We start from the raw sequence: 72,089 nt of genomic DNA, 5'->3' as shown, positions 1-72,089 counted from the left end.
GCATGTGGGGGGCGCGGTATTTGGGTGTGCAAGTGTGTGTGTGTGTGTGTGTGTAATTCTTTACTTGTATGGTCTGTTTTGTGTGTGCTCAAATGTTTTGGTTTCTCCCACAATGGTAATGCTTATCTATGTTCACACTGAAGAGTAGGTGCTAAGAAGTGGGCCCACAGGGTGTGTGACGGGAGCTTGGGGCTGGTGGGCCCGCTGGAGTGCTTGGCCAAGAGCCAGCACTTTCACTCCACATGTCAGCACCTGGAGGCCTCTCTTCCAAAGAAGGTCCTAGGAGGGGTGGCACAGGGCCGGAAGAGTCTCCCTGCCAGAAATCTAGAAGCAAATAGGGCAAATATGCTGGGCAGACCTGCCATCTGGTTACTCCGTCCAGGAGGAGCTTGCCACCCTCAGCTGTCAGTTCCTTGGGGATCTACTTCGGTGACAGGGAGCCCCTTCCCCATTAGCCCCGTCCAATGCCCAATGGAGGTGAGCACCTGGCGTCTCTGTTTGGGGCTGAACCTGAGCAGCACAGCCAGGCCTGCTCACTGTGCCATGAGTGACCAGTGTCACCTGAGGTATCTGGAAAATGCTGAGTTCTCTTTTGAAAACCTGTCACAGCAGTTGCAGCAGACACTGTTGATGCCACATTTCCCTGGAGCTCATGTTCACAGACCCACGACCCCTCCTGCAAACACCGTGGCCATAGGAGCTTGGGTGGGTGAGGACATGTTGGAGAGCAGCCACCAGCCCCAGAATGAGCAGGAGTGGTGGTAGTTGACCACCCTTCTGACTCACCAAGTGGCAACTGGGAAGTCTCCAGCAGGACCGAGCCCCAGTGGCCCACAGCAGGACACTCTTGTGGATGTCGGCCGTTCCTTGGAGCTAAGTCAGTGCTTTGGCTTTCTCTCCAGACACCTCCTGGGATTGTCTCCCAGATACACTTGTGTCACTTTAATCCTCGTTTTAGAGCCTGGATCTGAGGGACTCAGATGCAGCCAGTCAGCACCAGGCCAGACTCTTGCGTGCACTCTCTTGATCAGAGCTGGCCATAAGCACTCACTGTGGGCATCCATTCTGATTTGCCATCTTAAGTGGGATGAGCATCCTATCACCTCTGCCCCTGTGGGGTCCTCGCACAGCATGGAGAAGCAGGTACTTCCACCTCGTTTCACACAAGGGGAAACTGAGGCTCAAAATGTTGCCTCAGGTTATACAGTCAAGAAACTGGGAGGCTGTTACCAGAATCCTCTCTCCCTGACTCCCAAGTCCTGTGTCCTCAATGTGGGACCGTTTGCTCTGCACAGGAACCAAATGAAAAGTCATTCAGAAACCAGGCCCCAGGAATCTCAGTAATGTTCCCAACACTATAAACACCTATTCGATAACAAATAAATTAGTTTCCCTCCCTTTGTGGTTTAGAGAAAGCATTTTTGATGCACGGAAGGGAAAAAACAAATGTCATCGCTTGAACGGGAAAACAATCCCAAATTTAGGAGGAGAATTTGTGAGCACAGGACACAAAGCATGTTGCAGAGTGGGGGTTAGAAGGCACGGGAGATTCAAGGGTCCTTTGGGAAATTTTTGGTTTCCCAAGATTCTATCTTTCAGGGCAATTTTTGGTTTGTGCTGGAGTAGCTGCGTGATAGACCGGAGGATAGAGCGTGCATAGGGCCCTGGCATCACAAGTGGGTCTGGGTGACACCCCGGCTCTGAGGGTCTGTATGTTTTCTCCTCTGTAAGGAGATTTTGTGGGGGTTCCTGGGAGGTGCATCTTTGAGACATAACACCGCAGATGCTAAGATTCTTTACTCCTGGGTGACTTTAAGCTAGGACACGCGGAGAGAAAGAAGTGGACCCACCGGGGTCATCCTGCTGTGTGTGTGTGTGGGAATGAGGGCTCTGCATTTGGATCTTCCTGGTGCAGAATCTCTTCCCCAAACAGTTGTTGTAAAGCTCTTTCCAAACATCAAAACAAGCTGTTCATCTTTGCGGCATGAGTGTGCATGGAGTTTGTTTCGATGAAGTTACCCAAGGAGTGGCTGTGTGACTGTTTCTGAAACAACATAGAAGAGGGAATACAGATGGTCAGTAAGCTCTTCAGATGTGAAATGGATTGTTTTCTTTCTCTTTGCACCAGACTCTGATCCTGAAAAATAAACTTTCAGATCTAAACATTCCCGAAATAGGAAAACTGGACATAATAGCTGCTGAAAAGTTGGTTAAAGCCCAATCTTACCCGCTCTTGTTTGAATACAGATGTAGTGGAGGACGGGAGACCGCCTGGTTTTGAACTCCTGGCCACAGGGGCCGCAAAGGCAGCAAAGCCCATGAGACAAAGCGGGTAGGGAGCAACACAGCTGCCCACAGGCATCCCAGAGCACACTAGCCACATTATTAGTGGTAGGTTATTTTGGACGGTTCTTTTTTTAAAATCCATTTAATAAATATGCACCGAAGAGCCTACTTAGTGTCACTTACGCTTCTGAGGAAGACATTTGATGCAAATAAAGTGCTCCAGGGTTGGTTTACCTTTGGCATGAAAGCCATCATCGCTGATGAAGCATAAAGGGTGGCATTCTATAAGCTGATCAAGGCAGCGCTGAAACAACAAAGCCAAGAATTACCGTACACGTTCGCTGCCAGGTATTTGGAGCGCATGCAATTTCCCGCATCATCTTGGGATGCCAGGTCTGGCTGCAGTAGCAGCTCCATCGAGGGGGGGTTGCCAGCACCCCACAACCTAATTTAAAATAATCAAATCCAGATGCTGGTGCCAAAAAAGAGGTTTGCACCATTCACCACCATGACCTAGATCATATTTCAAAAGTGTCAAATCAAAGCTGTCCCACCAAAGCCTGATTTCTTTCTTTTTTTTCAAAGCCTGATTTCTTAATGAATTCCTTATGTATTCATCTCTTGAATACAGAAAGTGGGGTATCCGCTGGGGAGTCAAAGATTTACAAAAACAAAACCTACGGGTGTTATGCTTTGTGAAACACACCCTGTGCAGTGAATATCTCGCTATGGAATTATTTACTGCTTCATTAACATGCTTTCGTTTAAAAAGCCACATCTGAGAGGCATCATAATGTTGACGGAGAAGAGGGAGCATGCGCTGAAGGGAAGCTCGTTGAAATCTCAATATTTTAGAGGTTTTAAAAAATGCTGACATTCTATCATGTTAACCCAGTGCTGTTGAGAGTAAACTTTTTAAAATATTCTCATTTTTCTATGTTAAATGTTGGTCTCCTTTCCTGAAGAAAGACTCTGGCTAAGAGTTGTCTTTTGAGTCCTGATTTAATATACTAAGTATGTCTGGATCCTGAATAAAGCAAGCTTTTTGCTTTTTTGAAAAGCAAAAAGACGTATGATCCTCAAGGTTAGATAAATACCTATATACAGACAGAGAGATGGATGGACTGAAGGGTAGATGAACACAGATATAAGCAGGTAGTATCAGCTTTTGGAGAATAACACTCTCCTACCTTCAGATTAGCGTTAAATGAATGGGTTTCTGCTCAGAAAGGTGCAGCCTAAAAAAAAAAGAAAGGTGCAGCCTACAAACTCCAGGAAGCATTCTTGAGTACTCTTGTCCAAGTACTCCAGAGAATGGGGCTCTGTCTCACAAATGGCTTCAGGATCCTGAAGTTATTATTATTATTTTTTAATAGAGATCATTCTAAAGCATAGTACTTTTTTTTTTTAAGATTTTATTTATTTACTCATGAGAGACACAGAGAGAGAGAGAGAGAGGCAGAGACACAGGCAGAGGGAGAAGCAGGCTCCATGCAGGGAGCCTGACGTGGAACTCGATCCCGGGTCTCCAGGATCATGCCCTGGACTGAAGGAGGCGCCAAACCGCTGAGCCAACTGGGCTGCCCAGGATCCTGAAGTTAGATTATGAAAACTCCACTCACTCGTTCATTCAACCAGTAATCACTCGAATGGCTGCTCTATGCCAGGGCAGTGGCTCTTGTGGCCATGGATTTCAAGTGGTTCATTCCAGTTTCCATTTTGCAAAACCTTAAATGGTACTTCTAGCTTGTTCTGAAGCTAGGGACGTCTGGGTGGCTCAGAGGTTGAGCATCTGCCCTTGGCTCAGGGCGTGATCCCACGGTCCGAGGATTGAGTACCACATCAGGCTCCCTGCATGGAGCCTGCTTCTCCTTCTGCCTATGTCTCTGCCTGCCTCTCTCTCTCTGTGTCTCTCACAAATAAATAATAAAATCTTTTTAAAAAAGGAAAAGAAAAGAACAAGAATGCATAAATTCACTTATCCACCTCCTCTCTCCCAAATACAACTAAATAGCCTGGAAATAATCAGACAGAGAATGGCAAAAGGACTCTGAAAATGGAAGAGAAGAAGAGGGGGACTGGTTGGAGACCTCAGGTCTTCAGGTGTGGTCATGTGCTGAGGGCTTTGAGCTCCTACATGCCCCACATGGGTGCCAAAGAGACCTGAAACCTGGAACTGCCAATGGCAGAGACAAGTAAATAGGAAAGGCCTGGTGGAAGAACTGGGCAAGGAGGAGCCCAACAGAGCCCAGATGGAGGCTGCTAACCAACTTCGGGGACACAGCGGGGAGCCCAATTTGCCTTCAAAGCCCCACTGGGCTGACACAACCCTGACTCTGCACTCAGGAACTGCTCGGGAACGGGAAGGCTGCTGACCCTCCAGGGAGCAGCATCAGCACAGCCCAGCAACTCTGTGCTCAGCACCTGTGGCAGGAGAAGACCCAGGCCCAGGGGCTTAAGCCCTTCCATGGCAGAAGGCGGTCTAGCAACATAGATGGCCCAACCTTTCAGACAGCAACAGCGGGGGTGGAGTGAGAACCCCAGAAGTGCCAGAAGAATGAGGCTGGCCAGCAGCACTGTAAAGCTCTAATACTAACCTGTCACTGAACCACAGCCTACAGAAGCGGGTCAGAACCTAGACAGTAAATGTAAAGGGGACACTTTCACTGCTAAAATATAAGATTTAAGTAGCATTGAGTCCTCTAACACAATAACCAAAATGTCTGGGATACAATAAAAATTCATTCATCATACCAACAATCAGGAAAACTACCCTGTGAGAAAGAAAAATCACTGGATACCAATATTGAAGTGAAAGGATGTTGAAATTATTTGCCAAGGATTTTAAAACAGTGTAATTAAGAATGTTTCAATAAATAATGATAAATTCTCTTGAGAAAAATGGAAAAATAAAAAATCTCTGCAAAGAAAAACTCATTGAATGAACTCAATAGTAGAATGGAGAGGACTTTGGATAGAATCCATGAACTTGAAGACAGATCAATGGAGTTTATTCTGTCTGAGTAAAACAGAGAAAATAGCCTTAAAAAAAAATGAATGGAGTCTCAGGGATCTGTGGAACAGATGTCTAACTAAGTATCCAAAATATCCAACATTTATCATCTGAGTTCCAGAAAAAGAGAAAGAAGGTGTGGCTAGCTGACAACTTCCCAAATTTGGCAAAAGACATAATACTACAGATTTAAGAAGCTGGGGGACATCCAAATTGGATAAACTCAAAGAAATCCAAACAAAGACATGTCATCATTATTAAATTTTTAAAAAACTAAAGACAAAAAAGAATCTTAAAAACCAGGGAGAAGTGATGCATTACTTGTACTGGGGCACTGAATTAATAACACCAGATTTCTTTCCTGAAACCATCAAGGCCAGAAGTCGGTGGTACATTTTTCTAGACATAAAAGAAAAGATCTGTCAACCATGTATCCTGTATCTGGCAAAACTATCCTTAAAAAATTAGGGGGAAATAGACTTCTCAGATGAAGGAAATTTAAAGAATTTGGTGCTAGCATACCTACATTTAAAGGTTAGTAAAGGAAAACCCCCAAACATTAAAAAAGAAAAAAAGAAAGTTACTGATTGAATTGTGCCCACTCATTCCTATGTTGAAGCTCAACCTCCAATGAGACGGTTTTTGGAGATAAGACCTTTAAGAGGTACCTAAGTTAATAAGCAAGGCTCTAAGGATGGGGTCCTACTCTGATAGGACCAGTGGTCTTAACAAGAAGAGGAAGAGACCCAGGGCATGTGCACATAGAAGCCATTTGAGGACATAGGGGGGCGGGTAGCCTATGAACCAAGGAGAGAGGCCTCAGAAGAAACAACGCCTCCCAATATCTCTCACTTTGGACTTGCAGCCTCCAGAACTGTGAGGGATGCACTTCTGCTCCTTAAGCCCCTAGGCCGTAGGATGTCTAATAGCAGCCTGAGCAGAGTAAAGCAGAGAATGACAACAGACAGATGGTAGGATCTACAGAGGAGAAGACAAGGACAGTGGAATGAGAAGACAGAGGCAGGCAAACCTAACAGACTGTTTTTCCCCTCTTGAGTTTAAGTATACTTTATATTTGAAGCCAAAATTATAACACCATTTGATGTGGTGCTCAGTGCATGCAGGGGAAAACACTTAAGACAATTATGTTTAAGAAGTGGGGAGAGTCAAAGATCTAAATGGAGGTAAGGCTTCTACACTCAGGGTAAAACACTGATAGAGCACAGGTTGTGGTGTATCACAGCGGTATCGGGTCACAGGGCAACTGGCAGTAAAGTTACACAAAGTGGTATATAAAAAAATGTTATAAATAAAGAAGAATCTAATGCTGAATAATGGTCAAGTAACTCACAAGAAGGCAAGCAAAACAAAAACAAAGACAAAAAAACCCCGCAGAGGAATGCAAAAAGAGGACAAATAGAAAACAAAACACTAAAATGGCAGACGTAAGCTCTAATATAAAAGACTATTTTAAATAGTAGTAGGATAAATATACCAGTTAAAAGACAGAGACCAGTTGTTCTTCAGTAAAGTTGGAAAAAATTAAGAATGCAGAAAGGTTGAGATAGCGTGGGTAACACACAACTCAATCACCTGCAGTCTATGAGAATCATGACTTCACAATAACACCATAGATACGTAGGAAAGAACAGGATGGCAAAGCTCTATCATGCAAATGCGAATTAGAAAAGAAGCAGGAGTGACTATAATAACACCAAAGAAAGTAAGCTTCAGAGCAAAAAAAAAGTTATTTAGGAACAAAAGAGGGCATCACAGAATGATAAAGGCTCAGTCAACCCACTAAGATCCAGCAACCCTAAGTTTGGGTACAGCACACAGCAAAGTTTCAAGTTTTTCCACGGAGCAAAAACTGGTGAAGAAAAGAGAAACAGACACACACGGTTGTAGCTGGGGATTTCAGAACCCAGCTTGCAGTGTTTGCTAGAACTATTAGAGATAAAACCAGCAAGGCTGCAACAAACAACGCCACAGCCCACTGGGTTTGCCTGACATTATGGAATACTCCACCCGGTAACAGGAGGATACATACTGTAGGAAAGTCTCAGGGAACACTCACTGTGAAGAAAGGCCATATCCTTGGTCATACAACAAACCTTAGCCAATCTGAAAGAATTTAAATTGTACAGAGTGTGTTTTCTAACCAGAACAGAATCGAATTAGAAGACAGTAAGTGAAAGACGACAGAACCATCTCCAAATTCTTGGAAATTCAATAACACACTTCTAAATAATTTGTGGGGCAAAACAGAAGTCTCGAAGGAAACTGAAAAATAAATGAAGGAAGGTGAATGAACATTGAAACGAAATTGAAAATACAACATCAAAGCTTGTGGGGTTCAGCCAATATGGTGTTTACATTAGAAAATAAATGTTTACATTACCTTAGAAAAGAGAAAATATATCAATCAGTAATCTAAATCCCCAGCTCAAGAGGCTGGAAAAAGAAGAGAAAGGAAAAGTACAGCAACTAAAATCAAGCAGAAAGAATGAATTTTTTTAAAAGGGCAGAAATGAATGAAAATAAAAGCATGAAAATGAGAGAATTAGTGAAAACAACAAACATATTTGTCAAAAAAGTCAATAAAATTGACAAACCCTAAGCTCAACTGACAAGGATAAAAAGAGAGAAGAGACAAATCACCAGTGTCAAAATGAAGGAAGGGCACCACAAAGGATCCTGCAGACATTATAAATCATACATTTGTCACACGTGTCAGAAATTTGACAACTCAGAAGAAATGGACTAATTCCTTGAAAACCACAAACTACCAAAACCCAACAAGATAAAACAGATACATGACTAATCCCATAACGTCGAAAGAATCGAATCTGTAATTTAAAAGTTCCCGAAGAAAGAAATTTCCAGGTTCCAGATGTTTTCATATAGAGAATTTCTCCAGCATTTAAAGAATTAACATCAATTTTACAAAATGTCTGCCAGTGAAGAAAAGAGGGAGGGAACACCTCCCAGCTCGTTTTATGAGGTCATCGTTCCCTTGGTACCACGGTACAAACAGGGCGTGCATAAAAATAAAGCTATGCATCAACCTCTCTCTCATGAATTTAGATGTATAAATCCTCAACAAATATTAGCAAAGTGAGTCCAGTGATGTATTAAAACAATTGTACATCATGACCACGTCATCCCCACCAAGGATGCAAGGCTAGTTCGACATCCGGAAATCAACCAGGGCAATCCATCATACCAAGAGGCCAAATCACTTGCGCGTCTATTTCTGTCTTGATGTCTGCTTCCCAGAGGATCCAAACTCCATTCATTTGCTGAGGGCTCTAATACCAAAAATCCCACAGCAACTTAAGTTGAGAAATGTAACACAGACACTTTAGATGGGTTTTCTTTATGATTAATTACAAGGTAGGAATGCCCAGTGCCACTGCCACCATTTAATCTTGTTCTGGAGATACAGGGCCATGTTGTAACAGAAGAAAAGGAAGTGAGCAGTACGATGAACATCTACCTAGAGAAAAACCAAAAGAACCACCAAACTGCGTTGACCCTTGAACAATAGGAGGATTAGGGACAAAGACACCCATGCAGCAGAAAATCCCCGTGTAACTTCTGACCCCCCCCCCAAACTTTACTTGATAGCCTACTGTTGACCAGAAGCCTTACCGATAACACAGCTGATTAACACATATTTTGTATATTATGTGTGTGATAGACTGCATTTTGAGAGTAAAGTAAGCTAGAGAAAATAAAATGTTATTAAGAAAATTATAGGAAAAATACATTTACAGTATTCTGCTGTATTTACCGGGAAAAAAAATCTACGTAGAAGAGGACCCGCGCACTTCAAATCCATGTTGTTTAAAGGTCAACTGTGTCAGAACACATACAGAGTTCAATGTTCCAGACCAACTTACAAAGGATTCAATGGTCTTGTGCCCGCTTCAGCAGCACACATGCTAAAATTAGAAAAATGCGGCGATTAGCCTGGGCCCCCATGCAGGATGACACTCTAGTGAAGTGTTCCATGCTCTTATTAAGGAGGGCCCTTGTGATGAGCTCCCTGTGTTGTACGTTAAGTGTTGAGGCACTGAATTCTACACCTGAGGGCAGCCCAGGTGGCTCAGGGGTTTGGCACCGCCTTTGGCCTAGGGCGTGATCCTGGAGACCCGGGATTGAGTCCCTTGTCAGGATCCCTGCGTGGAGCCTGCTTCTCCCTCGGCCTGTGTCTCTGCCTCTCTATATCTGTGTGTCTCTCATGAATAAATAAACAAAATCTTTAAAAAAATAATAAATTCTACACCAGAAACTCCTACTACACTGTATGTTAACTAACTGGAATTGATAAAAACTTGGGGGGAAAATGCAAAAAATTGATGGTCTTTCTCTATGCCAGCAATAACTATACTAAATATAATAAAAGATACAAAGTACAATGACTAAAAGTATAAGATATCTAGAAATTATCTGAGAATCCAAAATCCTTCTATGGGGAAACAAATACTCTAATGAAGGAGATTGAAGATCCGAATAAATACAAAGACATCCCACACTTCAAGATAGGAACATTTAATATTATAAGATGTTGATTCTTCCTAATTTAATCTGTGAATGAAATGCAGTACCTGTCAAAATTCCAGCTGGTTTTTTCTTTTAAGGGAACTCAACAAAATTATGTAAAAATACATGTGAAGATGTAAGAATCTATGCATAGTGAAGTAAATTTTACATACTAAGACATGCTGAAAAGCCTCATTTTATTTTAATTTTAGTTTTATTATTTTATTTTTTAAAGGATTTTATTTATTTATTTGAGACAGTGAGAGAGTATGAGCAGGGGGAGGGGCAGAAGGAGAAAGCAGACTCTCTGTCGAGTGGGGGGCCTGACTTGAGACTTGATCCCAGGACCCTGAGATCATGACTTGAGCTGAAGTCAGACACTTGACTGCCTGAGCCACCCAGGCACCCCAAGGGCCATATTTTAATAAAGACATACTGAAATCTGCACAAGAACAGATGAACAGACCAAGGGAAAATGATGATTTGGAGATGACCCATATGTTTGTATAACACACTCAGTATAAGAAAAAGTATAAAAATAAATTAATGAGGAAACAACAGACTGTTTAGAGAATGACCTGCGAAAAGAAAATTGGGTCCCTATCTAATCCCGGATACAGGGGCAGACTCTAGATAAAGTCCTGAATGTGAAAGATAGAGACTGGATCGAAGTCAAGAGAGAGCAAAGAATGCCAGAAAGTTCTCAAAGAAAAACACTAACCGTAAGAAAAAAAAAGTCAATAGCTCTCATTACATCAAAATTCAGGCTTCTGGGCAGCCCAGGTGGCTCAGGCATTTAGCGCTGCCTTCAGCCCAGGGTGTGATCCTGGAGATCCAGGATCGAATCCCATGTCGGGCTCCCTGCATGGAGCCTGCTTCTCCCTCTGCCTGTGTCTCTGCCTCTCTCTCTCTCTCTCTGTGTCTCTCTCTCATGAATAAATAAATAAAATCTTTAAAAAAAATTCAGGCTTCTGTTCAATGAGAGAGCTAAGATACAAATGGTAGATATTTAACAACACAGCTGCGTGAAACTATATGGGGTTGGTGCCTCACACAAACCAGGAGCTCCTAGAAAAATAAACCAGAGAAAGGAGTGTAAACCACATAGAAAAATGGGGAAAGGATACATACAAAACATTTTAAAAATAGGAGATCCTAATGAGGACCTCAGGGTGATAAATGAGGAAATGGGGCCATAACATATATTTAGACAGATGTTTTATTCTCCAGAAGGAACAAAGGGGAAATGCTTTCGGTGGTTGCCTCCTCAGAGTGTGGCTGAGTGTGGGAACTGTTGGGGTGGGAAATCCTTCTATACGATTTGTTTTTAAACCATGTACATGTTTTGCTTTGCTGATTTTTTTAAATTTAATTTTTTAAAAGTAGGCTCCACACTCAGCATGGAGCCAAAAGCAGGGCTCTAACTCATGACCCTGACGTAAAGACCTGAGCTGAGATCAATAGTTGGACACTTAACTGACTGGGTCCTCCAGGCACCCCGGACATTTTTAAATTTTAAGAGAAAAGGAACTAATGGCCAATACCCTTATCCACATCTTTCAGGAAGTTAAATATTTCACCCAAGAATCACCTAGGCCAAAAGAGTTTCATAAGAATGAAAATTTAAGGATATACTTCCCCAAATGATGGCAACCTATTATCATTCTTGGGATTATATATAATCACGAAACAGAGGTAGCACAATGAAGATGTGATCTTGCATAAGAAGCTGTATGATTTGGCGGTTTCTTCACTTAGCAGAATGTTTTTGTCTTTGAGATTCATCTATATTGTTTTTTATTTTTTTAAGATTTTATTTATCTATTCATGAGAGACACCCAGAGAGAGGCAGAGACACAGGTAGAGGGAGAAGCAGGCTCTCTGTGGGGAGCCCGACATGGGACTCGATCCCAGGACCCCAGGACCATGACCTGGGCCAAAGGCAGTGCTAAACCGCTGAGCCACCCAGGCTGCCCGAGATTCATCAATGTTGTAACACGTGTTAGCTTATTTAATTGCTGACCTGTACTCCACTGTATGGATATACCATCTTTTGGATGTTCATCAGTTGGCAGACGTTTGGATGGATTCCAGTTTGGGTCTATATGACTAATGCTGCTATCAACATTCACGTACGAGTGTTTGCATGAGCAGGTGTTTTCATTTCATAGAGAAAAGTTACGCTTCTTAGAAAACTTTAGTTTCTCTAAAGTAGTCGCACCATTTTACATTTTCACCAGAAATGCATGAGGTTTTCATTTTTTTCCTCTATCTTGCCAATGGCTGGTATGACCTTTTTTATTATACTCATTCTAGTGGGTGCCAGGGGCTATGTTGGAAGTTTCGATTTGTGTTTTTCTAATGATTAATGATGTTGAATATATTTTCATGAGATTTTATAGACACTAAATGGCTCTTGGTGGCATCTTTTTCACCATTTTTTAAATCTAGTTTTTTAAAATTATTTTTATATACATGGATACGCATCCTTTATTATATATGATTTGCAATATTTTCTTACAGTCTGTGGCTTGTCTTCATTTCCTTCATTCTGTCCTTTGAAGAGCAAATTTAAAACATTTTAAAGCATTTTCTTGTTGAGAGAGAGAGAGAGAGAGAGAGAGAGAGAGAACGCACAGGGAGTGTGTAGAGAGAGAGAGGGAGAGAGAAAATTTTAAGCAGGCTCCACACCCAGCACGAGGTTCAATCTCACATCCCCAAGATCACCACCTGAGCCAAAATCAGGAGTCGGATGCTTAGCCAACTGAGCCAACTGAGCCAAAATAATTCCTGAAAATTCAGAAAAATTTTAATGAAGCTTATCAATGTCTTTCTTTGGCTTATGCTTTTCATGTTGTACATAAGGTATCTTTGCCTAACCAAGGATTTACAAAGATTTTCTCCTAGGACTTCTTCTAGAAGCTTTATAATGTAGCCTGTTATTTAGGCTTCTGGGCCATTATGAGTTGATTTTTATATATCGTGTGAGGTAAGGGTTTATTTTAAATAAAGGTGTCATAAAGGCAACACTCCATCCATGTCTCTGGGGGGAATCTGTTCCTGGAACAGATTCTGGTGGTTGCTGGGCTTCCTCCACCTGTCTTCATACAGCCTTTTTCTCTGGAGTGATCTCCTCTGCGTCTAAGGGTCATCTCCTTTTGCCTCTATCTTAGGACATGTGTGATGGCCTTTAGGGAGTGCCCACCATTATAATTCCTGGCAATCACGGGCAGCCCCCTGGCTCAGCGGTTTGGCGCCGCCTTTGGCCTAGGGCGTGATCCTGGAGACCCGGGATTGAGTCCCATGTCGGGCTTCCTGCATGGAGCCTGCTTCTCCCTCTGCCTCTGCCTCTCTCTCTCTCTGTCTCTGTCTCTAATAAATAAATAAAATCTTTTGAAAAAATAATTCCTGGAAATCTCATTTTAAAATCCTCAACTTCATCACAGCTGTACAGATCCCCTTTTCCAGATAAGGTGATATTTACAAGTTCCATGGATCAGAACTCAATTCTTTGGGTGGCCCATTATCTGATCTACTATGAAACCCAATTTCTCTCAGCAACATTTTGCAACATTTGTTTTGAAAAGACTATCCTTTTCCCTTTGAATTAGCACTCTGGCATTGTTGAAAATCAACTGACCATAAAGGTAAGGGTTTATCCTGAACTGTCAAATCTGTTCCATTGATATATCCTTGCATTGGCACCATCTTGTCTTGCTAACTGTAGTATTAGTGTAAATTTTAGCATCTAAGTAGTGTAAATCATTCAACTTGATTCTTCTTTTAAAAAACTGTTTTGCTACTATAGGTCTCTGTTTTCATATCAATTTTAGGATCAGCTTATTGATTTCTGCATAACGGTCTGTGGAAATTTTGTTAAGAACTGCACTGAATCTATAAATCAATGTGGGAAGTCTTCCCATCTATGAACATGGAATATCTCTCCACTTATTTGAATCTTCCTCTGTTTCTCATGACAGTATTTTATAATTTTTATACTTTTCAGTGTATGAGTCTTACACTTTTTGTTACATTTATTTATTTTAATGCTACCATTCATGGAATTGTTTCTTAATTTCATTTCAGATTACTTGTTGCTAATATACAGAAATACAATTCATTTTTTTAAAAAAGATTTTATTTGAGAGAGAGCACAAATGGGGAGAGGGAGAAGCAGACTCCTTGCTGAGCAGGGAGCCTGATGCAGGGCTCCAGCTCAGGACTCCCAGGATCATGCCCTAAGGTAAAGGCAGACGCTTAATCCACTGAGTCACCTAGGCACCTCCAATTCATTTTTGTGTATTGATTTGATACCTTCTGATCTTGCTAAATGCATTTTTACTATAGTTCTTTAAGAGATGCCTTAAGATTTTTTCTTTTTTTTTTTTTAAAGATTTTATTTATTTATTCATAGAGACGCAGAGAGAGAGAGGCAGAGGGAGAAGCAGGCACCACGCAGAGAGCCTGACATAGGACCAGATCTAGGGTCTCCAGGATCACACCCCGGGCTGCAGGCGGCGCTAAGCCACTGCGCCACCAGGGCTGCCCAAGATTTTCTATATATAGTGTCATCTGCAAATAAATTTATTTCATTTTTTCCAATCTAATTCCTTTTCCCCACACTTATTACACAGGCAATAATTTTCTCCCTTAAAATTGTGACTAGGAGTTAGGACTTTCTAAACCCATGTTCAGGAGGGAAATTATATGTAGCTTTCTTTTCTTGTGATTTGTCTGGCTTTGGTATCACAGATACCAAATAGAATGAATGGACAGATGTTCCCATCTCCATTTTTTTCTGAAAGAAATTTGTGAATAATTGGTATTACTTGTTTTTTAAATGTTTGATAGAATTTACTAGTAAAGCCATCTGGATCTGGACATTTTTGTGGGAAGATTTGGAATTACTAAATCAATGTATTTGTTATACTTCCATTCAGATTTTTGTAATTTGTTAACTGTGTCTTCCTTGGAGTTCATTCATCATTTGTCTAATTTGTTGGCACAAACCTGTAACATTCTCTTATAATCTTTTTAATTTCTGTGGGGATGGTAGCAATGTTACCCCACTATGTCCTGGGTTTGGTAACTTGTGTCTTTTCTGTTACTTCCTTGGCCAGTTCAGCAAGGTTTTGCCAATAGTTTCATTAATTTCCTCTATTTTTGTTTCCTATTTCATTGATTTCCTCTCTATTCCTTCTTTCAGGCTTAGTTTGCTCTCCTTTTTCCAGTTTCTGACCTAGTGGAAGACTAGGTTATCAACTGGAAACCTTTTTTCTGATATGGCATTTAAAGTTACAAATTTCCTTCTAACTCCTGCTTTAGCTGTGTCACATCATTTTGTCACTCTATTTAACCAGTTCAGAGCATTTAAGAAGCCTCCTTTGTGATTCTTCTTTGATCCATGAGTTATTTAGGGTTTTTCCAGTTTTCTTTTGTGACTCTCTTAGTTGTGTTGTGGACAGAGAACATATACTTTTTATTATTTCAATCTTTTACAATTTATTGTGACTTGTTTTACAGCCCAGTATATAGTTTACCCTGAAAACTTTCATGGGCAGTTGAGAAGACTATGTTCTGGAGTTTCCGAGTAGAATGTTCTACAAATGTAGGCAGGTTTGATCAAGTTGGTTAACAGTGCTCTTTAGGCCTTCTTTATATACTAATTTTCTTACTGGTTGTTCTATCAGTTATTTAGAGTGGCTTTTTCAAAGTTCCAACTATTACTCTTAAATTATCTATTTTTTCAATTATGACAGTTTTGCCTTATGTATTTTAAGGAGTCTCTTTTTAGGAGCATATATGTTTATAATTATTATTTTCCCTATGCACTGACAATTTTATTGTTTTGAAATATCTCTATGTCTGTAGTAATCTTTTTCGTCTTAAAAATCCATTCTTTTTTTTTTTTTTATTAAAGATTTTTATTTATTTATTCATGAGAGAGAGAGAGAGAGAGAGAGAGGCAGAGACACAGGCAGAGGGAGAAGCAGGCTCCATGCAGAGAGCCTGACGTGGGAGTCGATCCCAGGTCTCCAAGATCAGGCCCTGAGCTGAAGGTGGCGCTAAACCGCTAAGCCACTGGGCTGCCCTCCATTATTTTTCTAATACTGATACTGGCCTACTCCAGCTTTCTTATGGTTCTTGATTGCACGGCATATTTTTCACCTCCTTACTTTCTACTTATTTGTGTCTTTGAATGTGAAGTGTATCTAAGCATATTTAATTTTAAAAAACTTTAGTCTGCCAATCTCAGCCTTTTAAATGAAATGTTTTGTCCACTTATGTTTTAATGCAATTATCTATATGGTTGGGTTTTTGCGATTTGTTTCATATTTATTTTTGTACCTCTGTTCTTTTATTGTTTTGTGTTACATATTTTCCAGCTTACTACTTTAATTCTTCTAAACTCCCAAGTTATTTCTTGATCAGATGGAGCAGATTCCTCAGGAAGGGCTCCATGAACACAGTACTGAACTCTAAGTTGTTTTTCTACCAACTTCTTCCTTGAAAGACTGCTTTTCTGGATACTTGATTCACATTTCTTTTTCCCTCAAATCTTTTGACAATGTTGCTCCACTTGTTTTGCTTTATATGTTGCTTTTCAAAGATGATCTTTTACGTGTTTCACCATGATTAAGCCTCCTAGCTCATTATCTTTACAAGGCACGAGGTAGGAAAATGAAGTTTAGATCTTCTCTACAGCATAATCCATACCGTAGGTGTGGGTTATGGATGATTTTATGTCCTCATAAGGACTGTGTTTTGGGTTGACAGAGATAACTGAGATATAGGTGGCCATAAGTGTCCTCACACATTTTGTCTTCTGGGACACTAAGGTTTTAATGTCCAAGAGGAAAGAGGGCATCAGGCCTGCACATCCAGTGATTATTGTCCTATTTTACAGATTTTTATTTTATTTTTAAAAAGATTTTATTTACTTATTCATGAGAGACAGAGTGAGAGAAAGGCACAGACACAGGTAGAGGGAGGAGCAGGCTCCACACAGAGAGCCTGATGTGGGACTCGATCCCAGGTCTCCAGGATCACGCTCTGGGCTGAAGGCGGCGCTAAACCACTGAGCCACTTGGGCTGCCCTTATTTTACAGATTTAAAGATGCACCTTTTCCACACACATTTTTATTTCTGATACTGAAATGTATCCTCCAACTGGCATGTTACATTTCCGTAGTACATAAAACAAATGCACACGGTCTCATTAGTGAAATTCTAGATTTGAAACAATGCTCTCTCCTATCCCAACTTGTTCAGAGCCCCACATTTCCTGAGTTGGAAGCTAGCTATAGACGACAGAAGGGGAGCAGTCATTTGGTTCTTCCCACCTCTGTGGGAAACCAGTCCCCAAATGGTTTCCATGCTGCTTGCCCCAGCCAGGTCATGAACAGAGCCTTACAGAACCTTCTCACTGCTTCTCAGAGAAATGTGTGCCCTGCTTCAGATTTGAGAGTTTTCTCTCAGTGTTCTGCCTCAGTTTTATATAACTTTATTGTTCCAAGCATATTGTTTTTGTAGTGTATGTCACTGGGTGTTGCTGTGTAGTTTTAATAGAAAGACTTTAGTTTTATTTCGGCCAAAATGCTGATGTGTCCCAAGGGCTCAAGTTGTTTCCACCATCTTTTCCAGAAGCTTCTGTCATTTTTAAAACATAGCAGTGAATATATATCTAGATGTTGAAATGTTGATTCAGAAAATATTATAAAAATAGCTGAAAAGTTGCTATCACCACCTGCTAATAATGAAAACAACGGCTCAACCATCTGTGTAGTAATAGTGGCCGAGGCTCACGCCAGTAGGAACCCAGGGAATTCCAGATACTATACACTGAAGAAAGGTACTAAGAAATTTAATTATTTCCTAAACACAGACACCACGATTACTCTTCTATGTATGCAGATAAGTTAAAATCAAGAGACTATTCTGTTGAATAGATTACACATGCAAATAGACTGATTGTCAGGAATGTAGGTTTATTTCATTAAAAAATAAAGCAAAAAGATTCATCCCCCCAAGAGTACTGTACCCTTTAAAGCAGCAGCAATCACAAGGCACATATGTACGAAATACCTCAAGCAAAATAGAAACAAAATGTTAAAAAATATGTTATTTAAAAAGATGTTGGAAGACCATTTGTTAATATGAACATAGACTGTAAAAATGGCATTCTTAAACATATTTTTTAGAAGTTTTATTCCTTCACCTTTACTAAGAGAAGAAACAATGATGTAATATTTACGCACTACCTTGTGGCACAGAGCACAAACGTTTACACCACCTAACCTGGTTTGCTAAAGAAAAAACAGCTAAAGTACAGCTTAAAAACTTTATTTTTAGTGTGTTCACATTTTTAGATATTTGAAATTCATAAGCTAAAAAGTTATTTTCCTTAGCTTAGAAAAAGACTGTAGTTATATGTCCTTAGGCAAACCCAGTCCACAAAAGGAATACATTCAAGATATTTTAAAATATCAAGGACATGATTTCTATTCTAGCTAGGATCATCACAGTAACCCTCTTCCTAAAACAGATTAGAAGTCAACACATAAATGTGAAGGTCAATTATATTAAAATAAAGTAGAATTTGATTTAAATTATTGCTCACTTAGGAAATACAATGACTATTCATTCTCTGGTCAGGGCTGTTAAGATTATGTATTAAGAAATGGTGTAACATCAATATTTAGTGTATATAAAAATTCTAGGATTCAAATATATTATAATGAAAAGTTCATCATAATCACACAAAAAGTGTTTCCTTATATATTAGCCACCACTGAGCTGCACGGAACGAAGGCTGAAAAAGATGCGGTTGAATTAACTCCTCGAGAACAGGTTTTGTGTCCTAGATGGCGAAGTGTTCCTCCTAGCTCTAGTGCTGCAGAGACATTATTCTAGGAAACGTTAAGGAGTGCTTACACGCTCTTTACTATTAGAGGGAGGAAGATAAACTGAAGCTCCGTTTTTAAACAAACAAAAAAAAGAATATAAAATACTAGTATAAGAAAACATTTAAATAGTACTAAATCGCACAATTTAAATACTAGTTATATGCTGTCATTAGTTTTCTTCTTTAAAAAATCAGTTCCTGGGCTTTTAGATGTGTTTTCTTTTTAAAAATAACCAGCATCCTCCTCGTGGTTGGGCGCCAAGTCCACACCCATGCCGCCCGGTGGCCACCCCTCCAGGTACCCACAGGCCTCTCCTAGGTCACAAGGAAGTGACACAGAGGCCTGTGCGTGTGCCGTGTAGCAGCTGCCCACCGGGCGTTAAGACCCAGCCTAAAGCAGCACAGCCTGGGCCACCTCCTTGATCGTGCGCGCGGCTCTCTCCAGTTCTTCATCTGTTTGTTCCACTGTGACCACAACCCTGATGCTGGGAAATAAGGACACAGAAAACCGTCAGAGGGGCGAGTCTATGGCAGCTGTATCTGAAGTCAAGTTCTATTCTACTGGAATATGGCCCCACCCATCAGAGGGCCTACTGTCTAAAGCCACTTCCTCACTGCGCAGCAGAGCTGGTGGCTGTGGCCAGGACCCTCCGTCCCAGAGCCTGGACACTGGCCAGTGACAGACGTCTGCGGCTCCCAGCCCCACTGGTGGGAACCTGGGGGTAGAGCTCTGCCCAGGGGTGCTGGGACCCCTGCCCTCTACATCATCTACTGCTCGGGCAGCACTAGGCCCCAAGCTGCAGTTCAACATCTCTCAAATCAAGGAGTGTGTGTGCACCCACACTCATACTTACAATTCAGTAAGTCATGTGGAAGTTCTGTACTACTTTGAGGCAAGGCAGAAATTTTTAAGTTTTTAGGAAACTGAAGACAAAAACTATCAGCTTGACAGGGCAGTTCTACCTCTCTTCTCCCAGGCCCCTCTGCAAAAGTCGGTAGCATCCGTTGGACATGTTCACAGAGCTGTGCCAGGTGGCGCAAAGAGCCCTGCGGGCACAAAGCAAGTGTGGCTCCTGTTCTCCCACAACACAGGATTACGCCTTCACCTGGGTACGATCAGGAATGTGAGGGCAGGATCTTTAGGGCGTCTCTGAGCCGCTGCCAGTGGTCTGCCGCCAGAATCCCGGCCTGGCCCTCCATGTGTGCACGGTGCTCGGGACCCCAGGGCCTTCCCTGTTCTCCAGGGCCCTCTCGTGCATTCCCCCTAAGGTTGTGCTCTGGCTCCCCAGAGGCAGTTGAGGGTCCCCATCCCACTGTGCAGCCTGCAAGGAGGAGGATCGACGAGTCTGACATACCTGATCTTTCACCTTAAGCTTCACCTGCTCTTGGAAGCCTGAGTCCCTTCCAGCCCGGAATGACTCGCGCCCTCCTCCTGTGACTCACCGACCTTGTGCTATGACCCTGAGCACTTCGTGTTCTGGGTGTCTACCCCCTACGACTACACTTTAAGTGCTGATGAACAAGCAACAATTTTCAATCAAGAGTCCAAGTACCCTCCTCCTGTGTATGGCTTCTTGAACCTCTCTAGATTTTCCCCACTGTTGCTGTTTTCCTTACTTTCCATCCATCCACTGGATGGTTTGTAAGTGTTTGCCAGATGTGGTACCACACGGCCTCTAGCCGGCAGCGGGGTAAACATCACCACCCAGATGTGCCCCCTGCACCAGATGGCCGTCGTGGCAGATGTGGCTGGACCGGCGCGTGCACCTCAGTGTCTTGGCAAACCTCTGCCGATCAGAACTGCGGCCATCCCAGTTCAGTCCTGGGATCTCAGACACTTCTCTGAGTTAACTGGGAGGGTACAGCGAGTCCTGGCGGGGCTTTAGAGTTAACAATTTTAAAATGGCTGGTTTAAGAGGAAAAAACATGATGTACTAGACTTTAGTACAGTACCTACTCTTCCTTATCCTATGATAGTCTTTCAAACGTTTTCAGAACAGAATGTATTTTATACAGAATTCTGAAAGGAGGAAAAACAAAAGTCAGGTCACATTTTAACGTCCACCAACCTTGGAGGAGGGAGGCACTTCTCTTCTTTCTCCAGGTAGCGTGCCTGAGTTAATGCGATGCTTCTGTCCATGCACTGTATGAAGAAGAGGGACACATTTGCAAGCTTGGTGGCAGACACTGTGCTCACTACGACAGGAAGGTAATCTGAAATGCTATCCTTAACAGCAGCATTAATTCATTTTTGCAATTACAGCTGCAAGAAGGCAATATCGAAGATGGTAATACCAGGACAGTCCCCAGCAGCACCAAGTGGCACGGACGTTCTGCGGTGGCGGCCCTCACTCTGCACTGCCCAGGGCCACTGCCGCAAACCGTGTGGCTGCCAGGCACCGTGAGACAGGGGTAGTGCCACCGAGACTGAACTTTTAATTTCACTCAATTTAAATTTAAATAGTCACACATAGCTAAGAGTTTGCATTTTAAACAAAGTAGTAGTAAGACACAGGGAAATAGTACCAGCAAAGCCCTGGAAACTAACCAAAAGTTGAATTTAATAGTAACGCCAGGATAGTTACAGAGACAAAGCGCTCACACTTCAAATGTTAACAATTCCTCTGATTTCCATGGGCTACCTTCGAGCAGGTGCTACCAGGCTAAGAGTCTGGTGTTCCCCCCATAATTTGCATAGCTTTTCCATACATTAACCATTTGTCAATATTTAAAAAAAAATTAAAACATCTCTATCAAAATAAAGTATAAAAATCAGATTGAAGTAATGGTTTATCAGGTTTTTTTTTTTTAGATGAAGAAAATGTTTTGGAATGAGGTGGGTGTACTCAAAACTACTCAACTGTATTATCTTAAGAGGGTGAATTTTTTTGGTACGTGAATTATATTTAAAACAGCATCAGTCAGAGCAAGGGACTCATAAAAGTAAGGAACAAGTATTCCCAGTGCTGGGCAGTGAGTCTGCTTAGAGGGCCCCACTGTCTGCCACTGGGCTGCTTTCCTGCTGCTAAAAAACAGCACACAGAAAACAACAGCGGGCGACAATGACAGACTTCTACTGATGCTACATCTGGAGTGTACTTGGAGAACCTAACTCCTCCTGAAAACATCTGGACTGGCTCTGTTCCTAGGCCTGGCTAAGAAATGTTATAAACCATCGTTCAGTTTATAAAAACAGTGTCTTGTCAAGCAACAAGAACTTGGCAAGAGCTCTGAGTTCTTTCTGCAAAGCTCACACGAGAGTCTCTGCACCGCAACCGTCTCCTCAGATACTGACCAGGGTGTGAAGCAGAGCTGGAGATGAGGACACAAAGACACTGTAAGACTTCTGTTCTTTGCGTAAACGCAGTTTCCAGGCTATATTTTGTCCCTGCCTGGAGCCCCTGCTCCCTGATTCAGCTCTCACAAGGACTTCTTGGAGACGGTCAGCCTTGGGCCGGGGCTCAGATCTGGCATCTGTGAGCTGTGCAAACTTTCGCCTTCTCTTCTGTTCTGAGGACAATTCGCACAAGTGTGGCCTGCATATCCGATGCTTCTCTAACTTGCCCTCTTCAGTGTCTCTGGTACAAGTAGAAGGAAGACCCTACTGCTGCAATCTCTCGAGGAAAGAGCGGAGGGCGAGGTCATGTGGAATAATCGCCCTGGCAGCCAGGGATGGCCTGGGTCTTGTGGCATGGAGCAATGCAGGGGGCTGTCTTGAGGGGGGTGGAAGGAGACTGGGGTTGGAGGGCAACGGTGATGGGACTTGCGGCTCCAAGAGGCTGCTCTACAGCAGCTGGTGTCCGGGACCCCAATGGGCAATCTGCTTAGCGCACAAGCTGTGCTGTCACACGAAGCCAGTATGATTGCTCTGACTGTGTCCATTTAGCTTGTATTTAATTTATAAACTATTTCAGTGCCACGTCTGTGTAAGAACCCTAACCACAAGGATGCTGTATTTTCTTTAACATCTCTACACACTTACGTGACATTATAGTAAAAACACTGAGGTGATAAAAGCGCCTGTGAGGTGCTTCTTCCTTTGAAAGGAGTCTGTCTCTTTTCGTGCTTGCAGAGCTGTACCCAAGGGACATGTGTGGCACCTCTGCACTCAGAAGGTGTCGAGACTCACTCCAGCCGGACTGCCCATGATTCACACATTCACTTAGTGAGGAATCTCAGGGTCTGGGTTTGGTTTTGTTTTATAAGACGACGGACTCCAGAAGGCCACAAGCTGCTTGAAGCTCTCTCTCCACTATCTGTCCCCCTAGGTGATGCAGTTCACACACCGTAGGAGGCAGGATGCTAGAGCAAGCTGTGTAGCAGAGGCCAGCATTGCCTGGTCTCCTCGTGGAGCAGCCATGTGACTGGGGAGAGTGGCCTAACCCGCTGGCCACAGCTGGACAAAGGCACACGACAGATGACAGCCATCACCCTGATGCTTGGAGCATGGCCTCAGAGCAAGAGCCCCTGGAAGGAGCCATCAGGACAGGGAGGCAGCACAAGCCGACTTTCATCCTTGTGTGCATGCTAGCAGTCTGGAGGAGTCTCGTCAAGGTAGGGCTGCCCCGGCACAAGCTCATCGAGCTGCCACATCCACACCTCTCTGAGGAGGAGGAGGAGGAGGAGGAGGAGCTGTGTGGAGGCAGGGGAGGGGGGGGCTCTAGGAAACACAACTCTACCAACACAGAGGGGCAAGCGGTCCTCCCCAGGGAGGCATATCTTAGTCAATAGCTAAGGTACAATTAGTAGTAAGATCACTTTCAGGAGATAAGCATGTTTAAATCAACTTCCAAATTAGGCCTGGGAAAGATACAGTCTTTCTTCCTTTCTGGTAATAAGAGTATTGTGACTGGTCTCTCGGCTATGCTGGGGGTTCACCCTGGAGAGCTGTCCAGGGCTGTGTGTGATCGTTACTCATAATGTCAACCTGGCCCACACGTATGAAAGCCTGGGTTTGGAAATGCTAAGCGAATGGGTTTTCTGGAAGGCTAAGTATTTAGACATTTCAGCACTGTGTGGATTAAGGGTAGAAGAACTACATACTTACATGATTTACAATCTCCTGAAGTAGTTTAACATCTTTTTCTCGAGACCCAGTGCTGTCTTTTAGCTGCAGGTGAAATGCTGGAGAAAGGGACTCCCCCACCACTTTTAACCCAGAAATGCTGAAAGGAAACACACACACACGCAAGCGTAAGTCCCTTCTAGGCACAATGATATCCCACGTCTAAGTAATTGTATGAAGTCTGCATTAATGAGTGGAACAGAGGCTTGTGGCTTTTCTGGGCAGAATCATCTAGTGACTCCAGTCCTGACAGAGATAGCAGAAATCCAGCTCTGGGTAGGGCTCGCTCATCTAGGATGCACCTCCAAGGCCACTTCTGTGAGTGTGGCTGTGTAGGTGCTCCCTGTCCTGGTGGACAGCTCTGGCTCACGCTGCACAGAAGATGAGAGTCATCCCCAGGCTCCCACCAGGAGGCCTGCAGGCTGCTCCCTCCCTCCATAGCCCACAGGCCCCCTCCTCAACCGCCTCCTCCCCATCTCCTGCAATGACCAATAAGCCAGGTCCCAGCCTGAGGACTGCCTCCTGGGGCCTCCCTCCCAAACCATTCCCCTAGAGAAGCATCTACACCATGGTTTCTTATTACTGTTTCCTTCATGACCACTTATTATTGATACTGTTCCCTTGTTCATTATCTCAGTCTTTAGTTATATCTTGCCTTTCATAAATTATGCTCATATTGTATAGTTAGTTCCCTTATTTGTGTGTTTACTGTTCAGTTTTACTTGAATTATGATTATTTTCATCTTTCTTAGGATTAACAGAACAGACATCTGCTTCTGAGGGAGGGAAGAGAGACTTCTTTAGGAGTGAAATCCTGTATTTTCAAATGATTTTTATAGATGTCATGAGAATTGCAGGTCAGGTTCATTTAAAGTCCATTTTTATCCGATACGATTAATAGTTTGATTTCTGACTTATCTCCTAGGCTACAAATGGTGACACATGACTTTGAAATTGAGCTAAGCACTTTTAAATTTTTTAAACATTTAAAAAAAGATTTTATTTGAGAGAGAGAGAGAGAACACGAGCTGGGGGGGAGGGGCAGTGAGAGAAGCAGACTCTGCAGAGTAGGGAGCCTGACCTGGGGCTCTATTCCAGGACCTTGGGATCATGACCTGAGTTGAAGGCAGACACTTAACTGACTGAGCCACCCAGGCGCCCCTAAGCTAAACATTTTAGATAAACTCTGTTTAGCAAGCTTCACTTAGAAAGATTTGCTTTTCCCTTAGAATAAAATTAGCACAAAAAACACTTCATAGCACATTTGATTCCTTAAGTCATTTAGGATTCAACAAACTTTACTGAATGACTGTGTCACGCCATACGAGGTGCCAGAAGCCAACTTCACCTGCCTTTCAAACCACCAATGAGCACTATAATTTGTCACTTTTCTTTAAATGTAATGCATCCTACTAGACCTCTCAATAAACTAGGCTGCAAAACAGTGCAGTAAAACGTACTATAATAAAAGGGATTTACTCCAGAATGCAAGCATAATTTAATACCAGAAAACTGTAACAGTGTAATTCAGCATAAGACATATCTATGATTTTTTTTAAACGTCTTCAAATCTAGGAATAATTTGATAAATACTACCTATAGAAAACTTAAAGTATGATGCTTCATACTTCATGAAGAAATGCTTTCATACTGTGAATGACAGAAGAGGTGTACCGCCACTACAATGGAAGAATCACTAATGTGCTAGCGACTTACACCAATGCAGTAAGACAAGAAAAGGACCAAGATGTCTAAGAATCTGGAAGGAAGAGAAAACCATTATTCAGATAACAGGACTTTTATATATGTCATCATAAAGAGAATGAAACGAACCATTAGAATAAACAGGAGTTTGGAAAGACTGCAGGATATCAGATCCTAAGGACAAAATGCAAACACCAGAGAAGACTAGCTACAAGGAGAAGCTGCAACTGGCTAGCAACTGGAAGGGAAGGTGGGGTCCAGGGAAAAAAGTAGTTAGGAGGCTAGAGGATGGAGTGTATTCAATGCTAATCAAATGATTCCAGAAAGCATGACAAGAGGAGAGACAGCCAAAGGTACCGGGTCCTTGAGGAGAAAGGGCTATGATACCACGAGAGGAAATTCCTTCTTCGGCTGTATCTGGAGGAAAGACTGGTTCGGATGGATGGCTCTGTGTGTACAGGTTTGTGAGGGAAAAAATGGGAATCTGTGTGACAGCAATGAAGCCAGGCTGTCGTGGACAGTGGGCGGATACAGATAGGGAGTGGGGAAGGGATTGAGGGACTGGGGACTGGGGAAAGGGGAAAGATGGGGAAGAGAAGGAAGGTGGAGGGCTGGGCTTATAAAATGAAGACAGCAACACCACTAGACAGAATGAAGGGCATCTGAGGTTGGTGTTCCTGAATTTATAATGAGTCCAACATGCTGCGCTGTATTGGGATATCAATATTTCATAAAACAAAGTAACTGGAACCAACACAAATATCATCTCCTAACCATAAATCATGCAAGAACTTTTGTTACTATCATGTAGACACACCCAGAACTTTAATTATTTCTGCCCCGACTGTATCTGGAACAGCTGTGACCTGCTCATTTACTCACTGCCCTTGTCCATTAGAAGTACTCTTGTGTAGTTAAGACAAACAAGTAAAAACGCCTAAGGTTCATTTCAATTTCACCTGTTGTTCTTATATTAATTTAAAATAAAACAGTATTTTTCTAAAAAATAGGGCCTGTATGAATCCAACGTCACCTAATTCCATAGCGTATAATGATTATCATTTTATCTGTACGGATGTGAAGAGATTCTCCTGTGCGCACCTGAGTTATTTCTGGTGGTAGCATGTTTGGTGGTTATTTTCATCTTTGAAACAAATATATTGCTATAACATTAATGAGCTTTTAACCGTTTTAGAAAAACAAAGTCATGGTTCTTCAATGAAAAAATGGGTCCTCTGGCTTCAAGCCCACAGACAAATCTGGCTGAACAGAGTTTCTCATTTCTTAGTTGCAGTTCAGCTGAACTGACCCAAGCCTATGGGTCTGAACTGACCCTGACTCAAAACCAAAGAGGTGACATTTAAAATTGTTCATGAGTTAATTAAATGTGGTATAGACAGACTTTAAGTTGGTTGACAATATATAAAACTTACCCTTGTAAAGCTTTATGAATTCGCTTGCACTTTTCCTTCAACACTGAAAAAATACCTGTACAGAAAAAGATGCACTTGAGAGTATATCTGCAACATCTGATACTACTAAAGATATTTTTAAAGATTTTAAAGTTCAAGTTCATCAATTTAAAATGCTGCAAAGCCCCCTACAGACTCCTAGCACACAGGAACACTTCCAAAGGCCCAAGCCTCAGTCTTCGACATATATCCTAGCACCTCCTCACCCACTTTCAGTAGAATCTAGGATGAGGTTTTCCACGACAAAACAATTGCTCTTGTTCTCATCAAGATAATCTGGCTAATAAAGGGTATAAACATATTACTTATTTCTGGACCCTTAACAATTTGGTAAAAGATACTGTAGGAACGTTCACTATCTTTTCCTTGCTATTTTCACTTTATTCATGGAAAATTAAAAAACTAAAATATCTAAGCAAGAAGCAGGCCTTCGGACAAGCAAGCGTATGAATGTGTACCCAGAAACACATTTCCTGATTCTCTGAATTAAAGCCATTAACAATTTACAAATTTAAAAAAAACAGGTAAGGCTTGCTTTTTCATTTCTGTTTTAGGCTTTGTGAGGAGGTACTAACAAAGCCTAAAGGCACATTTGAAATTTAGTCAAACCCGCCCATTAAATAAAGGAGCTTTAATGGTTGGTAAACTGGGTTTGGCTTTTGTATCGACTAATGAATCAAAGGCTGAAGGGAAAAACTGGATAAGCTATAAATTATATGTACTGAGCATCAGCAGCACACTTCAGTTAACTTCTCAAATGACAACCAGCCCAGAGCTGACTCCTCCTCCTGGCATTTCCGCCCATCCTGGGATCCAGTCCCACTTTGGCTTTGGCTCTGCCTCCTGGGCTGGAGAAGCTCTACACTGAATCTCAGGCAAGACAACATCTTCACTGCCATTCTCCATATAAACACCAGGTAATATCATTCACATGCACAGGTCTGTCTGGTAAACACTTTGCCTCTAGCTAATTCCTCCAAAAGCACACCACAACCAGGCTGACATAACTGCGATGTCTGCTGTCCTGGGTTCAGAAGATTATACCTGGATTCTCCTCCATGATGTTGAGAGCCTCGATCGCAGCAGCAGCCAACAGCGGGGGTAGTGAAGCTGAAAAGCAATATCCCTGGCCAGAAAGTCGCTGAGAAGAAACAAACAAGTTAAAGACATAAATATGCTTCTCATTTTTGTGGGCTAGAAAACCTAAAGGCACCAGATCTGCATCACCTCAGGTGAAGGTGTAAAGATCTATGCATGTATAAAAGTTATACATGTAACACAAATAAGGCTTTTTAAAAAAGAGATAATTTCAAATATAAATATTCTGAGTGATTCTACAAATTGACTTTTAAATAAAAATTGTGATAAATTAAGTCAGAATGAAATTCTGGGATTGGAAGTTATATGCTGAGTAACTTTCAGCATGACCAGTGGAGCAACTAGTTTCAATTTCTGCTTTTGTTTTTAAAAAGTTTAAGAACCCACCTGGTGGTCAATTACAAAAGATCTGCCACAGCAGAAACCTCCAATAGAAGCCAGGGAATTCTCCATGTTGGCGCTGATAAGATCAATATCATCAATCTGCCAAAAAAGTGGGACAGTGGTAGTTATTCTTCAATTTAAAGAAAAAATAGGGCAGCCTGAGTGGCTCAGCGGTTTAGCGCCACCTTCAGCCCAGGGCGTGATCCTGGAGACCCGGAATCGAGTCCTACATCGGGCTCCCTCCATGGAGCCTGCTTCTCCCTCTGCCTATGTCTCTCTCTCTCTCTCTCTCTGTCTCATGAATAAATAAATAAAATCTTAAAAAAAAAAAAGACCCCTGTCAGGCCTAGAGACAAAATTTCAGCATTGAGCATATCAACACCTTGGTTCAAGCAAATTACCTTCATGCAAATTAAAAGATAAATCATACAAAATCTATTGCTACAAGGATGGATGTTTCAAAATGCACCTCTGAAATGGTCTCACTTTACACTTTTTGGCCACTTCATCATGCATGGACAATTTATTCACAGTGGAAGGAGGAAGAGAAATTAAAAGATGAAATCCAAAACTGCTTAGTATTAAAAATATTCAAAGGTACAAAATAAGATCATTTCCTTGCTTAAGTAGTAGTCCAGCTGGCCTTTCCCTAAAAGGTATTTGAGATAAATACTAACAAATCTATCAGAGTTTTGAGCATTTTACCCCTGTATTAAATTTACCTTTCACCTTTTCAAAAATAAAATCAATTACTGTGTGTCTTGTGGGCTTCTGAGTCCCCATTATCTTCTCAACTCCATGCTCTGCTGACCCTCACCTTCTGCTCCAGCACTAGCACCTGGTGCATGCTGGGCACACAGCAGCCATTCTAAAGCACTCACTAATGGTCATGATCACAAATGGTCTGAGCACATCTGGGGGTTTCTAAATGGTCCACAGACCCAACAAGGAAATCTGTGCAGTCTTTTTTTTTTAAAAAAAAAAACCTTTTATTATGAAATATTTCAATCACACATGGAAGTAGAACAGAGTATAAGTCCCTCATCACCAGATTTAGTAATTACCAGCTCATGGACAATCCTGTATCATGCAGAGCCCCCTGCTGCCCTCATCATTTTTTTGTAGCAAATCCCAGACTTCACATGGTTTCATCTATAAATATTTCATGTGCATTTCTAAAGGATACAGACCCCTTTAAAAACATAATCACAAAACTATTTTCACACCTAAAAAATGAATAATTTCTTAATATCGTCAAATATTCAGTGTTCAAATACCTGCCTCACAAAGCTTGTGTTTTGCAGTATTTGCTGAAATCAGGATCTAAATATAGTCCATATATCCTGCACTTTTCCTCAGTGCATTTACTCACCAAACAGCAGTCTGTCTTTGAGGAGTATGCATCAATCTAACTTCATATGATATTTGGTCTGCTCTCCAGTTTTCTCTGGACCATATGGGCAGTGGGATGGAGATAATCTAAGGTGATTTTATGTTTAGTTCAACTTTTTAACATAGGTTGTAAAACTTTTATGCATAGGATTTGCAGGCAAGTTCCCTTCAACTCAACCAGTTACACAATGGTGGGTGAAGACAGATCCTATGGACAGGCTGGCACTGCTCCTCCCTTAGGCTCCAGGGGCATAAACCATTAAGACTGGGAGCAGCTGCGACTCATTTCCAATCAGCAAAAGAACACATGACCAACTCACTCCAGTTGTCTGGGACCTTGAGGCTTTGTGTAATCTGTACCAGCACTGCTTTAGACACTCTCTCTCTCTCAAGAAGTCATAACTAATACCCTACACAGAAATAAGGGAGAATTCAGAATTATAAATATTAGAAAGAACATTCTTTCACTGCCATAATATTTTCTCAAGAACTACTTTAGGGAATTCTTACTGATTTTCAGAAAAACACAGCAGGCAAATTTACCTGTTTCTAGAGAAGAGACATTGAAAGCTAAGATCAAATACTACCAGGTAAACAGACCACAACTGTATGAGTAGCCACTGTGAGTTATAGGTTCTGAGGGAGGAGAGGCCTCTGATGTGGCTGAGCTGATCCTCTACAGGCTCAGCAAAGTACCAGATACCACACCGCATGACCCTGCACACTGATGATGACCATCATCTTGTGCCCATGAAATGTATGCAGCAGGACGAACTGCATGTTTTCTATATGAGGAAATGTCCCAGAAAAGGAAAACTTACACTGATTCCAAAATGTTCTGTGACTCCTCGACCATGCTCCCCCAGGACTCCAAACGAAAGGCTTTCCTCCAGAAAGATTCTTGCTTTGTATTTGTATTTTAACTTAACCTAAGTGGTAAACAAAACACAACTTTAAAATACTGATGATTAGCACCCTAGAGGTTGTACGAGGAAGAACAAAGTTAAACAAAAAATGAAAACGTAGATCCAACACTGGTGGATTTGTACTTGTGCATTTGCTGACTGGCTGAAATTTCTTTGTAATCTATGTGCAAGGCAGAGGGGGAAGCGGCAAAAACTGCATGTTCCCAGCTGAGTGTGACGACTTCTTCAGCTCATACCATAAACAAGTGTCCTTTCCAGGGTCTCTTTATTGCCATGTTTTTTGGATTTTGTACTTTTTGCTAGTGATTTTGTTTTAGGATGGCCCTGCACACAGCACTGAAGTGCTGTCTAGTGTTCTTAAGCTCCAGAAGGCTATGATGTGTCTTAGGGAGAAATGGTTGTGTTGGATCAGCTGAGTTCAGGCATGAGTTAGAGTGCTGACCGCCCTGAGTGCAATGTGAATGAACCAACAATATGTGTTTAAAAAAGTGTCTTTGAGCAGAAAACACATAAAACAAGGTTACATACTAACTGATGAAAAAGCTGTGATCAGAGGCTTGCAGAGAACAAATGACATTTTTGCAGCCCATTTATAGAACATAACTATGTACGTGCACTTTCTAGAACATAACTACAGGTGGCCCTGGAACAACACAGGTTTGAACTGCGCAGGTCTGCTGAGATGTGGATTTTTTAAATAAATACCGTCCAGCACTGTATTTTCTCTTCCTTACGATTTTCTTAACATCTTCTCTTCTCTACTTACTTTACTGTAAGGACTACAAAATATGTTTTCATCAGTTATTTATGTGATAAGGCTTCCAGTTAACAGGAGACTACTGGTAGTTAAGTTTTGGGGGGAATCCAGAGTTATGTGGACTTTCAACTGTGTGGGGGTCAGTGCCCCTAGGATCTGCATTGTTCAAGGGTCAACTGTACCACGATGATGAAAACATACTGTACTTTAAATGCTCTAAATTTAACTAACATAGCACAATGCCAATTTTTAAAGAGAGAAATATTAAGATATCTCTTGGAATAAAGACATGTAATCTACCTGTTAAATACTGTTGTGATTATACACAAAACTCCTGAGGATATGCACATATTCTTCCCTTTGTGGTACTATGTTTTAATTTGAACTTATGGCACTTTTTTTTTAAATCAGAAAAAGCTTTAATATGCGTTACAATCTGTTTTTCTTTTTGATTGTAGGCTTGTAAGAAAGTCTTTTCCTGTCAAAGGCTTAGATGTATATTTATCTGTAGATTCTTCTAATTATTTCATGTTACTTTTTTGTTTACACAGTGGAAAGCTGAACATATGCATGTTTGTAGATGTTTTTTTTCCCTCTAATGTCTTTTTAAATATTCATTCATTCATTCATTCATTCATTCATGAGAGACCCAGAGAGAGAGAGGTAAAGACATAGGCAGAGAGAGAAGCAGGCCCCATGCAGGAAGCCTGACACAGGATTCGATCCCAGGGCTCCAGGATCACACCCTGGGCTGAAGGCAGCGCTAAACTGCTGAACCACCTGGGCTGCCCTCCCTCTAATGTTTAATTGCTTTATCTCTAAATAATACGAATGTCATCAGTTTCACAACTGAATTAAAATGCAGCTATTATTAACCACTAAATTTAGATGAATTTTTACTAACAAAGAATAAGCTAATTTGGGGGAGAATTCTATCTTTTCAACACTGTTTTCTAATCATTAATATGTATGGAACATTATATGAATATTTTCTAAAATTCATATTTCAGAAAAAATTTTATATCATGACAATAGTGGTACACAATTAGACAAATCAGTGAAACAAATAAGAATCCCAAAGTCAAACCCTAATTTGTATCCTATAACCTTTACAAACTCATTGCTAATATATACTTGACCCATTCCTTACACTTTACATTTGTTTCATGGTTTGGCTGTATATCTATCCATTGGTACTGCTTTACTATTAATAGTCCTAAATATGCAATGCTGGTATCTTTTGGTCTTCTATCACTCCCATATCCTTCTATCAGTCTTTGACACGAAAAGAAGAACAGGAAAATGAATACATCTCTTTTACTTATACTTAAGATACACCTAGATTTCCTCACGAAACAGTGAAAAGCTTTAAAAACAAGATATGAAATCCTTATTCTGAATCCTCTTTCAAATGATGGACTTATAGATTCACATTTCAGTGGCTGAATGCAAGGGTTCAACATAGGAAAATGAACTATAGGGGATCCCTGGGTGGCGCAGCGGTTTGGCGCCTGCCTTTGGCCCAAGGCGCGATCCTGGAGACCCGGGATCGAATCCCACGTCGGGCTCCCAGTGCATGGAGTCTGCTTCTCCCTCTATGTCTTTGCCCCTCCCTCTCTCTCTGTACGACTATCACAAATAAATAAAAAAAAAAAAAAAAAGGAAAATGAACTATATTAATAGGATGAAGGAAAATCACATGATCAACTCATCCACCAATGCAGAAAAAGCATTTGACAAAATCCAAATCTCTTATGGTATAAATACTCAACAAATTAGGATGAGGAGGGAACTTTCTCAACCTGATAAAGAGCATTTATAGAAAACCCACAGCTAATATCATACTCCATGGTGGCAGCCTGAAAAGCTGCTCCCTCTTGCCACTCCTAGTCAACATCGTATGGGAAGTTTTAGCCAGAGCAATCAGACAAGAAAAACAAATAAAAGACAACCAAATTGGAAAGGAAGAAGTAAAACTATCTCTGTTCGTAGATTATAGGAGTTTTATGTATAGGATAAGATCCACAAAAATACTATTTGAGTTATAGTAAGTTCAGCAAAAGTTCCATGATACAAGATCAAAACACAAAATCAGGAGCACATGGCTGGCTCAATCAGTGGAGCATGCAACTCTTGATCTCAGGGTTGTGAGTCTGAGTCCCATGTTAGGTGTAGAAATTATATTAAAAGAAAAATCCTTAAAAAAAAGAAATAAATAAAAATAAAAAATAAAACAACTCTACTAAATCAGTATTTTTTATTGTATTTCTATAAACTAGCAGTTAACAACCCCTAAAACAGGTCCATTTATAATAGCATCAGAAAGAATAAAATACTTAGGAATAAATTTAACCAAAGAGATAGTAAAAGTCACAAAACACTGCTGAAAGAAATGAAAGATCTAAATAAATGGAAATACTTTTGTGTTCACGGATTCAAAGAATTAATTAAGGTGGAAATCCTTCCCAAAACAATCTATAGATCCAATCCAATCCTGATTCAATACAATCACTATCAAAATTTCAATGGCATTTTTTTTTTTTTTTTACAGAAATGGAAAAGCTGATCCTAAACTTCCAATGGAATTTCTAGGGACCCCAAAGAACCAAAACAATCTTATTAAAAAAGAACAAAGTTGGAGAATTCACATGTCTTGATTGCAAAATTTACTATAAAGCTACAGTAATTGAGATGGTGTGATAGTGACATAAGGCTAGACATACAGATGTGGAACAGACTTGAGATAAGCCCATCTCTCTATGGTCAATGGATTTTTGACAAGGGTGCTAATAAGACCATTCAATGGAAAATAATAGTTTCTTCAACAATTGTACAGGGACAACTGGTAACTACATGCAAAAGAATGAAGCTGGACACATGGCTCATAGCACATACAAAAATTAAGTCAAAATGGATCAGAGACCTAAAATAAAAGCTAAAACTATAAAACTCTTAGAAGAAAACATAAGGGTATATCCTCACGACCCTGGATTTGACAACAAATTTCTTAGGACACCAAATACAAAAGCAACAAAAAACTAGATAAAGTGTACTTCACCAAAATTAAAAAGTTCAGTCCATCAAAGGACACTAATCAAAGATGTGAAAAGATAACCTAGAGAATTGGAAAAATATTTGCAAATCATATATCTGGTAAGGGTCTAGTTTCTAGAATATATAAGGAACTCATAACTTAACAGTAAAAAGACAACAATCCATTTTAAAAAGGGCAAAAGACCTCTAAAGACATTTCTCCAAATATATACAAATGAACAAAAAAAAAGAGGTTCAACATCATTAGTCCTTTGGGAAATGCAAATCAAAACCATGTGCTTCACATGGCAAAAACTGAAAAAAAAAAAAAACCAAATGAGTGATGAGGATGTGGAGAAACTGGAACTCTCCTCCACTGTGGATGGGGATATGTAAAATGTTGCAGCTTCTGGGGACAACAGTCAGGCAGTTCCTCAGTAAGTGAGACACAGAATTACCATTTGACCCAGCAACTGTCCTGCCAAGAATATACACAAAAACACTGAAAACAGGGCAGCCCAGGTGGCTCAGTGGTTTAGCGCCGCCTTCGGCCCAGGGCATGATCCTGGAGACCCAGGATCGAGTCCCACATCGGGCTCCCTGCATGGAGCCTGCTTCTCCTTGTGCCCCCGCCCCCCCCCCCCTCTCTTTCTCTTTCTGTGTCTCTCATGAATAAATAAAATAAAATTAAAAAAAAAAAACTGAAAACAGGGATTCAAACAAATACTTGTTCATAGCAAGTGTTCATAGCAGCACTCATAACAGCCAGAAAGCAGAAACAACCCAAATCTCTGTCCATAGATAGATAATGCAACAGGTCCACATGACAGACTATTATTTGGCATTAAAAGGTTCATGAATGAAGGACTGATACATGCTAAAACGGGATGAGCTATGAAAACATGGCAAGTGGAGGAAGCCAGACACAAAAGGTCACATGTTATATGATCCCATTTATCAGAAATATCCAGACTAGGTAAATCCACAGACAGAAAGCAGACTGGTGGTTGCTAGGGGCCACAGGCAGGGAGAAATGAGGACTGACTGTTTAGTGGGCAGGGGTCTTCTTGGGAGGCAACTAGAGAGCTGATGGTTGCATACCACGGTGCCGATGCTAAATGTTAGAACTTACTCTCTAAAATGGCTAATTTTATCTTATGTGAATTTCACCTCAATGAAAAAGAAATCTCAATAGTCATGGTTTCTAAAAACAGTATATTGTGGATGGAACTAGAGGATACTATGCTGAGGTGAAATAAGTCAATCAGAGAAAGATAATTATATGACCTCACTTGTATGTGAAATTTAAAAAACAAAAAAACAAAACAGAGGATCATAGCGAAAGGAGAAAAAAATAAAAGACGATGAAATCAGAGAGGGAGATAAACCATGAGATTCTTCATAGGAAGAGGGTTGCTGGAGGGGTGGTGGTGGAGGGATGACGTAACTGGGTGATGGGCATTAAGGAGGGCACGTGATGCAAAGAGCACTGTTTTTTTTTTTTTTTTAAGCACTGGGTGTTATATAAAATTGATGAATCACGGACCTCTACCTCTGAAACCAATAATACATTATATGTTAATTGAATCTAAATAAAATTAAAATAAATAAACAAAACCAGTATATTACCTTCCCTGTTAAAAAAAACTGAGTTTTGAGGCACCTGGGTGATTTAGCTGGTTAAGCATCCAACTCTTGGTTTCAGCTCGGATTATGATCTAAGGGTCCTTGGTCCTGTCAGGCTCCCTGCTTCTCCCTCTTCCTCTGCCCCTCCCCACCACTTGTGCTTTCTTTTGTTCTCAAATAAAATAAATAAAAATCTTTAAACAAACCAAAAAAACTGTATACTTAAGGTAAATGTATTTGATTATTTTTTATTTTTATTTACTTATTTATTTTTAAAAGATTTTATTTATTTATTCATGAGAGGCATACTTAAGGTAAATGTATTTGATTATTTTTTATTTTTATTTACTTATTTATTTTTAAAAGATTTTATTTATTTATTCATGAGAGGCATAGAGAGAGAGAGAGGCAGAGACACAGGCAGAGGGAGAAGCAGGCTCCATGCAGGGAGCCTGACATGGGACTCGATCCCGGGTCTGGTCTCCAGGATCACATCCTGGGCTGAAGGTGGCACTAAACTGTTGAGCCACGGGGGCTCCCCCTGATTATTCTTTAAAGACCAGGGCTGGCAGCACGTGGATGGCTCAGTCAGTTAACTGTATACCTTTGGCTCAGGTCCTGATCCCATGGTCCTGGAATCAAGTCCCACATTGGGCTCCCTGCTCCACAGAGGGCCTGCTTCTCCCTCTGCCTCTCATGAATAAATAAATAAAATCCTAAAAAAAAAAAATAAAGACAAGGGTTTCCATGTAATGTTAATCTACTTCCCTGGTATGGTCAGAACATACTTATGGTACCTATTGTGCAAAGCAATGAAGATGTTAGATGCTATAAAAGTTCATAAACAAAAAGCATTACTGCCCCACAGTCCAAGTACTAAAATACTGAGTAAACACAGTTGCTTACCAGTTCTGGAAGAGGACAGATAGTTCCGGTATTCATATACAGCCCTTCTGCTACAATGAAACGTCGTGTGACCCGAGCCTTGCGAGGATTCTTTAGAAGAAAAGAAAAAGACATATGAAATTTCAGTAGCTCCAAATGCAGACGCTGTTAGATGCTCCCGAGCACTCGACCTGATAAGATCTATCCATCTGAGTAAGTAACAGTCTGGGTAAGTTTCAAGTTCAAGGTTTCATACCCCTGTTATTTTGAGACAAAGAACAGTGCTTTTCTTCTCTTGTGTTTTTCAGTTCGCACAACCAACTAGGTGACCACACACATGCATGCACACACAAGTGTAGGCCCTCGGAGTATACTGAAACACAAACAAACCCCTCCAAACCCAGAATAACTGAGAAGGGGCCTGAGGGAAATTTCTGGGGAGATGGGCATGTTTTAGGTCATAGAAAGGCCATGACACTGGGGTTATTAATCTATCAAGATGTATGGCTAGGATTTGCTCACTTCAATGTCTTAAAAAGTTTATCTAAAAACAGAAAGAACTAAAATGATGATGGCCATCATCACAGAGATGAGGTGGGGAGTTTGGAAGAGGCTCGGACGATACAAGAACGGCAGGATGTTGATAACAAAGCTGAGAGAAGGGTACAGGGGCTTCTTATACTACTGTGCTTCCTTTGAATGCAGTGGAGATTTTCCAGGATAAAAAGTTAAATAGGCAAACCGTGCTCATCTTCATCTACCAAATAGCAGATAAAATCCTCTCCTTCCTTACTACTGGGTAAAGTAAAACTCAACTATGACCTCCTCCAGGCATGTCTGAGGTGGTGGCAGAGGGGCTATTTCAAACATCTCACTGATGGCAAGTCACTGATAGTAAAGCACTCACACTGGTGAATATGTAGACGCTTCAGGTGTGTGGGGCTGAAAAAATATTGAGATCCACAGCCAGAGTTCACACCATCTTCCTACTCAAAGGTTTCTTGCCTCTAAAGCTTCTAATTGGGGACATTTTAGAATCCACAGCAGCAACACTCAGAAGCCTGTCTGCTGCCGAAGTATGCACAAGTACAGCGGCCATCCTCACTCTGTTCTGAACTTATACTCAAATGCCACAGGTTTGCCAGGGGTCATGGGTGAGGATATGAGGAGAGCTGAGCCTCTCCCTACCTTTCCAAAATCAAGTATTTTTATTATGACTTAAAAAATATTCAATATAGAATTCTTGGGAAATGGGAAAGCGCACAAAATTTTTAACAAAGTAGTTACACCACACATTGATAACATTGGTCTTTCTCATGAAGATGTATCTTTATAAATGACTTGGTTCAAATCAGGACTGTACTGCAATAGTGTTAGGATCTGAGTTTTAAAAAATTATTTTAATTCATATTACTGAAAACATGATTTCAATGGAGATGTACTATTCTACCTATGGATATACTATATAGTAACTATTCCTCCAATGCTAGATGCAGGCCGTTTCCTTCCTTTTGCTTTTTTACATCACGTTGTGAGTATCTTTTATAGTTTTTAACACCACTTCTGATTCTTTTCTAAAGACAGCAAACCAGATATAGGTCCAAGGGTACAGACATTTAAGAATTCTGGAATAGGGCAGCCTGAGTGGCTCAGCGGTTTATGTCGCCTTCAGCGTAGGGCGTGATCCTGGAGACCTGGGATCGAGTCCCATGTTGGGCTCCCTGCATGGAGCCTGCTTCTCCCTCTGCCTGTGTCTCTGCCTCTCTCTCTCTCTCTCTCTCTCATGATTAAATAAATAAAATCTTTAAAAAAAAAAAAAAAAAAGAATTCTGGAATATCTTTGCCCATTTACCCTCTAGAAAGGCTGTGCCAACTGGCACTCTCCCCAAAGTTATGGGAGGGCCTCTGTTCCTGTACACAGACCAGTGCCAGCATGGGTTATTATTATGAAAAATGTTCCCTAATCGGACAGGTGAAACCTCCTTGCCTAATTTTGTTAATTCTTAGGGAGACACAAGTATTTTTCACTTGCTCACATTTATTTGTATTTCTCCCAAGAACTGTTTCTACCTACTGTCCTTTTCTAAAAGAAAAATTAATATAGAATAAGAGAATCCTGTATGAAAGAGAATGAAAAAAACATCTGTGAACTATTTAAAAAACTGACACAAAATGCTTGTTCGGAACCTGGATGAAATCACAGTATTTTAATTCACTTTCGAATAAAAGATGAACATCTAAAGTAGAAAATATTTAAAAACTGGGCATTAGTACTAATGTGAAAATGAAATTGAAAAAAAATTCTTTCCAAAAACCAAAATGTAATGTTATTTAGAAATCCTACCCCTGCCAGGAAAATGTGGTATAAATTATTTAGTAAAAAAGATAAAAACTGTAAAATGGAAATAGATTTCAAGAGAATTTTGTCATTCATAAAAAAAAAAAGCTCTACAGATGATAAATCTCATAAAACAAATATGCATGCGTACACACACACACACACACACACACACACACACACACACACAAAACCTATTTTCCAAATGAATACAAACTCCCTTGGGAAAATATACTCCACAGAAGACTGGTTCATTGGTCACATTTTCAAGTCCAAGTTCTCCAATCTGGTAGCATTCTATTACTGAATCAGAATATGGGACATCTTTTTACAATTTGTCAAAAGAAATTCATCAGTGGAACAGTCAGTTCTAAGACTTTCCTGACAGATTTTTCTAAATTATATAACTATGAAACATTCGCCTACAGCATATCTATCATCAAATAGTGAGAGTCTATGCATATTCATCAGGACAAAGTGTGTATTCATCAAGCGCTCCTCTTAGGCCATCACCTAAGTAAAGACAACAGAATCTTAAAGGAATAATGCATGTATCTTATCTGGAAGAATGAAAATTAATGAAATTAAGGAACATGATGTGTATTTTTTTATCCATTACTCTGGTAATGAATGAGCTGCCCTGGAAAAGTCCTCTGGAAAGTAGTGTTTGTGATGAAGGATGTGGTGCCCAGGCTGTGTACAGTCCCCACACAACCAACAGTTCGTGCTGCAGAGCCACAGATCAGAATTGCCTTCTCCAACCGTGTCATCAGGGAAGTGAGTGACAACTCTACCAGTGATGCTCTGGGCACCTCCCCACTGCTGCACTCTGATGGGAACACCAAGGAGCTGGTTCCATCCCCAATGTCTGCCCCTTAGAGGTCTACACCTGTGCATGTGCTTGGGAAGGGGAGGTGCCCACAGGCTGCGCCGTGGACGGAAATCAGGCTGGGGTCACTGTTTCCTGCAGGCAATAGCTGCTCAGAGCTCCCAGGGGAAGGTGTCTGGAGGGAGACAGTCACTTTGTTCATAAACTCATGTATTAGGATCTGCTGTCACTGTTTCTTCCAGTTAATTGATACATGATTTATTCTGTTATAAATAAACTTGTTTTGAATTCACAAGGTACATCTCATCACCACACTAATGCATTCTGGTGTTACTTCTGTAGAGTGCAGAGTACACCCCCAATCCCCCAACACACACACTGTTTTTCTCTTTTAGAAAGCTGCCTACATTACCTCTTCTCAAAGCTGCCATATGTAATTATGGCAACGATGAGGCAATTACAATCAGGCTTGGCTCTCCAACACGGAGTGCGTTTAATAAGCAGAAATGCCCTCACTTCATATCCAAATGTGATCCGCAGGCAAGTTTTCATGACAAATTACCATTTCATATATAATTTAGCTGGTTAGCAAGTACAAAAGAACTGTATAATTTTCTTCAAAAGAATCATACCTTTTGATCTTCCATCTCTTGTTCTTTTAGTAGGCGCTCCAGGTCAGCCATATCATTATGCTTAAATAACTTAATGTCACTACGTGATGCCTGTAATCCTTTCTGAATGGCAAAGCAGGCAGCTCTATCTCTGCAAGGAAGAGAGACACACCAAATTGGGGTTTTAAACGGCCTTGTCAACATTATCAGAAAAGGAATGCATGTTTTTGTAAGTTGACCAACATCCACTTGTTAACCTGAGCATGGCAAATCAATAAAACACGTTTGACCACTTACACACCATTGTTTGCATTTGACTCTGCAAGTGCTTTTCACATAGCTACCATGTTGATTCTACTCGACGAAACACACCCCTGCTGAATTTAACCCTCTCAGAATTCCGCAAGTATCTGACTATGGATAGCATGTCTGTTCACCCACAGCAATTTTCTCTTTCTGATAAACACATAAAACACCGGTGATCTCACCCTCAGCAGGGTCACAGATTTTGACCAGCACAAACTTGACATGCCTTTGCCAAGAGAAGTGATACTGATTTGACCCTGGGTCTTGCAGATGAAACTTCAGTAAGATCTTCTAAATGGGGTTAATCGGGGAGGGAATTTTTTTTTGAAATTAAGTTGTATTATTTAAAAATATATTACATATAAAACAAACATAAAAGACTCTGAAAAGTGGTAAGGTGAGATAGGCCAAGGACCTGAGAAATGACGTCTCGTGGACTTCTCTTACTTGGAGCTGACAAAGTTGGCCAAATGGAAGTGCCAAGGGGCACAGGCAAAAATGTTCTCACAGAAGCCTGCTCTCTGTGGCCAAAGGGACAGAAAGGGGGAGGCCCAGCAAGCAGAAAGCACTCGACTGCTGCCAAGCCACAGAAAAACCTGGGCCCACCCCTCCTACACACACCAGCAGAGGCTGAAGGGTACCTAGATTCTGAACCTCACAAAGCTAAGAGGCACCCCAACAACTGCCATGGTTGTATCAGAGAAGGGATCCGGGACTTTTATCCCTGCGAGATGGTACCAAGTGGCCCTCATGGTGGTAGTGAAGAGCACATGGAGAGCCCAAACCTCCACTCCCCTGCAGAGAGGGGTACCCTCCTCTTTCTAGCTTGGGCTGTGTCAGAGGAGGCTCAGGGCAGAGTAGGACTTTCATTAACACCAGTGGAAGTGAGAACACCCCCACCCTGGGGTCAGTGGAGGCAGAATGGGGACCCTGAACTTGTAACTCTATCTGGTGGTAATGAGGCAGTAGTGCCCCCCTGCCCCTAATGGAACAGTGATAGGGAAAGCCAACTAAAACGTTAAGTTTCAATAAAGCATAAATTGAATACATAATAAAATGTCCTGATTTCAAATATCACTTGTTGTAACAAGAACCTGAAATAACAGGATGAAAGAAAATGATGAACAAATACCAATATTGAGTTGACAGATGTCAGGGTTACCTGATAATGACTTTGGAGCTGTCATGACAAAAAGGTTCCAGTGAGCACTTAGGACCATGCTTGCAACAAGTGAAAAAACAGGAAGTCTCAGCAAAGAAACAGGAGACCAAGAATCCCATGGGAAAACTAGAAATGAAAAACACAATGACCAAAAGAAAAAGTATAGTGGCTGAGAGCTGGTAGGCAAGACAGAGGAAAATCCGAGAATGGACAGACGTAACAACAGAAACTAGTCAACATGAGTAAACCAGAGAGAAACAAGCGCCAAAGAACAGAACCTCGGGGACCTGTGGAACTACCACAAAACATGCCACATTGGCCTCAGTGGGGTCCTGGGGACAGACAGAGGAGAGGGTAAGGCTGAACAGGGAGTCAAAGAAATCAGGGCTGACAATGCCTCAGATGTGGTAAGAAGCTGAAACCTATAAAGAAGCTGAACGAAATTCATATAGGTAGACTCAAACAAATAAATGCCAAGATTACAGTAAAGCTTCTGGAAACGAATGACACAGAGAAAATCTTGAAAATAGCTCCCCTAAAATGACACATAATTTGAGCCACCAATTTCTCATCAGAAATCATGGCGATCAGAAAAACATGTCACTCTGTTCCAAATACTTGGAAGAGGAGAACTCTGAACCAAGAATTCTATATAACAAGCAAAAAGATCCTTTAGGAGTAGAAGGGATCCAAGGTACCCCCTAAAGGAAAAACTAAAATGTCCCCAGCAGACTTCCTCTAAAGGAATGGCTGAAGGAAGCTCTCTACAGAAAAAAATAAGAAAACAAAAGAATCTTAGATTGTCAGGCAGGAAGAAAGAACACAGTAAGTAAAAAGTATGAACAAATACACTAGGTTTTTCTTACCTTCCTGAGTTTTCTAAATTACTTTGGATGACTTAAGTAAAAATTATAGCACTGTCTGATGTGGTTTTCAATGTATGCGAAGGAAATACTTAAAAGGATTATAAACAAGGAGAGCAGAGGAATGTGAAGGAAGGTAAAGGAAGGTAAAGGAAGGAAGGTACCTGAGCTGATAAAATGACGAAACCAAGAGAAAAACAAAAAAAAGATAACAAATAAGAAACAAAAAATATAATGTCCTCATATATCCAATAATTACCTTAAATGTAAATGGCCAAAATACACAATTTAGAGACAAAGATTGGCAGAATGAATTAAAACACGGCCCAAAAATATCCTGCCTATAAGAAAATATACAAGAAGATATATAATAATGTAGTAGTGGATGTATATATAATATATACAATAAATAAACCATGCCAACATTCATCAAGAGAAAGCAGAAGTGCCTATGTTAATATCTGATAAAGTAGACTTGGAAATGAAGAAAATTACCAGAGACAGAGAAAATCACATAGTGATAACCAGGATCAATTAACCAAGAAAATCTGCACCAAACAACAGAGCTACAAAAGATGAGAAACAAAAATTGAAATAAGTGAAAGGAAAAATCGATAAATCACAACTATAGTAACTGTAGAACTACTAGACAGAAAATCAGCAAGGACAGATTTGACCTCAAAACCACCATCAACTAAGATCTAATTGTTGGGATGCCTGGGTGGCTCAGCGGTTGAGCATCTGCCTTCGGCTCAGGGTGTGATCCCAGGGTCCTGGGATCGAGTCCCGCATCGGGCTCCCTGCGAGGAGCCTGCTTCTCCCTCTGCCTGTGTCTCTGCCTCTCTCTGTGTCTCTCATGAATAAATAAAATCTTAAAAAACAAAAAAAAAGACAAAAGAAGATCTAAGTGTCATTTATAAAACAGTCACTGAACAATGTCTGAATATTCTTTTAAGTGACTAGGGAACACATTCCGAAAAAGACCACATCATGGGCCATGACACAAACTGCAACAAATTTAGAATCTCCAAGCACCTGGAACTAAACACACTTCTAAATAATTTGTGGGTCAAAGAGAGTTTAAAGGAAAATAAAATACACTGAAATAAATGAAAATGAAAATAAACACACCAAGGTGTGTGGGACAAGGCTACAGGAGCACTTCCGTAGTACACAGCATTAACACATTAGAAAAAAGTCTCAAATCAACAATCAAAACTTCCAACTAAAGAACCTAGCAAAAAAGAAGAGCAAAAAGAAACCAAAAAAAAAAAAAAGAGAGAGAGAGAGAGAGAGAGAGAGAAAATGGTGGGAAATAATGCCAGAAAGCAATAGACGTGAAAACAAAAATACAGTGGAGAACAATCAGTGAAACAAAGAGCGGATTCTTTGAAAAGATAAATGAAATTGACCACCAGTAGCAAAACTGACTATAAAGAGTAGACAGATTACCAGATAGGAATGAAATGTGTGATCATTTTCAGGCTCTGCAGACATTAGAAGAATAAGGAAATAGTATAATTAACACTAAATATAGAAGTTTGACAACTGAGAAGAAATGAACCAATTCCTTGAAAAACACCAAACATCTTATCAATAGGACATTCATCATTTGACCAGCCTTTAAGAAGTAAGGAGATTGAGTTCATAATTAAAATACTTCCAAAAAATAAAGCCCAGCTGGCTTTACTGGAGAAGTCTACCAAATATTTAAGGAATTAATGGTAATTTTATACAATTTCTCTAGCAAATACAAGAGGGAATCCCAATAGATGTTATGGAAAAGTCTCCTGATGCCAAGACCAAAGTCCAAAAAAAGTAAACATCCACCACCAGCCATCAGGGAAATATAAATTAAGATCTCTCTCCTATCAGTAAGATATCTCTACACTCCTATCAAAATGGCTAAAATTTTAAAAATGACAACATCAAATGTTTCTGAGGATGTGGAGAAAACGCATCACTTATATATTATTTATGTGAATGTAAAATGGTACAGCTGCTCTGGAAAACAGTTTGGCAATTTCTCAAAAAATTATGTAATACCATATGACCCAGCAATTGTACTCCTTGGCTTACATCCTGCAGAAATGAAAATTTATTTTTAGAGAAAACCTGTACATAAGTATTCACAGCAGCTTTGTTATAGCTCCAGACAGGAAACAGCTCAGATGTCCTTAATAGGTGAATGATCCAGCCAACTGTGGTGCCTATGAGCCATGAAATATGATTTAACAATGAAAAGGAGTGGGTTCTTGATCCATTCGACATGGATGGATCTCCAGACAACTAAAGCCGAGTGAAAAAAGTGAATCCCCAAATGTTACTTACTGTATGACCGTACTTGTATTAACAATTTTGAAATGACATTACAAAAAGGGAAAACAGGTTAGTGGCTGCCAGGGGATAAGCAGTAGGGAGGGAAGGGGGACCCTACATGTGTGGTAACATGAAGGATCTTTGTGGTGACGGAAGTGTTCTGTATCCTGACTTTATCCATGCCAATATCTCAGCTATGAAGTAACCACTGGGGGAAACTGGGTAAAGGGCGCACAGAATCTCTGTATTATTTGTCATAAACGTGTATGAATCTACAATTACCTCAATATAAAATATCCTATTAAAAGAGGGTACATGAAGTAACGTGCACACAGACTTAGCAGTGACAGGGACAAACTTAGCACATGACGATCCACTGTGCTGAGATGCCTGCTGGCACAGCTTTACCACTATTTACAAAGAGGAAAAAATTAAGCCCCGGACATATGGCCTAGGCCTAATAAATTTATCAAATAATTTATCATTACCTCTAGTGTTCCTAGTTATGAATGAATTCTGGGCAGGATATTTAAAATTAAGTGTAAGAGAATAATTAAGCTGCCTGAGTAGCAACTGAAGTTCTTAGATATGGCATCTACATGTGGGGGTGAGCGTGGCCTGGGCCTCCCAGCATTTAAACTGGAGAAGACAAGACCTTATTCGTGGTCTGACAAAGGAAGTACACACGTTCAGCTATAACTATACGTTTCAGGGGCTTAAAATTAAAAAAAGATCTGCAAGTGAGGTGCTTGCATTAAATGACACCGAAAGCACTGGTTGTCTGCAACTGTTAACTAGAAAAAACCTAGAGATACAGTTTAAATCAGCAGCTTCAGTTGTGAGGAGTCTTATTTGATTTTTTAATTAACATGTAAAACATTAAGAGAATCCTGCTTTCATGGTCACATTGGGAAATGTTCACTTTGGCTCTGGCCGTCTGTCAGTGTTTCCAGGCTGCTGCAGGGTTGGGGAGAAGGAGGGGCTGCACGCTCCCCAAAGCCCAGGCAGAGCTGGCTTGCTGCACCAGCAGGAGCCCACCAGTGAGACGCAGGAGGATGGTTTATGGGCCACAGGAAGCTGGACCACTGGCCACTCAGACTCTGCTTCTAAGTGCCAATCTTATTTATTCACTGAGCTGGTGCTTACTGAGCACAGCTGAACAGCAAATGCTATCCTGGGCAATAAACTAGCATAGACTGATGAAAGCACGACAAAAGAAGAACACGGTGAGTCTGAGGCAAGATGAGCAGAGAACACGGAGGTTGTGTGGGTATGTGTGCAGGTGCAGGTACACATGTGCCTATGGGAGTCCTGAGGAGCAGAGGGACTTTGATGGGCAGTATGAGCACCCATTTGATCATAGATTCACAAGAACAGCAAACTCCTCTGGCTGTAAGATTTTCTCCACATGCAGCTGAGGTCTTGGCTTGGTCTGAGAGGTTGGGGAGGGCTTCCCTACAGAGGTGATATGTGAGCAGGATGAGCAGGCGTACAGTAGGCATAGGGACTGGTGTGTGCATAGGCCCTAGAGCGAGAGGAAACTAGCACCCAGGGCCGATGAGGCTAAAGAATGAGCACCTGAAGAAAGGGTTACAACATGAGCCTGAAAAAGTAGTCCAGAGTGCAGAAGATGGTAACAAGGACTGGAAACTTTATTTCAGGAACAACAGAAGTTCTTAAGCATGACATAATCAGATAGCATTTTTAAAAAAGATTATTCTGGCTAAGATATTAAAAAGGAAAAGAGGAAACAAAAGTAAATTTGAGACCTCAAATTAAAAGTCACTTATTAGTCCACTCAAAAGAGGACAGAGGCTTGGGCTGGAGCTGCGGTGGATGTAGCCAGTTGCTCTGCTCCACCCTACTGCTCTCTGCTCTCCACAAAAGTGGCGTTGCCAGTGCCTGTGTGCTCGAGTGTGCAGATTTGCTCGTGGCTTCTGTGATCTTACCAAGAGACAAGGACTCAGGGTGGGGCGGTGAGCAGTGGAGGACTTTGCCAGGTAATCTGGGTGACCCTGTGGGAGGGGACCATGGACTCTCAAGGACACCACAGTATCACAGAACCTCAGAGGGAAGCGAGGGCAGGGGCCTCACCCAGGATAAGTCTGGCTTTCCCAATAGCAACAAATGAAACTAATCAGTAAAAAAAAAAAATGCTTTAGGCATCTTTCTAGTGACAGTCTTATCAATGCTGCACAATTACTTCACTGCAGTTACTTTGTATTTCTTTAAACAACAGAAAGTCAGCACTACTGAGGGCAGATAAGATCTAAGGAAGGAATTCTCTGGGAAGAGCACCATTCTTTCTAAAGAAACTCTGATTAGAAAGATGGGTAAAGTTACTCACACAAACACAATGTCCCCTCTCTTAGAGTAAGCGGGAATAGCACTGGCTATGGTGGCAAATCCGTAGGAGTATATAATGGCTTCTTCTGTCTTCATAAATTTTGCCAGGCGGTCTTCCAAATCCAAGTGAACATCTATAATAAGATGGTTATATTACATGGTTAAAACACCTTCCAATTCTTTTTCTTTAAGTAAAGAATAAAGAAAATAATGCAACCAGTTTAGTTTAGTAATACTGTCACCTCATGGCCAAAATGATACTGTTTTTGAGTTAAAAATTATACATTTGTTTAGGTAATTCTGGGCCAAAACTATTTCTAAAACCTGAGAACAGAATTAGCTACTCATCTGTCCTTACAATGCATTAGTGGGGTGGCTCCAATTCTGGGTTTTGCTTCTATGTCATTCTAGCTGGGATTCAAGGCTGTGACTTTACCTGCTTTAACTTCCCTCACCCAATCACACTGAGGCTCTACCAACATGTGACACATTTTTAAAGCCTTTTTGCATTTTAGCAGAAGGCACCATACCAGACATTAAGAAAACTGGTGTCCAGCTTTTAAAAGGAAAAGAGTAAAATAACCCCATATACTCTGCATCAAGACAGTGCTCCCTTTTTATAGCTGCACCAGCACACACCTGTGCACCTATCACTGAGGAGCACTGACTTTTCTGTCTCAATTTTTTCTTAAGTGTAATGGGGACTTCAAATGTACAGCACAAAGAGAAATGCAGTATTTTACAGACCCGCTTGAAAAGAATGTTGATGTAATAGCCGGGAAGGACCGTGCTTGTGAAACTGGTACTCCTCTCTCTTCCTGTGATGGTTCTCTACCGCCACTCCCCTTCCCAGGCTCAGCCACGAGGCTGCATGCCCTGGCATAGAGGGCCCAGCGAGGTCTAGAATCAACAGTGAACTGACCAGCTTTGAATCTGAAAACTTCAAAGTAGTCCTAAAATGAGGCAATACCCAGCAGAGAAGAGGATTTTTAAAACTTCCTTTAGCTCTTTTAACTACAGCAGGACCCAATCCTGGACAACAAACCAGAGTCCTGCCACATGCCCTGGCAAGCGTAAGGTAAGCATACACATAAAGTGTGCTTTATTTTATTTTCTGGGTATTGCTGCTAAATTTTTGGATTCCTCATTGTATGTCTCTTCTCATCAATTGGGGTTTAGTTTATGACACCCATGCATCCTGCCATCTTGGGTCCGGTAGCTAGTTCCCCCACCCACACCCTCAGCTTACAATCATGTGCTCTCAGTCTTCAGTCAGTAATCATGGCCCATGTGCTGTACTTCTGAGTGTAGAAAGGATCAACGTGCTTCTGGCCAGGAGGCTGAAGGTCAGACTAGGCCTGATAGCTTCCCCTGGGTGTGGAGTTCTACACCAGTGGCCACCTGCCTCTCTCTGTGGTGTCACTGTCAGGTGGCACACACACTGTGTTTCTCCTCACCCTGTGCTTATCAGACTACCTGTCTTTATGTGACAGTCACTGCACGTTTGATTATTAAATGAACTGAGATTACTGGACTTCCCTCATCTACTTTTTAGGATAGATTTTATTATTACTTGGTTGGAATAGGATAAACAACTCATTTTCACAATTCCTCTAAGACAAGTAGACATAAAAGACCAAAGACACTTCTTCCTATTTATAAATATATGTCAACTGAGTCTGTTACAAAAAGCAAACGAAGTGTTGTTTGATGTCCATTATCGAAAGGTCACAGTCATTGTACAATGCCATCAACATTACATAAGTGTGGGATTTTATAGTAACAAAGTTAAGATGACTATATCCCATCTGATCCAAATGGTATCAAAGGGGTGCTTGGGTCTTCAAGCATCAGACCTATGACATCACTGCCACAGAGGACATGACCCTGACTGCCTACCCTCTACATCATGCTGCCAGTGAAAGGTTTCAGAGAAAATTGGATGAGAATGAGGAAGTGGCCACATGTGAGAGAACTGGGCATGTCCCACGCTGAGCACAGAGCACTTCCCTCTTCTTTAGGGTGCTCTGGGCAGCCCACTACAGGCAAGTCCTCGTCACCCCTACTTCTGATCAGAGAATCCCCGTAGCAGGTCCTCAGTAGCAGGTCCTCGTAGGAGGCCTCCTATGAATGACAATGTGGCCTCTAAATCGGGACTATCTATCTCAAATCTCCATAATTTAGCTAGCAGATGGACAACTGGGAGTCCCAGAACTGCTCTTATCCAGTATCTCCATTTCAAAAAGAAAAAGCATGCTATGGACATAAACTATTTTAGCTAACCGCAAAAAACGACTTTAAATCATTCTGTGGACTCTACTTTAAATGACTCATTTTTTTTTTCACTGATTAGCAATGAGAAAGTAAAACCATCTTGGCTCAATTTCAGGGCTTTAGGGTTAGTTACCCAGTTGATGAAAATTGCACGTTAGAAACATTCTCGTTGTTGTACATACACATAACTGTGTTTATATCACTGCCATAAAGTGGTTAAGAAGAATCTACAATAAGTCAATGTCTTACTGATTCTTGCCTTTCCCAAAAGTTTAAAGAAGACTGGCTTTGTTCTCCTCATACCTGAAGACGCTGGGTTTTAGCTGATGGCAGCCTTGCAAAGCAGGTTTTGTGACAAGCAGATACGGAGAGCTGCACAACTTCTTCTGATGTGTGATAGCTACTCTGTGCAATGAAAAACACTCTCAACCCAAGGCAGCAAAGAGGAAAAGTGCCAGGCCATGTTCTCCTACTTCTGATGTCTGTCTTCTGTGCAGATGATCCATTCCACTGACTGGTGCCATAGGTCTGCATGATGTGTAGGTAAAGCACTATGTCCTCTGATTCACTGCTAGGAACAAACATGGTAGGGGAGAGGCCACAGAGGGAGTTGCCCAGAAAGCTTGTGTCCGTCCCAGCACTTGCTGCCCTTTCTTGCACCTGCTCCCTAACTAGAACCTAAGAGAAGGGATTCAGGGCCGGTACAGGATGTCTGGCACCCAGGCGGGGCCTGGTCATGGCTGTCATCACAGGGGGTTCCAGATCTGGCCTCCCTCCTCACTGGGTGTGGACTCAGGGCAGGCCTGAAACTGCTCCATGAGGTCCTTCCTCTGTCAAACAGGTAACAGTTGGACCTGCCTCAAAAGACTGCTTCCAGAACCACGGGTCAATGCCTATGAAACACTCAGAGTAATGCCTGGCATGGAAAAACCAATATACCATTTAAGCGTTTGTACAATAGAATTATTTGTAGAATAAAAGGTCTTTTAAAAGGGAAAAAAAAAAAAAAAGCAGTTATGCTATCTTCTAATTAAGTTGTCCAAATCCTAGATATTTAAGAACTTCATATCATATTCACTTGTTCATTTCAGCTTCCCACTAGATCTCCTCTTTTATTCTGATAAGAGGTATCCCGGCCTTGGTCGTCCTCCAAAGGAAAGACTTATAAAATAGTCAACTTTAGAACAGTTTAAAAACAACCAACTACAATTTTTTCTTAAGGCTTCTTTTGTGTTACATACTGCTTTTTTTAATTCCTCAAGACTCGGACAACTTTTCTTAAAAGTCCAAATAATATCACTTCTGCACTCATCAGAAAATAAATACAAGGCTGAATGTTTTCCAAAATGTTTTTATGTGCAGTATCTTATGTGATTCTTGCCAAAATGTTCTAAGATGTGCAAACAAGGATTGTTCCCCTCCTACACTGTAAAAACAATCCCATGACTGGTTAGTACAAAGAAGTGGCAGATCTAGGAACTTTATGACCAAACGTTCTCCCTAATAAAACATGCAATCATGATTCCGTTGACTGTTCTAAAACAAAGATAGAATATATTTTGAAAAATAAACTGAACAATTTGTTTACTAATGGCTGTTGAACAGTTAAACGCCACTACCCCTCACCATGAAATCCTTCCATTCGTTGTATTCTGATTTAGTTTAAGACCTAAGTAAGCATTGTATATGCAAAGTGGATCCGGAGAAACTGGTGACAACCTCAAGCAAAAAAGATCTGAATGTATTCAAAGAAAACACAAGTAGGATAAGAGAAAGTACCAGAGTGCACAAGACTGTTAGCTCTAGAGGAATCTGACAAATACATTGGCTCTGTTCTCAAACACATATTCAAATAATAAAATGAGAAGGTGGAAAAGCTCCTGATCACACGGCCCTTGTAAGATTATCAGAACTTGTGGAGTTCTACTTGTCAAAGGCAGGAGAACATGTAACCTAAAAAACTAAATGAATTTTAACTCAACCGTTCTTCGATTTTTTTTTCTGTATTAGTCTTTTAATGTCATATATGTTATCATGAAATTAAAAAGAGAACATTTTAATAGGGAAATTTACAAGTGATTTACATTCACTATTTCAGCTTTGAAAATAGATGCCTGAATGTGTTACTTCCAGGATAAAAAAAAAAAGAGAGATATTAAAAATAACGTTTTAGGAGGCACCTGGGTGGCTTAGTCAGTTGAGCGTCCAACTCTTGGTTTCAGCTCAGGTCAATATCTCAGGGTCATGAGACTGAGCCCGGCATCGGGCTCTGCACTCAGTGAGGAGTCTGCTTAAAACTCACTCTCCAGATCCAATTTAAATTTCAAACAAACTTATTCTGACAGCAAGGTATAGAACACATGCAGTTTTGTAAAAATAGAGGGAAAATGTATGCATGGAAGTAGTTTGCATTTGCTGACAAAGTTTCTGGAAGAACTGACAAGGAACTGCTGATAGTAGCTGTCTTTTTTGGGGAGTGGAGTAATGGTAGGGGAGGGGAAGACTTTCACTATAAAGCTTCTGAAGTTTATCTCATGGGCTGAATTATTCAATCAACAATATTAACCTAAAACCATTAACTAAAGACAGGGAAAACTGGTTTTGAGGAGTCAAAAACCTTTCTTTTTCATGACTTGATTTAGCAATAAATCTGCTGTTTTCTCAAATTAACTCCCAAGCAGGAGCCAAGGCCACAAATGCAAATAAAATCCACCTGAAAGAAAAGCCTTTAAGAAAGTAATTTTTTTAAACCTAGCAAGCAAATCATAGAAAGTCTTGCTGATCAGATTACAATAAACAACCCATAAAAATGCCTTTTCTAGTTTTCTAATATTATGTATCTAGGAAATAATCCCTTACTAATAAAAACTAAGCAAACAACCCATGCTTGCACCAGACTGGGGTGAAGAGGGGGACTGACTGGCGCTCTGTAAGGTGTTGATCTTGCCATTAAGACTGATATCAGGATACCTGGTTTCTAGTTATAAGTTTGAAATTAAATGAGCTGTGTGATGTGAGGAAGTCACATAACCTCTCTGAAGTTTCTATGCTGCTTCTGAATGGCTACACTGCTGGAATGCAAGGTATTTCAGATCCTTCTCAGCTTAAAATGCTTGGACACCTATTCTGTTGTCTGTTTCCAACACAAATAATTTAACTGCTAAGCTAGCTAAGGAATAACGAAAGTGCTCCCTTAAATAAAAATATCCCAACTGTTTCAACGAAACAAACAAAGGTCTAGAAATGGAAAAGGGAACAGAAGACAGAAGAGACTTTTCCACACACTGACGTGTGTAAGCCAAAATGTTATTTCCAATAACGTATTCATTTGAACAATTATTCTACATTTTCTCTGAGGACTCTGAGTTAGGGTAGGGACTTTGTAGTATTTGAAACCACACTCATCCTAATATATAGTTGGAAATCAATGACCCTTCCTCTTCATTCCAGAAAGAAAACAGCTACGTAATCAATCCTTTGTCCTGCCAAACTGTTCTCATCTTCCTTCCCATGGGAGGCGGCTGCTCGGCTGGAGTCAGCTCCCAGCCCTTTCACAGACAGGCTTGACCCAGGTTCTGGGCTCACCGCCTAGCTGGACCGTGGGCTGAATAATGTGCAACCCCCCGGTTGCATGGGTTCCTGCATGACTCTGAAGCATGGAGCCACCCACAACAGGGCCCTTCTCTTTCCAACAATTGTGCACGACAGAAACAAACTGGGTCCCCTTGTACCACTATCATTGGAGTGCCGGCAACAGCAGCTCAGGCTTCACCCTACCGACACGGTACACCTGAGGGACATTCAGTCCCGGTCCAATGTGTCTCCCACAAATAGTACTCATGCTCAGCATCACCATTAATCAAGGATGTCTTTTCCAAGGAGTTTTGAAATGAAATTGAATCAATCTTTAAAAGCAGTTAAGTAGTTTGAAAAGTATGGCAGAAACATACCAAACGTGCCATAAAATCCTCTAGGCCCACAAGTCCCCACGCCATACTTCTTTAGAGATGCCAAAGCTGCCGCCTTTGTGGAAGAAAAATCAGGTTTCAATAATATGTCTTTCAGGGTTCAAAACTGACATTTCCAATTTCATAAGCCACAACTTCCCCCCACCCCTGACTACTTTCCTTCCTTTCTTAGAACTGTGGCAATTTTAACAATAGGATATGAAGAGCAGACACATGTAAAGATTTAAGGGACAGAACTTAAAACATGGAAAAGTTGTATTAGTTTGATTATCAAAATGTGGTTAACTCAAGGCCTTTATATATATATATTTTTTTTCTTTTTTTTGGCATTTTTGGGCATGTCTTTCCTCAGAACAGTTCACTGGCTCACAATCCTCACAGGACACGGAGAAATGTGCACATGTCTGACGATTACCTGGGTCTGGCTCACATGTTCTCTGGACGTTACCACCACTAACCCACATCATTATTGCCCACCCTTTGTCAAAACCCAAGTCACAGCTATGCCAACAAAGAGTACTGGCAAATGCCAGCGGAGAGAGCCTTTTCTGATGATCTGCATGTGTCGTATCTCATGCCCAATCTCCTAAGTAGTCATGCTGTCTTCAGCATAGGTGCTACTTACCTTGACCCGAGGGTTATCCAGCAATCCAAGAAAATTAAATGAGGCAAAATTTACACATTTTTTTCCATTCACCACAATGTTGTGGCTGGGAGGGCTGGGGAAAGAGAGGAGAGTGGTATATTCACACAGACATTCACATTATAGGGCACACGCTATCACATCACCCTGGTGGCACACAAGACAGAAGTGCTATCACTACCCTATTTGTATACCAGTCTCCTAGCTCTTTACCTTAATTAATTATTTTAAAGATTTATTTCCATAGAGAGAAGTGTGAGTGCATGTGCTTGAATAGGGGGAGGGGCAGAGGGAGAGAGAATCTTAAGCAGACTCAGAACTGAGCACTGAGCCCACCATGGGGGTTGATCTCATGACCCCAAAACCATGACCTGAGCCGAAATCAAGAGTCAGCCTGCCTAACTGACTGAGCTGCCCAGGTGCCCCTCTTTTTCTTATTTTTAAAATGTAAAATCAGAAAGTGGTGCATTAAAAATCAGCCATTAATTCTATTCTTATTAGGCTACCTTGCAATACTTAAAAAAAAAAAAAAAAGTGAGCTGTAATTCCAACACAGATCATGGCAAATCTTTGCTCTGATTTTAAAACTCATTAAGAAAAAAGTAGCTAAGTGAAAGAATGAAGTACCTTCGAAAAAAATCTGGAATAAGACAAACAGGAAGGAAATATACAAACATCTAGATCAAAAGCAAGAAGAGGCAGAAGAAGTTATGGCTTTACAGTTAGGTAGTTTAAAACTACATATTAACCATAGAAAGACACTAAAAAAGTAAGCAGAATATGTTTCCAAGTTCCAAAGTTAGGGTTGGAATACTGATAAAAGAGGAATTCCTTCCCTGTCCCTTGGGGAAAAAAAGGAATAGGGTGGCCAGCAGCACAGGAGCATGGATCTCAGTTGGGCTGGGACAGGAAACGAGCTCTTGAAATGACTTAGTCCTCTGCTGACAACTCTCCCAAAAGTCATGCTTCAAAAACAGGGCCAAACTGCGGGTCAGGAGCTAGTGAGGCCAACTTAGTCATGACCAGCCTACTGTAGTGGAAGGAAGCCGTGAGAACAGAGCAATACAGAGACCATCAGAGCGCTTGGCACAGCACACAGGGCCTGGGGTTGTGGGACGAACTTGCTTCAGGGGTACAAATGCCCTGCTGTGCACACAGGCTGCTCTGCTAGATGCACTACAGTCAGAAAAGACTGGGAAACCTTGCTCTCAGTAACATTTCAACAGAATCAGTTTTCTAGGAGAGAAATAGAAGATGCTGGAGAATCAATCAAGGAAGGAAGAGAATGACCCCCAGAAGCAGGCAGACTCACACAGAAGGCAGAGGACTTAGGGAAAAGAACACAGGGTGCAGTTAGTCAGATGGACTCCACATGCATTATCGCTCCCTGAGGTTTCAGGAACCCGGGGCAGTCTGTGAGTCTCATCTTCTTCATCCTTATGTGGGGGGAACACCTACCTTTCAGGTAATTGCTATAGAAGTGCCTGGTCCATAAGAGGTGCTCTCTAAATATTCCTTCCTTCTTTTCCTTCAAACCACCTGCTCTGACTCTGAATCCACCATGCCATTTAGTTGCCTACTTCTCAAGGCTTCTTAGGCTTCCCAATATTCCTGGTGTGGAAGTGATGACACTCACAAAGAGATGCGAAAACAAAATCCCTATGGAGACAAGTCTGTACTAAAGGCTGCTGCTGGAACAGTCAAGGCCATTCTACAAAAACTAATATGCAGAGAAATCAAACCATCAAGAAAAAGTAGGCCCAAAACTCCTGACCAATTGATAAACTGCCAAGAGGCACTGTGATGTAGATACAGGGATCTTGTTTCCATTGGCACCTGGAGCAGAAGGAAACCAATTTCCGGTAAGAAACGGAAGGCTCATGCCTGTGCTCCACGCAGGCTTGCAGGGATGTCACACTGGACACGCAAATGCTGGAGCATAAGACCCTGAAGGGTCTCTCACAGAAGCAAATAGAGCCAATCTAAAAAGACAACTCTAAGATCAAAGCCTCAGAGAACGAGAAGGAGGGAAAATAAACCCCATTCCAATAAAAAACCACAACCTCACTATTAGTGACAGTCAGTATTGCAAAGTGAACTTAGAAGTAAGGGGGACAGTGCTTTCCCAGGAGACTAGTATTACAAAACCCCATTAATGATGGGTGGAGCACCAATGTGAGAACAGGCATCCAGAGTAATGAAAGACTCTAGAACTCAAGAGAACCAGTGTACATATATTAATACCTGGGGAATGACAGCAGTTGCCCCAAAAACTACCAAATCAAACACATTTCTTTCTCTATGGAGAAAAATAAAATTGGATAAACATGGACAAAGGTGAATTCTAGACATATTAAAAATCTAGAAGATATTATAGAAGAGATAATAGAAGAAAACGTAGAAGACTGTCCTGTGGCACTATGGAGTAGAAATGATTTCTGAACAAGTTCTCCCCACACTCAAAGAGTGAGACTAAATGGATGAATTAGAGTCAAAATTAAGAATTCTGGGTACGGGATCCCTGGGTGGTGCAGCGGTTTAGCACCTGCCTTTAGCCCAGGGCGTGATCCTGGAGACCCGGGATCGAATCCCACGTCGGGCTCCTGGTGCATGGAGCCTGCTTCTCCCTCTGCCTGTGTCTCTGCCTCTCTCTCTGTGTGACTATCATAAAAAAAATAAAAAAATAAAAAAATAAAAAAATAAAAAAATAAAAAAATAAATAAAAAAAAAGAATTCTGGGTAGGCGCCTGGGTGGTTCAGTTGGTTGAGTGTCCGACTCTTGATCTCAGCTGAGGTCTTGATCTCAGGGTCGTGAGTTCAGGCTCCATGTTAGGCTCCATACTGCCTGTGGAGTCTTACTCCACAAAAAAGAATTTTGGTTCAGTGAAGACACCACAGACAAAACAGACTGGGTGATAGACATTTACTGTATGTCACTGAATCTATGATGCTGTCACTGTTTTTTATGTACCATTAAGAAAGAAAAACAGTGCTGATGAAAATGTAATGATGTTTTCTTATGTGTGCTTATGATTTCTGAGTTGACAATGAGAAGTTCTACTAGGTTTGCATAGACACAGATTTCTGTCACAATGTCTGCACATCTAAAAGGGAAACCGTAAGATAAATCTGTCAACACATCCCTAACCTCTTTACCCAAGGCCCCCAACTGTTTTCTCCCTGCTGCTTAGCCATGGATTTCATGGTGCTCCTCCGATATGCTCCTTCCTGCTGTTGAGAATACCTGTCTCATGCAGGAGGATGCTCCCCCATCATCCCTGACAGGTTAGTGCCCCCATGCTTCAAATTGTGATGCTGGAACTTTCCCACTGGACTAAACTCATCATTCCCCTCAATCGAACTGCATTTCTGAAAGTAAGCTGTGATTATCAACAGGCAGCAGAGATTTACAAAGGGACGTTTGAAGCTTGAGTTGCTGCAGCCTGTGTTCACTGGCTTGGAGTCTGGGCCTTTCTCCTGCCGTACACTGACTTACCTGCCAGCAACATTCACGACTCAGTTCAAGCGCTGGCAGTAAGTTCATGGATACACAGGCAAGGACACCCTTGCTAACAACGGCTCTCAGCAACCATAAGATGCACCCCCATTTCAGAGATCTTAAAACAGGAAAAACAAGAGCTTGGGTCTTGAAATGAACATAATGGAATACTACATCAAAATCAGACCACAGATTAAAGTCTACCTTGTGTAAGAGGTTCTTGCAAATCAAAAAAGAAGCTAGGAATCCAGGAAAAAAGAGATAAAAGATATGAGGAGGCATTCACAGAAGCTAGTAAGTATATGATATGATACTCAATGGTTCAAATAATCAGAAAAATACAAAATAAAACAATGTGGCCAAACAGGGCTATGGCGAATGTGGATCCCCATACAGTAACTCAGGGGAGCAGAGATGGATGGAGCTCCATGCAGAGAAGCCCTGCAGGGAAACTAGACAGGCACGTTCCAGAGAGACTCAAGCAGCTCCACAAGGGGACAGTGATGCCACCAGATTCTGTTTGGCAGTGGGGAGCACAGGCAGCTTTGGCATCCTGAGGGAAACAGCTAAGTACACCACGGAATCACGTGTAGCAGTCAGGAGGAATGAACACGAAGTATATCCAGCCCTCCCACATCTTCTGTTTGCCCTGTTTTGAGATTTTTTCATTATCACTTAACACCAGCTTGCATTCTATTTATTTCACTGTTGGGTTTGTCTGTCCCAGAACTGTGATTTACTGTATGTGCTCAGCATATTCCTGGAACAGAGTGGGCACTGAAATATATGCTCAAAAAACTAAGTGTGAATAAAAAAATCAGAATGAAGTCTGGAGCACAAAATTAAAAATATACATTCATAAACCGTTAAAATGTGGTTCCAAAAGTAGTGTGAAAATTGACACCAGGAAACCGTGCTAAAGTGGACTAGGGATGCTGGCAGATGGCCTGGCCAGGGAGCAAGATGGCTCCATGTCAGTCACAGGAAGAACTGTCCATTACAGACCCTCAGAGGAGTCAATCTCCAGTTACAGGTGGCAATAGGGAGAGATAGACACTGCATCTCCTACCAAGGATCCACCACCCCTGCAACTCAGCTAATGAGAAACCCTCACCACCCTGAAATCTTGCTTTTTCTCCAATAAACTTACATTAAAGCAACCCATCTCAAATGTCTCCTCTTCCTCCAGAAAATAATCTTCTTCTCCCTTGTTTGCTGGACTTGCCTATGGTTTAGCTTCCTGGTCCCAAATTGTAATTTTTATTCCCAAATAAACCCATTCCTGTTGATAAAAAGAACTATTTTTAAGGTTAACAATACATGCAAAATAAAAATAATAAAATGTATCATTTTAATCGTTTAGAAATATATGCCATCGTGTGATGAGTGAAAGCTCAGCACAAGTATTTCCATGGAGTGGCTGAGTGGGTGCAGGTGAGGGGGCGAACAGATGAAAGGAGACAAGGGCTAATGCACCCGAGAGCAGAGCGCTGCCTAGCATGGGCGCCGACCAGCAGGGGAGACAGAGGACAGAGTCAGCACCCGTGTCCACAAGAAGGGCCCCATGGGGAGAAACTAACAGAGTCCCTGGCAAATCTGAGAATGGGACGCACACAATCACCACCTGCAAGGGACACATGGCCCACAGCTGAGCTCCTTTATACATGTGCATGTAAAGGGTGTGTGTGTGTGTGTGTGTGTGTGTGTGTGTGTGTGTGTGTGTGTGTGTGTGTGTGTTCCATCTGCCTATCAACTGCTTCAATTGAATTCAGGCCAATACATTCAAAGACATTAAGAAGAAATGGACAATGAGTAAATGACGGTAACCAAACCCTCTCAAGAAGGAGACCTGAGGGCAGCCCGGGTGGCTCAGCGGTTTAGCATCGCCTTCAGCCCAGGGCGTGATCCTGGAGTCCCGGGATCGAGTCCCATGTCGGGCTCCCTGCTTGGAGCCTGCTTCTTCCTCTGCCTGTGTCTCTGCCTCTCTCTCTCTCTCTCTCTCTTTCTCTCTGTCTCTTATGAATAAATAAAATATTAAAAAAGAAAAAAAAGGAGACCTGAGCAGCTAAGAGGACTCACTGAAGACATTAATTCAGGACAAAAGATCTAGGCCCCAGCTTTTATGGAGCACAGGGCATGGTGGTGATGTCACAGGGCAGTTCTTTAAAGTGGGGCCTTCTGTACGCCAGTGGTCCCTACTAGTTCCCCTAAGGTGCCTGATGTACGGAAGGTGAAAACAAGCCTTCCCCCTTCCCAGTCAGTGCAGACATTAACCTCCGTAGAGCCTGAACACGGAGCCCTGAGAGAGGTCACTGAACAATCATGAAGAAGACAGAGGGCCAACGACGACAGTCTATGCGGTCAGCATGCCTACAATACAGTTGATAAGAAAATGTTAAGACCAACTCTACCAGGCACAGTCAGGGCAAAGAAGAAAGAAACAAAACTCCTCTGTCAGCACACAGGTTATTAGCAACACCAATTGGGAATGTATAAAACTAACCAAACAGCCACGGTTAAGTAGACCTTATTCCAGGAAGGTGAGAATTAATAGGAAAACCCATCAGTGACTTCTGGTAAACAAAACAGGATGAAGAGAAAAACCCGTCAGCCTTTTGTTCCTTCTAATGGCACGTAAAATGCCTCCAAGGTCTAAATAGCTGATGCTACTAAGACCATGATGCAAGGAGAGATGGACAAGTTGTATCTGAGAAGTCAGAGACCAGAGGGGAAGCTGCAGGTGGGCTGACCATGAGAAGCTCAGCCACAACACCTGGAGAATGCTCCCACACTATGGGAACATCTCCCTGTGAGCATGCAGATGGTTCAGAAATCTTATAAGAAGCAGCCGTTTGCTCAGATCTCCTTCCTGCTCTGCAGAAAGACAGGAGATTTACTCTCTGGAAAGGCTTGAGCATAAACTCAAAGTCCTAAGGACAGCTGAGAGAATGGGGACATGGTGAAAACAGCAATCAAATATACATCTGCATCATGAAAAATGGGGACACTCCTGGAGCTCTCCTCCTGGAAAACAAAGGAGTAAATCTTAGTAATTTTGGATGAGAGAAGGATTTTAAGATCTAATACAAAAGCACAAGCAAGAAAACAACAAAACAGATAAACTGGACTTCATTAAAATTAGAAACAATTGTGCTTCAAAGTTCACTGTCAGAGAAGTGACAAATCCATAGAATGGGGGGAAATCTTTGAATTTCATATATTTGATAAGGGACTGGTATCAAAATACATAAAGAGCTCTTGTAAGTCAATGATAAAAAAGACAACTCAATTAAAAAATGGCCAAATGAGTTAAGTAGTTATTCTCCAAAGAGAGTAAGTGGCCAATTAGCACATGAAAAAATGCTCAACACTATTAGTCATTAGGGAAATGCAAACCTAAACCGCAGTAGGATACCACTTCCTACCTATGTGGAGAGAATGGGACTCTGGGGTGAGGAAGGGTGGCATGGTGGACTGTTTTTCTCTGAAAAACTTAACTGCTGTGCATCATTTAGAAGAACCTATCAGTATAATTTGACATAGTAACTGATTAGAGCTGGGAAGTCTACCATCATCTCAATAGATACGGGAAAACATGGGATAATATTTAACATTCTGATTTAAAAAAATGAATGAAAAAGTTCCCTTAGCAAATGCAGAAGAAATAGGAAGCCTGTAACTTGGTATAGGTTATCTCCCAGAAGCCACCGGGACACTGAGGTCTCCGTCACCACTACCATCCAGCCGCACGGGAGGTGTCCTAGCCAGCGTAGGTAACACAGGAACAGAAGAAAAAGATGCTCCTCATGACAGCATGAACACACCCTGGTTCCTAGAGATGAATGCGTTAAAAGATACATAACATTCATGTCCTGGTTGTTAAGCAGGCGTACGGTGGGTGGACACTAATGAAAGGTACGTGGGATCTCTCTGTATTACTTCTTACAACCGCGTGTGAACCTACTATTATGTCAATGTAAAAAGTAGGAAAAAAAAAAAAAGAAAAAGAAAAAGATAGGCAGTCTTTATGAAGAAAGTTACATAACTTTACTGTAGGACATGAAAGACCTACGTGATATACCAGGTACCCAGTGATAAGATTCAGTACCAGAGAAACTCCAATTAATCCAAATCAGTACACTGCTAGTCACAAACCCAAACTCTTTTTCTGGTCAAATAAGATCAGTTAAACTGAAGCTCGAAAAAGAGAGCCGCAAACAGCCCAAGCCATTCTGAAGGACAAGGAGGTGAGGACTTGCTCTAGTCAAGGCCTATTCCTAAGCTGTGCTATTTATATGAAGTTCTGGCACAAGGAGAGACAAATACACTGAAAGGATAGAAATAAAACCAGAAACAGACCCGACAGAAGGGCACACAGGATACCAATAAAGGGGAATTTCTACTCAGTAGGTAAAAAAAACGGACAATTCTACCAAGAACGCTAGGATAGCTGGCCACCATACAGAAACAGGAAAATCCGACCTCTGGGGTGAGGAAGGACTTCATAACCACCGTATTAATGATGAGTAAGTCTGGGTTCAGAACATGTAAAGATTGTCTGACTAAAGAAATCCATAGAGTGAAGAAGGCAAGCCTCCCTGAGAGTAGACCAGAAGTGGAAGTATATACTCGGGAGAACGTGCTGCATCACACTATCAGACAAAGTACCGAATACTTTCATGGCATCAAGAATATGTGTTATAAGTATAAACATAGGGGAGACTGGGGGGCTCAGTTGGTTAAGCATCCTAGTCAATTTTGGTTCCAGTTGTGATCACGGAGTTGTGAGTTCAAGCCCCATGTCAGATTGTGCTGTGTGTAGAGCCTGCTTAGGATTCTCTCTCTCCCTCAGCCCCCCCCCCCCCACTCTTGGGCATGGGCTCTCTCTAAAATAATCTTTTTTTCTTTTTTAAATATGAATATAAGTGAAAGAAAGACAACCACAAACTTTGTGATAATGGCTATCCTTTGTGGGAGGTAGGAGTAAGTGGTAGATGGAAAGGGGTTTCTTTATATATATTTGGAATGTTTTATTTAAGATAGATTAGAAACAAAGAAAGCAAAATGGTAATGCCTATTAATTATGGACAGGGGGAATACATGTGTCAGATATTTCCTGTAAATTTTTCTGATCTTCAGAGATTTCCGTTAAAAAAGAAATAATATGTAAACCTCTGCATGCTTTGGCAAGGATACCTACAGGAAACCAAAGATACATGTCCTTCAAGAAGCAAACCAACTTACCCTGAAACGATGTTGTAGTTGAGAGCAGGATGGTCTTTTGAGATGGGAGGAACAAGAGGTTCTGGCTGCCACTCTTCAATCAGTTCTTCCTTTTCCTACAGGAGAAAAGAAATTAAAATACAGCAGGGTACTAGTCACAGGACAGTGACTTATTTTGTTCCTATACTTCTGTTATCAACCAACCAATAAATTCCTCATCTGTCCACCTGTGACCATGAAGACAGAGGTTAGAAGCCATTCAAACCTCTCATACTCAAGAAACTGCAGATCCATAAAACAAAAGGACACTGTATCTAGTTGCCAAAGTTAAGCTTTAAAAACACACAGTTTTGTTTTTCTTCCACGGCTTTTAGGGTAAGATGTCTGTGATTACCAAATCTTGCTAATTTTGGCTTTCAGAGGATTACTCTAAAATTATGTCTAGTCATTCTCTTTAAAAAATGTGTAGTATGGATTGATAGCTTTATTTATTTTTTTAAAAAAGATTTTATTTATTTATTCATGGGAGACACAGAGAGAGAGGGAGAGACACAGGCAGAGGGAGAAGCAGGCTCCATGCAGGGAGGCCCATGCGGGACTTGATCCCGGGTCTCCAGGATCACGCCCCTGGGCTGAAGGCGGCACTAAACCAGCACTAAACCGCTGAGCCACCCGGGCTGCTGATTGATGGCTTTATAAATAAAAACTCAAACTACTTAAAAAGCTAAGCTAGAAACTGGTTTCATGGCCACCTGATCATTCACAAGGAGTTCTGAAACACCAAGGGAAACAGCAGAAACAGGACCTCTGTCCTGGACGGCCCAATCTTACTGCAATGATATCAAGAGTATTCCATGGCACACTAATCCCACAAGGCAGTCAGGACAAAATGGTGGAGGGAGGGAGGGATCTGTGGTCAAGGTCAGGGCATCTCTCCAAATGGAGGTTCAAATATCCACTGGCCCAGGAAAGGTTACACAAAATCATGCAATAAGACATCCCTTACTCTGCTTCAGCCAGGTTTCCAGAACGTACTGGCCCTAAGAACCACAGGCTGCATGTCCTGTGGGGGACACTGCCTGACCATCCTCCAGTTATTGGTAATGACGAGGACAGCGGGAGCCCGTCAGTGCCAGCAGGGAAGCAACTGCCGCAAGTCTGCTTTGATTTGACACCATCTTGCACTTGTTCCCCTGAGTGCTCCATCTCCATGATCTCCGAGCTGCATTCAGTGCACCCGCTTTGTGAACAAAGCTGTAGAGATTTTTGTGGAAAAACCTTTTTCACAGTCACTGGTCTTTCTAAACATTCTGGCCCAAAGCTACAGGGGCTAGACAGGGAGATGATGGCAGTGACAGCAACGACAGTGCAGTCAGAACGTGCTTCCCTCTTGCTCTGGGCCCAGTTCCTAGGTGCTCCCACCTGAGCAACAAGGGTAAGCTTCTCTTTTACCAGCCCCCTCATCCTTCCGGCTAACGGAACCCCATGTGGGCAGTGCCACGGGTCCTCTATACTTCCACTTCCTAAGGTTTGCCTGGCTTGGGCTGGGTCCAGAGAATGCATCACAATTCAGTTTGGGGTGGGGAGATGAGAGGATTCTTTCCAGCTCCAAATTTCCTTTATGAAGAATACAGGGAAATCCTTCATTTTCCTCATAGTGCTCCTCATGAGCAGCTCATGTAATTCTGCACATTGGCAAGAGATCCTGGAGCTCCTGTCCCTGTCCATGCTTCCCTTCTGCCATCTATCCCTAACACTGCTGATTCCCCTTGACAAAGTACAGAGCTCTGTGGCAGGGTGTTCCTCTGGGTGTCTACTTTATTTCTGGCTTCTACAGCTTTGCTTCCCTGATATTTCATTTCCCTTGATTTTTTCACACTTGATTCCCTTGATTTTTTCATTTCAATTGTGTCTCACTATTTGAAATATTATCAGGAGCGTGTATTGTTTCACAAAATATTATTATTTCACTACAGAAAACATTTCAACATATATAGGTAAGCTACCACAAATACTCTTTGAAAAGATGTAGCAACTGTAATCATACACTGAGTAATAAATAAAAGAGATTTAATTTCTTACCTTGACTGTAAGATCAGATCGTTCTTGTAATTTGTAAGTTTTAGAGAACAGGAGTCTGATTATCCAGAGAATCAGAATTCCTTCCAAAATAAGATGGTAAGCAGGAGCCTAAGAATGAGTCAAAAACCAAAAAAAGAAACAAAATAAACACTTCCAAAATCTGCACATAAAATGTAATGCACCTGTATATACTGTCTTCCATGACCTTTAACCTATTACTTCTTAAGATTAAAACTTAATCTTTAAAAAAAATAAAAATAAAAAAAAAATAAAACTTAATCTTTAAAACTCCTTTCATTTCTACTCACTCCTTTCCCCATTTCTAACAGTTGGCAATTTCTCTTTCACGTGGAAAATCTTTAATAGTAAACCTTTAACACCTTTATATGAAAGAAATTTAATTCTTAAAATAAAATCTGATGCAGAATCCCAACATGAGGAACAATGTCAACTATCAGATCCTTCAGATAATGTACATTTCTACTGGTAGGAAAGAACAGTAACCAACATTTCACAGCTCCACGAGCCTTCTAGCGCCCCAATACACCATGGATGAGTTAGGAGTTATCAGAAAATCAGTTTCCACAATTCTTGGAGTTTTGCACATTTTACTATATTTTCCGAATCCCCGATAAGCCTCTTTAAAACCTTCTTGGATCCTGGCTGAGAAAAAAAAGCTTTACAAATGCCAAAAGGAATGGCAGGTCTTTTTCCTATAGCAGTTCCCCAAAAGTATGCGGTTGCAGTGTGTTCCATGTCAACAGGCCTAAAGACACCTTACTAAAATTATCCATGCCAAGTCTTCTTTTCAACTGTGCATTTCCCAGATAAAGGCCGGGCTTTTACGTTTTGCACAACTAGACACTCTAGGTGTGTGTGGAAGATTCCGACCTTTGTAACTGACTAAACCACAGTTATAAAGTGATCCACTCCAACAGGCTGGCACTGGAAAGTCATTTAAAAGAGGTGTTTAGAACATAATTACAAATCATTTTCAAACATTAGACAAAAAGAAAGTGAAGATGATTCCTCATAGTTTAAAAAAATCTAGAATGTGGACAGAAGAAAAGCAGACAAATTCGAATGTAGGTAAATAAGTCAATACACAAATAGTTTTCTAACTACATACATGTCACATACACACACTATTATTTCTCTTTTGGGTACAAGACCCCTCAAATTCTACACACTAACTATATCAAAACTGGAAACAAGAATGGAAATCTCGGGGATCCCTGGATGGCTCAGTGGTTTAGCACCTGCCTTTGGCCCAGGCTGTGATCCTGGAGTCTGGGGATCGAGTCTCTCATCGGGCTCCCCGCATGGAGCCTGCTTCTCCCTCTGCCTCTCTCTCTGTGTGTCTCTCATGAATAAATAAACAAAATCTTAAAAAAAAAAAAAAAAAAGGACTGGAAATCTCTCTTTAAGATGATTTTTAAACATACTGATCCCCCTTGAATACAATTCATTTAAGAATAAGGACTGTGGTCTAAGCATTCTTTCGGTTTTCTCAACAATTGCACTCTAATCGGCAAGCATCTGCCCAAGTCTCTAAGCATCTCGCTCCACAAAGAAATCATCCTAAGAAAAGCTGAGATACTGTCTAGTGAATTAAATCAAAATCACAAACGCAGCTTCTTTCCCTGGGAATGTCACATCTAAGAGAACACCTCACTCTTGGTCAGTTAGGTAGCCTTCCAAAAGGAAGCAACAACACAGAACAGAAAATTGGTCATTAAAAAAACAAACAAACAAACAAACAAAACCCTTCAATTTTAGAGGCTCTTATCTCAGTTACCATAATTAGGTTAAGGTGGGCCATCACTCACACCACATCTGTTGTCAATTCTTTTTCAGGAAGTCCTGATAAGTCCCGCAGTGGAAGACACCAGGGTCTCCCCTCGCCAGTAAGCAGCTATGTTCAGGTTCTACAGAATTATCAGAAGAAAATCTGAGGCTCGCTTTCAATGAAGAGGAGCTCTATAATATAGCACAGGAATTTTTGCCCTGTTTGATCAGTGCACTAGCCCTCGCCTCTAGATCCGTAGCCACCCGTCACCACCTAACTCTGTAAAAATATACATCTATACGAAATCAAATTAAAAATTTAGTCCCACCGCTTGCACTGGACGCATTCCAAGGGCCCAGCAGCCACATGTGGGTAGTGGCTACTACACTGAACGGCTCCTGCACCGGGTAGCGCGGCTCAGCCAGCCTTTCAAAAAACCCTTAATTATCCGGAATAGCCTTCAAAAAAAAAAAAAAATCTCTAAAAATTGTATCTTTACAGGACAGAAAACGGGGCGCATGTGGAAGAATGGGAAACGATTTCGTATTCCCAGTTCCTGAATCGTTCGGCTTTCGTGACTCCTCGCCCCGACAAAGCCAAACTCCAGTATACAGCCCTGTCCCCTGTCCCCTGTCCCCTGTCCCCTGCCCCACCGCCCCCTGCCCCACCGCCCCCACGACCTTCCCGGGCTGCGATCACCCCGTCTTACCATCACTCCCAGCTCCACAGGTTTTCAAGCCCAGCCTCGCTCCGGGCCCCTCCCACCTGCTCCTCTCCTGAGCGCCCCTCGCCCCCCGCCCCCCTCCGCGAGCCCAAGGCGCCCCTGGGTTCCCGCTCCCGCCGGTGCTCCCCCGCGAGGCCCTCCAGCCAGAGGAGCCGAGGGTCAGGGCGTGACCCAGCCAACCCCGCGTGGGCCGCAGACCGCGAGTCAGCCAGGGCCGCCCCACGCCTGCGGGACTGGGTATGGTCGTGGGCCGACTCGGGCCGCCAAGCTCACCTCGTAAAGCGCCTGGACCATCTCCACCAGCACCCATTGCTCCGCGGCGGTCGCCATAGTCAGCCACTGGCGCTTCCTTCCGGAAGGCGGGTCGCGGGCACGTCAAACAGCGCGCGGCGCAGCCCAGTGACGCACAGCGCCTGGGGGCGGGGCTGGAGAGACTGGGCCCCGCCCCTTGGCGCTTGCGCGCTGGAGGAACGCGGGACCCCAGGCCTCAGAGGCGTGGGGCTCACCTGACGGCCGGGAGGGATGAGAGCCCGGAGGGGGCTCCTCCGACAGGTGTTGTGCCAGGACCTGTGCTGGGCCCTCAGGATGGAGGCATTAATAATAAATGGCCCCTGCCCTGGGCGGGGAGTGTTCTGTAATCATAGATGTGCTCTTTACTTGTAAATGACAGAGGAACCCAGGAATGCATTATCATAAAAAAATATAGAAATTATTATATATCATATATATAATAAACATATGTAACCTCTTATAGAGCACTTAGGGTGTGTCCTGCATAGATCAATGCTTGGCGAGAATTAAGCCATGCAGTACTTTGGTGTGCAACCTTCTAGAACCTTCTTTGGCACATGCAAATGTGGTGTGCACACACTTATTTACTTGGCTTGGATGTCTGAAATCTAATTGAGACCCTAGGGATAATAGTGATCTACAATTTGCTTTTTTTTTTTCTATTTATTTTTTTCTTGGGGTGTTCTTCCCATTCATCCATAAATCTTGCATTTTTCGTCTTAAAGAAGACTACGTCTTGGAATAACGTGTTATAAATACATATTTCTTGTTCCATTTTACTTACATATTTTCCTGTTAGTGGACACTTAGGTTGTTTTCTACTTCTGCCTCTGTTACCAATAATGCAGCAGGAAGCATCTATGTGCATGTATCTTCCTGTTCATGTGGGAATATTTTTTAATGCAATTAGCCAACATATAGAACATGGTCAGCTTTAGATTAGAGTTAGTGATTCATCAGTTGCATGTAGCACTCAGTGCTCATCCCGTTACATGCCCTCCTTAATGCCCATCACCCAGTTACCCCAACTCCCCACCCCCCCCCCTTCAGCAACCCTCAATTTGTTTCCTGTAGTTAAGAGTCTCTCATGGTTTGTCTCCCTCTCCGATTTTTTCCCATTCAGTTTTCTCTCCCTTCCCTATGATCTTCTGCACTGTTTCTTATATGCCTCATATGAGTGAAACCATATCATAATTGTCTTTCTCTGACCGACTTACTTCACTCAGCATAATACCCTCCAGTTCCATCCATGTCGATGTAAATGCTGGGTATTCATCCTTTCTGCTGGCTGAGTCATATTCCATTGTATATATAGACCACTGCTTCTTTATCTATTCATCTGTCAATGGACATCTCAACTCTTTCCATAGTTTGGCTCTTGTGAACATTGCTGCTGTGAAAACTGGAGTGCAGGTGCCCCTTTGGACACTACATTTGTGTCTTTGGAGTAAATACCCAGTAGTGCAATCCCTGGGTCTTGGGGTAGCTCTATTTTTAGCTGCTTCAGGAACCTCCACACTGTTTTCCAGGGTGGCTGCACCAGCTTGCATTCACGTGGGAGCATTTCTGAAGATCATTCTCAAAGTGGAGTATGGCCACAGAGTATGCACAGTGTTAACTTTGGTAAATACTGCCATAGTGTTCTCCAGAATGGCTCAAACACTTTAAAATGTTTGAAAGTGTAACCATACTCTAGCTCATTGATAGATATAATCAATCTTTTAAAAACTTGCCAACTTAATGGAGATTAAATGACACCTCACTGAGTTTTCTTATCATTCTGGTTGTTCATGAGGTGAGCAATTTTTTATTGGCATTTGTAGCCCCTCTGTGAGTCACCAATTCAGATCCTTTGCTCATTTTTCTTTTGGTGATTTTTCATTTTCTTATGGATTTATAGGAGCTCTTTCTACATTCTGAATATCATATATTTTTCCTATTTCATATGGGATGTTTCTGCCTGATTTCTTTCTAGCTGTTTATGTTGTCCTCTATGTTTTAGATTTTACATTATGTGTCAGCGTGTTCCCTTACTGCCTTTGGATTCAGATCTTGCTTAGAAAGGGTATCTCCAGCACACCTATGCTTTGCTCCATGCCTGCATCAGCTTGTTGTTGTTTACAATTAGCTCTTTAATTACTCTGGAAATTATATTTCTGTAGGATGTATATTCTGTAGGATGAGACATATGGGCCTTATCATTTCCCCAATGATTTCCCCAATGCCATTTATTTGAGTAATCTTGACTATCCTCAATACTGTGAAATGGCACAAGCACTACACAACCCTGCTGGAGTGTTGGGGTGCCCCTGTTTCCTGCTGTAATGCAAAATTGAAAGGATGTGGGCACATATAGTTTCCCAGGAATCCCTTCACGGGGTAGATGACTCGAGGCTTCTGGGATAGAAATATTGCAACTTCCTTGTGCCCCATAGCAAGGCGACTCTGAGAGGTCAACTTCACCATCTCCTCTGGGTTGAGTCAGTTGCGCACTGTCTGCAAACTCTTTGATATGCCCGTTAAGAGGCAGAGCCTGTGCTCTCTTCCCTTGAGGCTGGGCGTATCTTTGCCATAGCTTCTAGAGTAGAATGCTGCCGCCATGTAGAGAGATCATGTGGGTCCCTGTAGAAGGAGAAAGAGATGGCCAGGAGGCCCCGCCAAGCTTCCCCTGCACCCAGCTGTTTGAATCCTACTAATCCAGGTTCCAGACTTGGGAGGGAAGATACCCTCAGGACAGTCCCAGCTCTAGCCACTGTCTGGTTACAACCCCCGAGAGACCCTGAATGAGTAATGTCTAGCTAAGTCCAGACAACCCCCAAATATGTGAGCAAAATAAATGGTATTATTTTAAGCCACTGCTTTGGGATTCTTTTGTTATATGGCAATTATCTGCTACAGTAGGTGACTGGAATAGGTACTCTGTCAGATTTTGCTGGCTTTTGCACGCTTGCTTCCAAAGATTGTCAAACAAATTATCACAAACTTGGTGGCTTGAAACAGAAATTTATTATCTCACAGTTCTGGAAGTCAGAAGTCCAAAATCAAAGTGTTGGTAGGGCTGCATTCCCTCCAAAGGCTCTGGGGAAGAGCCATTCCTTGTCTCGTCCAGCTTCTGTGGGTCTTCCCTAGCTTGTGGCTGCATAACTACAATCCCTGTCTCTGTCCGCTGTCTAGTCTACTCTTCTCTGTCTGTCCACTATATGCCTTTTAGCAGGCATGTGTTGTTGGATTAAGGGCCCGTCCTAATAATCCAAGGATGATCTCATCTCACGGATACATCTGCAAAGAAACTTTTTCTTTTTTTTTTTTTTTTAAGATTTTGTTTATTTGACAGAGAGAGAGAGTGAGAGTGAGAGACCACAAGCAGGGGGAGGGGCAGAAAGAGACGGAGAAGCTTAAAACAAGAGTAATTTATTCTGTTATAGTTCCAGAAGTTGGAAGTTCAAAATCCAAGCATCTGCAGGGCTGCTTGGGGGACTCTTAAGGCTCTAGGGGGGAATCTTCCCTTGTTCCTTCTAGTTCTGGTGGCTCCATGCGCCCTTTGGCTTGTGGCCGCTTCGCTCAGGTCTCTGCCTCCACCTTCATGGAACCTCCTCTTTCTCTGTATGTCTCTTCTCCATGTTTCTTCTAAGGACACTTGTCATCAGAGTTAGGGCCCATGTGGACAGCCCAGGATGATCTCATCTCGGGATCCTTAATTACACAACCACTTTCTTCTCTTCCTGATT

The 72,089-nt window shown here is 41.7% G+C and overlaps 1 protein-coding gene across 1 annotated transcript; it reads right to left on the bottom strand.

Annotated features, from left to right (window-relative positions):
• Positions 1–17,818: 17,818 nt before the first annotated feature.
• On the bottom strand, positions 17,819–68,457 carry SPTLC1 (serine palmitoyltransferase long chain base subunit 1). Its single transcript, XM_041745500.1, has 15 exons — positions 68,344–68,457; positions 65,558–65,665; positions 63,497–63,591; positions 54,736–54,829; positions 54,093–54,165; positions 47,870–48,002; positions 40,894–41,023; positions 37,116–37,205; positions 30,689–30,796; positions 28,479–28,574; positions 28,038–28,134; positions 26,955–27,009; positions 23,800–23,917; positions 20,822–20,895; positions 17,819–19,237 (listed from the first exon to the last, which is right to left on the bottom strand). Exons 1-15 carry the CDS (start codon positions 68,398–68,400, stop codon positions 19,144–19,146), a joined length of 1,422 nt encoding a protein of 473 aa, XP_041601434.1. The 5' UTR covers positions 68,401–68,457; the 3' UTR covers positions 17,819–19,143.
• Positions 68,458–72,089: the final 3,632 nt, after the last annotated feature.

The sequence above is a fragment of the Vulpes lagopus genome, chromosome 2 (assembly GCF_018345385.1).
Source record: "Vulpes lagopus strain Blue_001 chromosome 2, ASM1834538v1, whole genome shotgun sequence".
Lineage (NCBI taxonomy): Eukaryota > Metazoa > Chordata > Mammalia > Carnivora > Canidae > Vulpes > Vulpes lagopus.
The sequence above is the reverse complement of the archived record's forward strand: the minus strand, read 5'-3'. Positions and strand labels throughout refer to the sequence as shown.

Bases quoted from the DNA above. Each gene is read 5' to 3' on its own strand.
- SPTLC1 (XM_041745500.1), bottom strand. From the start codon at position 68,400: ATGGCGACCGCCGCGGAGCAATGGGTGCTGGTGGAGATGGTCCAGGCG. The intron at 65,666-68,343 runs GTGAGCTTGGCG...ACTCATTCTTAG, and splicing joins TGGTCCAGGCGCTTTACGAG to GCTCCTGCTTACCATCTTAT. The intron at 20,896-23,799 runs GTAAGTATGTAG...TTCTTCATACAG, and splicing joins TTCAGGAGATTGTAAATCAT to TGCATGGACAGAAGCATCGC.